General features: G+C 39.6%; 1 long non-coding RNA gene across 1 annotated transcript; it reads right to left on the bottom strand.

Moving 5' to 3' along the window:
- Positions 1–34,392: 34,392 nt before the first annotated feature.
- LOC146624056 (uncharacterized) lies at positions 34,393–53,740 on the bottom strand. The gene is made up of 3 exons (XR_014906545.1): positions 53,446–53,740; positions 50,198–50,359; positions 34,393–36,516 (listed from the first exon to the last, which is right to left on the bottom strand). It is a non-coding gene; the product is annotated as an uncharacterized LOC146624056 (long non-coding RNA).
- Positions 53,741–54,216: the final 476 nt, after the last annotated feature.

Raw genomic sequence — 54,216 nt, 5'->3', positions numbered from 1 at the left:
CTGTGTGCAAGACGAGACAAAAAGGAGGGAGAAAGAACAAGAGAAAACCGTCTATAGGAGGAGGAGGTAAGTTTCAGTATATATTTACCATTGCTGGGTGTCTATAGTTTAATAATGTAACCACACTGCGTGCTGCAAATCAATGTGCAAGGAATATTTTCTGGTAAACAAGTCCTCTTTTGAACTTGTTTCTTTTCTCCAAGTTTAAAAAGATTAATTTCCGTAACATCTACAAATGAAGGACAAAATTGAAGATATCGATATAATGACCTCGCTTATATTTATGTTTTATTTATTTTTGACCAATCATTAAATCCACAACATTCACAACAACCTCTCAGACTCTTAAGCTTTTCTTTATTTTTTATTTTTGAGCAAAACTTTATATATATATATATATAAAAAACTAGAATTAGTTGCTATGCAAACTGTAACCAGGTGAATCATAAGCAACACCTCTTACTCATATACCGTTTCTATTTTTATTTAGGCACTTGTGTTTATGTAATGTTTTTTGATGTCTGTTTTTTTCAAACCTGGAACATGTATTGCTTTTATATACAAGCTGTAATATGTGAGTGGGCTTCCTTAAATTTAATTACATGGTATATGCCGGCGATGGTTTCTGGCATCATCGCTTCATACAGTACCAACTGTAGGCCACTGACTTCCTATGCATAACTCAAACATCTGGCCTTCATCACTCAGTGCCTGAAATCTTTCTGCATTCCATGTGCAAACTGCACCATGTCATGCAATCTATGTCTACTCTGCTGCTGTGAAGATAATTCACTGCAGTCTACCAGGAAAGACTAGTCTCTTCTCTTATTCATGACTGCAATATGTAAGTAATGCAGCAAATCACTAGCTTTGCAGTTGTTTAATCGCAAGCCAAAATACTGGAACACAGGACACTTTTTAAAAAAATGCAGACAGGTACACTGAAGGATATGAATATCGGCACAAACTTTAATGGAAATCCATCCAGTATTTGGTGACTTATGAATTTTAAAACCACATACACCTGTACATCATTGTGCTGGTAGCACTAGAGGAGAAAGTTAGGGATTGCCTGCAGATGCATCTTCTGGGAGAACAATGAATGTCAAAACCTTTTGGTTTTTGGTTGGTTCCTCACTGAAAATGAGGAAACATTGTATTCTGGGAGAAACAAAGTCTCAAGTATGGGTCCTCTGGGTAAGGAAATGGCACTTGTTAGCAGATTATCCTGTTTTCCAAAGATTTTGCATTTATTTCTGAAGGAGCAATTAAATGTGAACACCTGACAAAGGACGTTTGTGATTTCTACTTTATTTACTTTTGACAGCTGTGCATTATATATATGTAACAAGAAGGTGGGCCCAGATACACCTGTAACTCTTTTTAAGAAGTCATGCTTTGACAGAAAAAGAAGAAGAATGAATAGTTCATGTCACGTGCACAAACCTTGGGATTCTACACCCATTCCCAGCTGGGATTTACATACTTTTTGGACTGCAATTCTGGGAAATGGTGTAACGGATTCCAGGACAGTTGATTTTTTTCCCCATTTGTAGTATAAATATACTACAAATGGGGAAAAAAAGAACAAATGAGGCGCTCATTGTTGACCCTGAATGATCAACGTCCTCCGCTCTTGTCCAAAAAGAAATTCTTCCAATCGTTAACTGCTTACGTCATTACTCAAGCCGGAGAGTTGAGGGCTTTATTTCTGTTAACTGGATCATAAAAACATAGCAGGACAACTCCCAGGCTGATGAAGGCTCACTTTGGATTATAATGAATTATTTCATTGGACAGGCTCTCTGAACTTGTATTGTGATGTTCCAGTATGGAGCTTACCTTCCAGTAAGAAATTCATATTTGCTCTTATGTGCTTTCTGCATAAATTGGACTTTTTGACAGTGAATAATTCCTCTAAATGGGATTTAATCATGCAGCCATTCTTAGCTGATGGACTGCAAGTGTTCTGTATTAGCCACGTGATAGACTGGTAATGAGTCCACAGTATATCCTGCATTTTGCCTAAAGATGACTTGGACGGACGGATTTAAAATGCAGCAATATTGCTTCGGTATTGTTTCAGCGATCTGCTCTGAAGTCTCTGAAACTCCAACTGAATTTGAAATTTTAAACTAGATTAATAACATTCATGAAAACTATCAGTTGACTATTGTTTGCTTTTAATCATCAATTCAAAGTTAACTCTGCGTGAGACCTGGTAGCTCGATAAACTACGAATTCTTTGCTCTCTACGTAATACGCTGTTACTTGGTGTTTCTAATGATTCCGTCCTTACACAATGAGGACAACAAGCAATGTCAGCATTGATTATAGTCAACTATGATGCAGACGATTTAACTTTCTCGGCCAATCTCAGTCTGACTGAGTATGAATTTCACTCCCTGATAACAAGACGCGTAAACAAACAACTGCAGAAACGCAGAAGCATTAATATCCGAAGGTTTCAGAAATCAGACTGCCCGCAAATGATTCCTGACAAAGTATTAAAAGTACAAATTTTAGACGATCGGCATTTATAGGCCACACGTGTTCAGACAGCTCATCTGCCATCGAGAGCAACTAGGGGTTCAGTGTCCTGCCCAAACCTGCTCCACCACCTGCTCCACCACCTGAGCTCTCTGAATAGGCCAGAACTGCTGGTTCTGTAACTGTAACCGCCCCCAACTTATAACGAGCGTTCGTTCGACTGCATTTAAGCACCTAAAGATGGCGGACTGTGTATAAAAGTGGCCAAAATTATTCAACGTCATATTTCTGTCCAATATTTAAAGTATGAACGTTAATTGCATCTTGATCATTTCTATCTCATTCTAATTGTACCCTGTATTTCATAGGAATATCAGCAGTGATTTAAACTCTTCTTCTTTTTTACATTTTCTTCCTTGTTATACATAATAAATATTACTGTGATTTGCATACCTCTTGTAACCCGCTGTCCCACTCAGCTGGTGGGGCAAAGGGTGATCTTCACTGACCTGATGAAGGTAATCATAAGATAAAGGCTGAGAGCATTTTAACCCTGAAGCAAAGCAGCCTTTGACCTTATAAATACAGTATCACTGCAAAGCTACAGTACATGCATACCCAGAAGCAAGTAAAGTAAAACTGGCAACCTCCGATGCATGGATGTATTCTCCAGGGACAGCTTGTTTTCTTCACCGTCTTTATGATTTCATTAGCATGGTGTCTTCTTGGCATATAGTCTTAGAGGATTGAAGACCTTCTGAACTCACTGCTGTATCACTGTGGCCTCCACCTACACACTTCCACTTGTTTTGCACCAAAGCACAGTTAAATGCAGGAATAAGATTTCCATAAGCTGGAATATACTTGCTGTGTTTGTATCCCGCTCTCCTTCTAATGCCCATGTTTTAACCTCATACTGTGAGTACAACAAAAATAATTCAAGGTAGAGTGCACACTTTTTAAATTATTTATGACTTCACTGTAACTTATTTATATTTGCTGGAAAATTATCTATTAGTTAATCTAATTGCGTTGAGACATGTGAAAGTCGTGTCCTCTGAGTCATTCTGAGCATGTGCAAAGCCTGCTCTCTGCACATATGGTTAAACAGCACAGTTTCTGCCAAACAGAATTAGGAAGACTTTCTTACCGACGCTTGATTCCTCTCTTTCTCTCTCACTCCCCTCCTTTCTCTTTCCCACCCTCTCTTTACAGCACACAAGCTCACAAAGATAGCATATACAGTATATGTGCTCAGGCATATGGGCTCTGGAGAGAAATATATACACAGAATAAGGGACAGATTGTGGTTATTGATTTTCTTCGACGGGAGCAATTTTCTTAAATCCTGCGAAGAAGACATGCCACTTTGAATCATTTGTAAATTTGTAAAATAACATTTCACTTATTTTTACTTGTTTTAATGGTGTACGGCATGTCAAGTCCTTAGCTAAATCTACATCGGGCATAGTGTGTGTTACAATGGTACAGATCTTACTGATGGTTTGAGAGATGCTGACAACACCGTCTGCAGCATCCAATCTGTGGCAGCTATTAAAGAAACACCCAGATAAAAGTTCCAGGTGCTTCTGTGCAGCAACGACATGCGTCCGGTAGCTGGTGCGCAGCACTGCGTTGTGACAAAGCTGCGCACAAACAGGAGTGGCATGGAAACAACCGCAGGCTGAGTTTGATGATTTGGTTTGAGTGCAGCAAAGGCAGGCAGACCAGTAGCACAGGCAGTAACAAGATGGCGGCGGTGTGCAGCAGCGAGTGTAGCAAGCTCTGTCCAGGGAGAGAAGAGACAGAAAGACATAAGCGTAACCTACTCAGGGCACGTAAGTGAAAAGTATAACAGTGATTTGGAGCCAGCCTGTTCCACAGGGTGGGGTGGGGCGGGCAGAGCGGCACCAGCACCTACAGGAGCACTCATAGGTAGAGGGGGGTGCGAGAACAATGGAATGGCTGCCTCCCAGACAGAGCTGCCGTACTGCAGTGATGAAGGAACAGGAAGAGGGGGGGGGGGGGAGGAATGGCACAGGAGGTAGACACACCTGCTCCTGCTGCTGTTGGAGCAGCTAGTGTAACAACCAGCAGACAAAGAGTAAGCTGAATTCAAGTCCTGCCTCTCATCTAGCGATCAGAGGGCATCTCAGGACTCAGAGTGCAGCAGTGAGGTCACAGCGTAAGGGGTGAGAGCAGGAAATGGCTGGTGAAGAAAGATATAGAGCTGATACATCTGCAGTTCCCAACATATACTAATAACTCACATTAGACACGTTTATTCACATATTTAGAGATTTAAAAAAAAGTTTTTAAAAAAACTCTAAATTGATGAGATTTAAAGAGTTTTACAGTACAGTAAGTGCACAGTGTATGGTTTTGTAACTTACAGTATCAGCTCTTTATTCAGCACCTTTAAATCCACATAAACCTCAGGGAACTGTTACCTGCTGCTTCACTAAATCACTATCGATCCAAATATCAATAGTATTGATACCAGTATCGATGCTATTGCGCTGGTATTGGTATTGATCTGATACCAATACCAGCGCAATAGCATCGATACTCGTCTCTATCCTCTACGTTCTCTACGTAGCCCGCTAAATTGTGTTAAAGAAATAATTTCTTTAGAAATATATACCTCAAACATGCACTATGAAAAATGTGGGAACCTTTTTTGTTGACTGTCATATCTATTTTATTTAGAGCCTAAAGCACATTTAAACAACAGAGGTTGACGCTTCAGGGTCGTCAAAAATTTCAGAATGCATGAAAAGCTGAAAAGGTGTGTTTTACTGCGTTGGATAATTATCGTGGAAAGTAAAAATCAGAGTTATTTAGTGGTCATTAAAATGCATTCAGAATTATCACATTCTTCTCATAAATGATGACACACTGCTCTCCCCTCCACAATCTGCCTTCATAGATTAAAAGTATTGGTACTGTTACCGGCAGTATGCGGCCTGTATTTATTTGGCGTTGGATCAGTACCAACATTTTCAGTATCGCACAGCACTACTGCTTTGATTAAATTATAATCATGCATAGAGGACTGGTTAAAAAACATGGTGTGCCTACAACTGTGGGTGAATGACACCAATCAGATACAGTGCATACAGTATATAAATAAATAAATAAATAAATAAATAAATAAATAAATAAATATATATGGCAGAAAACAATCAAACACTCTACAACTAGTCATCTTTCTTCCTTCCTTCTCGCCGCCTGTCTAAACTAATCTTCCTTTCCATGTTTGTGCTGAACAAGGTGAACACTGACACCATAACCTACTGCTGCAAATGCACTGCTCCATGCAGGAACCCCCACTAAACTGAGAAAAAAAAATCACATTACCACATTTACATTTAAAAAACAAAACCTGAAGAATAAACAGACTCCCAGGAAAAACACTTAAAAAGTTCATGTTTGCAGGGTTCTAAGAAACATCGAGATGTGATTGAAAAGTCAAAGGTGAAAGGTAACCAACGTCCATCCCTTTGAAAATTTGATCCTATTTCAGACTAGGAATTGATCTCCAAAGACTGGGACTGATAGACAAATAAACCCAACCGCATCAAAAGACTTGAGCTCACCAGCAGAGTTGAGCAGAAACAAGTGTCAATATGTAGCACGCACACCTGAAATCTACTGAATGTGCTAAAATAGTTTGCTGATTGCAGAGCTACAGTCAAGGATGTAGCACCCAGCATTATTATATAACATATTTTCACCAAAGCACCGTTAAATGTGGATTCACAGTGGAAAAAAAGGGAGCCATTTAGTAACTGGTTTAAAGGTGAACCACATTTAGCTTCTACATGTTATGCAGGCATATACATAACATTTCCAGGTTGCTATAGCCCAAAATAGCGGTCACAGCACACCTAGGACATGTATGTATGTGTATCTTATTGCAACTATACAATCTAGTCATCTACAGCACTTTCACTATTCAACTAGATTTTAAATGATGAAATCCTAAATAGCTGTGTACTATTTAAATGTCTTTTAGACTTGTAAAGAACAGAAAATTACTCAGTAGTTTTATATGCATAGAAATATCTTTTCAATGCCCTGAAAAGACATCTTTTCATCATTCTCTTTTCAACTATGTTGAAAAGAGGCCTGCCATGTTAGGCAGGCCTCTTCTGTCTCTGAATTTAAAAGTCTTCTTAAAACATATTTATTCGCTGAAGCCTTTGGCATTGATTAGAGGGGTTGACTCAATTTGTTTTAACATGTTTTAATTTATTGTATCTATTTATTTTATCGTATCTCATTTTAATTTTCTTTACGTATGCTATTAACATGTACAGCACTTTGTGAAACCCTGGTTTTATGTTAAAGTGCTTTAGAAATAAAGTTGGTATGGTATGGTATGGTAACTAAGTTTGAATGTGAAGGAACGCTTTTCTAAGTGTCTTTTCTTTCCCTCTGACCTAAAGAAGCTACTCTTACCTTTCATGTTTTAAAGTTGTTGAGACGTCTGTCAAAGTTGTTTTTTCTGCCCCTTTTCAATCAGTTCGTGCTGGGTGAGGTGTGATCATATTTGTACAGTTATATTTAGTCCAATGGACGCCCATCTAGGAATTAATTTGGATCAAATAGATGGACTAGATGCTCAAGCCTGATTTTCATTGATTGTTTTGGGGCTAAATGAAGGCCATGAGTGGCTGACCAGATGAGCTCAGAAAACAACGTCCATGTGCATCCAGTGTGTGGCGGGCATATTCTGTAGACACATGGGAAATCACAGTGTTGGGATAATACTGAGAATAAAAAGTGTTTTCTTATTCTAAACAAACTATTACAGCGAAAACGTCCTCAATATATGGAGCTGTCTGCAGCAGTGGATTCAAGTTAACAAAAGATAAAACATCTTCAAGAAATCAGCAAGTCAGATTTTACTCTACAGGGTAGTTAATTATTTATCAGCATGCTCTGCTTCTTTACCCTCATACAAACTTGGCTAACTTGCATCACATGCTGCTTGCATCCTTACTTCCAGCTTCATCCTCACACAGTAAACTGAAACCAGGCAGAGGACAAAAGCGCTCAATAAGATATGAAGTGCGTGACAATGCAAACGAGTTGCACATTTACAGAAGTCATTGCTCATTAAGAGTGTTTGACCGCATAGTAAAAATGCCCGATTTAATGAATCTCAAAATTCCTCAAGGATGCTGTATGGACCAAAAAAAAAGAAAAAAAAAGGCTGCTGCTAGAGTTAGAAATGGTGAAACACAGCTTCAAATTAAGGTTCAGAAAAAGAATCGGAGCTCAAAGCTACCTGTCCTTCAAGCACATAATCACATCCCATCCACGCTAATGAAAGAATGAGGACAAAACATCAAACAGTATCCCGGTTCAAATGCTGCTGAAGCTCCCTGGAAAACTTGCAGCAACTTCACAGCGGGTGAGGAGGAGGAAGGCGATATGCAAAAGGGGGACATCCAAGTATGAATAAAAGGAGAGGAAGAACGAAGCCGTTACTGCGTTCGCCGATCGACTACGCAAACAGACGCACGTTTGTGCATATTTTGACACAAAGGATGTTAGTTATAGAAAACATATAACATAAGAGGACTGTACGTTAGTCCTCAGCAGTTTGACACCTGAAGTTGTCACGCATGCGTCAAAGCAGGAAGCAGTTCTGCCACACTCATCCTACTCTCCAATGATGCCCATTGAAACACAGAACAAACTATATAAAAGCCTTTTAATGCACCTGAGAGCCGCTACAATTGTGCTTTCATCCATAGCTGATGAGGGGGTCACCTTATGACATGCACGCCAAGGTGTCTTACAATTCCCACTCGACTGTGTAATTCTGTTTTGCACCATTATCTTCACACTCGCTTGTAACAAGAAGAGAAAAAAAAACAGCGGGCCGAATGCAGGTAAGGGTAGGTATCGATGATATAATAGAAAAAGGAAGACGATTATTTTCATGAGGTCAAACACAAGTGTACTGAGCTTTCAGAGTCACGCTCTCACTAGTACTTTGTGCTGCTCTCAAGATAAGGCATGAAGAGCCTGCGGATTGAGTAGTGGAAATAAAATACCCTAAAGCACTGACTTTCATTTTGCACTTTGCTGTGTGTTCAAGTTATGCTGTTTATATTATAACTTTCCTCCCCGCTGCGTATAAATTACATTTATTTTGTCAACATCATGTTTCTTTAAATGTATGACTATACGGTTTATGACGCAGGGTTAAACAGCGAGGTGCGGTTCTTGTGTGGTTTGTCTATGCTAGCATGTGCAACATTAGTCACTGAGGGTGTAACCTAACTCACAAATTCCTCATTCATTCATTGTACCAAGGATTTTGTAAATGTGGGTGTTTTCACCATGTCACCCCACCTCATCTGGACGTCCCTCCATCTCAGTCACATGCCCCTTATACCCACATTTCTCTATCTATCCCACTCCCCCGCCCTCTCCCCCACCCAGTGCCCTGCACACTGTGCCTGCCTCTGGCTCTCAGACTCTCAATATCCTGAAAGAAACCCAATGTTCGTACTTTTCATTCCCTTCGCGCTTTATTTTTGCACTATTCGTGGATTAAATGAACCTTATGTCACCGTGTCTAGTTTTTATTAAAAATAAATAAATGAAAAGGCGAAACTGTTCCTTCTTCATCGTGCTTTGTGTCTTTCCGCCATGTTAAGCCTTTTCCTTTTTTTGTTCTGAGTTAGAGATGTGTGAGTGCCCCTCGCAGCTCCCAAGAACCCAACCCGTGCACATCACAGCAAAACGTCACAAGTTAGGGTCTCAGGGAATGAGAGAGGTACAGCTTGCTCTTTTTTTTTGGTCTGGCCTTTTCTGTGCAACGTACAGCAGATCATCTGCTGCACGAGCACTGTGGCTGAGACTGAAACAGCTCCCTCTATCCCTCGATTTGTGCGGTGCTCTACCTTAAGTCTCAGTTTTGCCCCTTAAGTCGAGTCTGGTCTCGGTAAAATGCACAACCCCACCATGCGTTAGCATTTAGCTCATCCATGATCACATTTACAAACAAAATCGTTATATATGAGTCAAAAGATCGATATGCATCAGTAAGCACACGCTGAAAATGTAATATAAAACCTAACCATATATAATCTTATGATAACTGAACAGACTCATGCTGTGCACACTGTACTCTAGCCATACACACCCAATCAGAAGCACTTTACCATCACTAATCATAAGGATAGCTCTGCCTCCCTGTCACAACCTGACCAAACCTAGAATAATAATCTGTGTAAAACATCTTTGATATTTTTCCAAACCCCGCACTGAGAACGCATACAGCAGCAGCAGCAGCAGCCAGATGACTACAGCAGCAGAGACTACAAATTGACGCCAGTGTCTCACGCTGATAAAAATACACCCTTAACACTAAAAAAGTCCAAGCTCCTTACCACTTACTCCCTCTATGCCAGTGAGATCTCGTGACATGCCAGGCTTGTCAGTCCTCTGAGACCGCACCTGTCAATCATGCCGCCTTGACTTTATGGAGGGAAAGCTCATTTGTCAGGTCGCAGAATAAAATCTGACTACCCACAAGATGAAGAGGAGGAGGAGGAGGAGGAATAAGAGGCTGGGAGGAGCGGTAAGATGAGATGCAAGGAAGGAGAAAAGAAAAAAGAAGATAAAACTCACCCAGCTGACCGAGGTGGCGGAGGCTGCCGCAGTCTTCTCTGTACGCCTGTGCCGGTCAGCCTAGCAAAGGGAGAGAGGATGTAGCAGGGCACAAATCGGAGAGAGAGAGGGGAGAAAAAAATGAATGCTGGAGAGAAGAATAGAGGAAGATTTTAGTGCTGCTAGCTCAGGCTTTGTTGAATGGATAATTCGGGCTAGCACATGAGCCTGCTCTAGCAGATTGCTGCCGTCTAGCCGTCTGCTGCTCAGACATGCAAGACTGTACCATGTGCAGCCAGAGAGAGAGAAAGAGAAGGAGACAGAGACATGAAGGGAGAGATGGCAGGGAGGGCAGATGTTGGGTTAACGATTTAATGTAGGTGAACATGGGGGGAAAAAGAGAATAGAATAGAAAAGCAGTGAGGGTGACTGAGACAACAATACATTTAGTATTACAGGGGAAGGAAAAATGCACAATAATAAATCAAAAACAATCCATGAAAAAGAAACCAGCATAAGAATTGAAAAAATATTCTGTTTAGCTTGGGTCCAACAGTAAAAATCACAAAAATAAACAGCAAAACCACAGCCCAGTAATGTTACACGTATGCTGACTAATACAAGAGAATAAGAGCAAATGACAGGAAGCCATCCAGAAAGAGAAAAACAGGATTTTAGAGAGTGATAAAGTAATATTTTAACCCCCCAGACGTCTGATTTTTAACTAAAAAGAGCTCTACTGCACTAAAGCGCATATTCATCGCCCCGCACATTCAATAATGTACAATCTCAGCTTTCCCCAAAGCTTCCCCCATATGAGTCACAGCTTTACATGAGAAATCAAAAACAAGAAGGATTTTCAGGTTACCGTCAGAATTTGGCAGATCTGGTTAGTAGCTGTGAAAAAAAAAAAGACTGAGACACAGTGTGCCAAAACAGCGACAGGAGTGAATAATAGGAAAAAATGTGTAACGCCTGTTGCTGTAGTCCCTCTGCCTACTGCTGCTCAGCCCTTTCTCCATGTGACACTACTACCCATCTTTTTCTTCCTCTGTCTGTCTGTCTGTTCGTCTCTTGGCTTCATCTGTCTCATATTTTCTTTCTGCACTTGATTGGTGCTTTAGTCTCGCTGTATCACACCTCTCGGCCTGTGTCTGTGCCTCTGTATTTTCTTTCCCTCCTCTGCCTTCCATGCTTCATAGATTGCAGGCTCAAGTCCCCAAGGCTGAAAAACCGAAGAGCCTCTGCTTGCCCCTTTTTTTTCTGTTTGTTACATATAGAATCAAAACGGCAGTAGCAGTGTGGGAAAGGAACTAAATATCACCCATTCATTTCCCTCCCCACAGCTGAAATTACACAGACAAAAGGCCTAGTATATGGAGAAAGAGAGATAAGGGAAGGTAGAGAAATGAGGGAGAGAGACGTGAAGAGAACAAAAGCATACAGTAGCACAACGAGAAGGCAAAGACAGTCAAATAGGAAGTCACAGTTTTATCTTACAATGTCTCTTTCAAGCTCCTTTTTCATTTAAGGCAAACAAAAAGAAAAATCCTGCTCCAGTAGCATGTCCAGTATTCTGTTCCTGTGTCTCTCGCCCTCTGTGTCTGTGAGTGACTGGGTATTACAGCGTGCGTTTCATGGAGAAAAGGAGGGTGGGAACAAGAGAAAAGGAGGGAGCAAGAGAGAGTGAACGCACCAGTTCAGGGAGCTTCAAAGGAAATGTAACTGGAAGCATTGTGGTGTGTGTGGTGGTCTTATATTTTATCAGTATTAGTCACTGTAAAGCAGTGGAAAAGGCTTGTAAAAAAAAGAGGGGGGGAAGACACGAGACAAGATGGTAGGAAAGCGAGACAAATGGGGAGCAGAGGGAATTACCAGGGTTCTTCTGACGGACAGCGCACAATAGGCTGAGATCAGTGACAGCAGAAAAATGGCCTGTGTGGTCTCAACACTATCGCCCCCCAACCCTTTCCCCCTGCTGGTTTAAATAGGTCATTCTTTTATTTTGAAGTCAATTTAAAAATAATAAATCAGGCAGACAGTTCTCACTTCTTCAGCTCTCATTTACATTTTGCTGTATTTCTCTCTGTATCATTAGAGCCTCATTCTTTTCTTTCTTCTTCTTCGTTTTTTTGAATCGAAAATTCACTTTTAAGGCATCTCTCCTTGCTCGCGGACATCACATGTCACGATGTCTGAAAGGCATCACGTGCGCTTCAGTGCGGCAAAGGGTCCCTTCATTTATGCTCAGTTTTACTTCCACCTTGTCTTCGCACACTAACACGACAAGAGTCAACCGGGACTATTTATAGAAATTTCCAAAGAAGACAAAAAACCTGCACAGATTCCACAGCGAGGGTGGGCCGTGTGTGCTGGGTGGGGGGTCAGTCAGGGAGAGCTCCTTTATGCCTCCTGCTGTATAATGTAATGCACTACCACATGGCAACAACAAACCACCGAGCACAGAAAGAAGTGTGAATACGCTTTTCTAGAAGAAGGGCAAGGGGGAGAAAAAAGTAAGCAAGGATAATTAGGCACAGTGAAAAACCCAACAGTCGATTCACGTTGTATCTACTGTAACTGAATGCTTGCGCTCTTGCAAAAGCTGCCCCGTACCAAGGGCCCCTTCTTCATTCTGGCCCAAAGAGCTCCTTACCCCACCTCTTTCGAACCCGGTGGCCTTAGGACAGAGAGCATAGAGTTTAAGTGGAAACAGTCTTTCATCATCATGACACTCCCCGCACTACACATCTGTACACAGCAGCATACCGCACTACAGGAGTAGGATACCATCTCTAACCTAGCGGCGCTACATCCAGTGTCTAATGTATATTTACAGTTCAGGCTTAACAGATTACGTGCACGTTAAATACTTTCATGGCAGGACAACTAAAAACTGCTTTTTACTCATAAAGATCCATATTTCCCCAAACAGTTAAAACAAATTAAATAACAACACTTTCATTAATTTCTTGTGTATGCATAGCTGGCAGCGTCTATGCCAACACCTTAAAGTGGGAGTTTAAAAAAATGTAGTATCCAACAGAGATCAAAAGTATGCAATGAAAATATGCCCGAAGAGCAGATATAGGTCACACGGTCTGAGACGAAGCCCGAGAAACTGAACACAGCCAAAATTAAGAAGTAATTCAGCGCATTTCTAAATTGCAGTCAGGAACCTAGATAATTTCAGGGGCCTGTGGTTTTCTTGGTTTGAAGCAGTGAAAGTTGTTACTGGCTGTTTTGATCACAGCAGTGTCTTTACCACATAGCTGCGCAGAGGAAGTATATCGTTTTGGTTAAGTGAAAGTGAACTTTGTGCATAATTGGCCGCCAAGACCTTGTTCTTCCCCTGCGGCTGTATGGTGTGTTTCCCTTCAGTGACATCTCCTTCATTAGAGCGTCCCGCAAACATCACTGCAGCAGCATGCTAGTGCTTTTCCTCATATTTTGAAATGATTTCTCTTTGCTCCCCCTCCCTAATCTGTGCTGTCATTGTTTCAACTTTGTTTTCCAAGTGTCAAACGAGATGCAGTGTTTGCCATGTTCATGCAAGTCTTTAGCAAAATATCTTTATCTCTTCCCATATCTGCTTAAAGGAGAAAACGAAAAACCCCAAAACAACACTTTGAATTAAACAGAAGAAATTTCAGTGTATTAAGAAACAGACACAAAACCACCTGACAGAGAAGCTGTGTTTACAACCAGGCGATAAAACTCTCATACACAAATATTGCACAGATGTTGGCATTTATGAAATAATCCATCAGTGTACAGATTGTGTGGTGTTTCCTCAGGGAAAGCTAGGAGGCTGTACAGTTATCTCCTGTGGTGTCACTCTGAACTATACAACCTACTACCTCAACCTGCGGAACACTGGAGGAAGCTGCAGCATGGCTGCCCTGTAGGGCCGGGCGAGCAGTTCAAAACTACCACAAACAATGTAATTTTATTTTACCAGAAACTGAAGAAAAATTTCACCAATAAGTCGTCCTCCTTACTTAACTGCAACACTGACGTAGAGGCCAAAGATAGTCTGTCATGTACAATGTTGTGACACATCGTCATTTAGCCCAACCCACAAATTTGGGTGGGGTCACTGCATCGAGGCGGCACACGTGGGATAAGTTTGGTAGAGAATATCCTGCATCCTAGGATACAGGGTCACGCAGGGTCAGTGCTGTTTAATTGTGGGAATCAAGGATTAAGAAATGCCACTCTTTATGGTTATCCAGTCAAAACCTGCTTCCAAAATAATTCCAGTGATCTAGTCGCCTTTCTTAAAAGCACTGGGCAGATGCTGTTTTTACCAGGAAGACACATACCTATAGATACGAGCTTGTGCAGCCAGTCACCACAAGTTCGGATCTACGGGTTCGTGGCAGCTGGCATTAACACTTTGAGAGCGGATAAGAAGCAGAGAAATCAACAAACATTTAAGCAGACAACTCATTCTACTGTCTGAAGCTTTCAGCTCCACTGATTCATCATGGCACTCCTCTTACTGGGTGTTCAAACCACAATGGACAACACTGTAACTCTGATAAGGCTCAACATGGCACAGCTTTCATTGCATGTAGGTCTTTCTGCAACTAAAATATGCATCAACATTAAAAAGTTTAGTCTATTTCACCGATATTTAAAGAATAAATCCACGCGTTGAGTATCAATCCTTTCATGTATTTTTCACTTCTTGTACTTCTTAAGATTGCTTCAGTGTGGGGATATACAATGTGTCCTTTTTAAGCATCTAATAGAGATGAGCGTGTAAATTAGGCCATGGTACACAGGACAGGCCGGGGCACATGACTGTAATAGATGCGGTGTTTGTGTGTTTACCCCACTGATCACATTCTTTTGAGGTATAATTTTGAAATGTCAGGATAGTATACTGTAAATAGTTTTACATCTGAACACAAGAACGCACATCGCTAGGAAATATTTTACTAAAGAAAATGAATTTGCACTGAATAAAAAGGCATATTTGCGCTGCACGAATTTTATGAAATATCACACTATGATTAAAATAAAAACAAGTACCACGTCTCCAACAGAGCAGCAAAAGCAAATGCTACAACACATCCAGCACATGCAGTTATATATTCTTAAATAAGACAAAATAAAGACAAAATACAAAGCACATTTAATCGCTCCGCTGCCAAATACAAAGTATTTTTTTTATTATAAAAATAAAAGTGATTCTTATTTGCAATGACCTAATAAATTAAATTCAATAATGCAATTCTCTGGACCTTAGAAAATTTTCTGGAGAGAAAACATAAAGCGAACACCATCGAAAAATAAGCAAAGTTTAAAAAAATCAAATAAAAATCACGCACGCGTCACATTGTGTGGGTTAGACCCTATTTTGAACCGCTTCCACAAAAAGAAAACTGTAAGTTTCGTAAATCGCCAACATACCAGTAAGGCATAAGCTGGACCTGGTGGTCAAACGTCCTCTACACTCAGATGAAGTCAGGCTCGAAGAGAAGTGTAGGCCAACGCTTTAGGAGAAATCAAGAAACCTAAAATAAAAATGTAAAAAAACCCCAAAACAAAACAACAACAAAAAAAGCAGAATGTAAATCATCAGAAACTGATTGGGAACAGAGCAGCAAGTCTAACATTCACAGGGAGTATACACCCGTTCACACACATTCCCAAAACCACACAAACACGTGGTGATCCAAGCACACCCTTAAAAACACAAACGACTAAAAACTATAAGAAGCACAACAATAATAACACTAATAGCAGAAAAAAAAACGCTAAATCACAACCGAAAGTAAGAAGAAAACATCCCCTTGTTCTCTCCTAGTTACGCACTCATAACCCGTTGTCCAGTCCCCATTTTCCGGGGTACAAAAACCTCAAATCGGCTTTAAAAAAAAAGGTACGGCAAGAGAGAAATGGCAAAAGGTTGAATGCGGTAAGATGTGGATGAGGAGGAGTGGCAGCGCAGGGCTGGCTACAGAGAAAGTGGAATTTCTGACCAAGCAAAGGAAAGGGTGGTGTTTTCTTTTTTTTTTTTTTGGTGCTTCATTCTGCTTGGCTTTTTTGGATCCCAGCAGGATCCTTGGCTGCTGCTCTGTCTCTTCTTAGCGCTGCCAAAATATGGACATATCCCTTTGTCTTGAACTCTGTTACATAAAAAAAAAACTCAAATTGAGAGATGAGAAAACATGACTTTAAAAAAGAAAAGAGGGATTGGACCGGCCACCAAAACTACAGCGCAAGTTATTAAAGAAAAGGAAACAGCATGAGTGAAAAGTGCACAGCAAGGAGGAGAGAGGCTTAGCAGCTGAATTCAAGGGAAACGAAAAAAAAAAGGAAAAATTCATTAAAAAATAAAAAGTCGAGATGGAAGGGTTTTGTTTTCGCGTCAGAATTTTTTCTCTGCAAACATAATATCTCCCAAAGTGCAAGCTGCAAAGTGTGTCTTCTCTGCTGCTACAAACACAGCAGCCGAAACCTTTCTAAAGCTATGCCACGTAGTGAGAGAGGGAGAGAGAAAGCAGCCACTTTTTGCTCTCTCCAAAATGGCTGAGGGCCGGGAGAAAGCGGCTATGAGCAGAGAGGAAGAGAGGTGCTCCCCGTCCTGCACAGGGGTGGGCTGGGCGATTCAGCGAGCATCTCTCCCTCGTTTCCCTCTCCTCACTCGTGCCCTTTGTCCCGTTAGCCGTCTTTCACACCGGACGAATGGCGTACAGCTGTGTTGTCGGTCCATTGGAAACTCTTTTCGGGCCACCGTGGGGAGGGGAAAGCTACAACTGTAAATGAGTGAGGTTCATGTGGTTTACTGTTCGTCGTGCACATGCTCGAATCCTGATGCTCTGCAAGTTGTTGCTGTTTTTAAGAAAATGCTCTCAGATGCCTCACAGGACAGGTGACTTTTGCTCAACCACTATATAATTTCTATTTTAAAAATATGTGCATATCAATAATGGATATTTTATTATATTACATAAATTCAGTGTTTTTAAAAACAAAATGTAATCTTGTGCTATATTCTCACTTTTATCGTCTTGAATCCCAAATTTCAAATAAAAACATCACTGATTATGTTGAACAGTCTCCTCTCGTGACTATTTGAACTCAGCACCACTCTTGACGTCACAACAGTACAGTAGTTAAACAGCATGGCTGCTGCAGTCGGTAGTACTACATTTACATTTGGGTATTTCTAGTGGAGTATCTGAAGACTGTTTACTGGCTGCTTGCAGTCACGATGCATAAAAAGCACTACCTATCTGATATAAAGCCAAAATTCTACTAGAAACATTCAAAAGGGCAAGGGATTTTATTTTCCAAACATCATATTTAATAACCAAATTAGTAAAGATGCTGCAGTTATTTTAGCGAAGCCATCTGAAATTTTTCCGGGTTAAATCTATACAATTGTTTTTATCACTCACAGCAATAAGGTTTTTCTCTCATGCGTCTCAGCAGATGCGCGTCTACATTTGTTTTACACAAATCACTAATCATACACATAATATACCCAACATAAATCTGAGGGACTGACCTCCCAGTGAGGTCATCTTCACCAGCACTGGAAGAACCATTTCAGATTTTAAAATGGCTGCCTCACATTCTTGCTGACTGGAAGCGTGTTCAGTGAAGCTCACACCAATAAGCAACCACCCAACCAAAGTTTCCTAAAGCAAGAGATTAGAAAAACAGCAGGATGCTGCTGTATCTGACCCTGACCTCTGCAGAATAAGCTAATTTAAAAGCAAAATTTAATCTGGTAAAAACTGCACAGAAAGCCTGAGTATGCGGCATTCTTAAAAAAAACAACAACTAACACACACACACACACGGATCCCCTCCATGCATATCAGCTTGTTAGTGTTATGAAAAAGGACAAATGTTGGGTTCAGGATATTAACTGCCCTGGATACTAGTTTTGCCACAGCATGCCAATGGGCTGCTGTCTGCTCCATGGTCACCACTTGAATCTAAATGAACAGATTTGACTTTCAGGATATTGCCAAGAACCCTGTCACGGTGCCGACACAGAGAAGGGCCTCTCCAAAAACAGAAGGTTGGAGAAAACAGAGCGACCGACATGGGCATAACCCCAAACCTCTAACAAGGTAACCCCTTAAAGCCACTCTCAGAGCCTGGGAAAGTGGGGAAGAGAAAGAGGGCTGCCAACAATAGGCAAAAAATCATTACCAACATTTTTCATATGGTAACATTATGTCAGTGAATGCAGTGACAAGTGCGCTGCATAATCCAGGTCTTAGACACATAGATTAAAACTGGATTTCATTGTTTTAATTAGATTTTGTGACCTTTTAACTGACTCCTTACAATACGTGCCCTTATTATTGTCCTCCACCCCAGGAGTGAGGCTTTTATTAATACATAATGACCTTTTTTAACACTTTACTATAATGACATGCTAGCTATAGCTCTTGATATCCACTGGGCTTAAAACACCATTCAGCATTATAATTGGGGTGTTACTACTGAACCTGTAGGATTGTTGAATCAAAACTTCACACTGGTTTTCTTTTCTGTACTTTTACTGCATTGTGCATTTTTTAAGACAGGCCCTTAACAGGCTGCTGGAGTTTAATCTCATTATGAGCTTAAAGTATGTAAAATACCTTAAAATGCATGAATATTTACACATCACAGGGGGTATTTATTAGTCAGATCACTCAGGATCATGATGCACTGTTTAAACTGTTATTTCATCCATGTTGTAAAGCCACAGCATTTTTAAGATAAGCTGTAATATTTTTATTTGGAAAGAATGTGCTGATAAGAACACTGAGACATGAACAATACCACTGCTTCCTTTGAATTCATTACATCAGTAGACTGAAATGTAAACATGAAACTATTCTGGGCTTAATACATTATTTATAATATGTTTAGCCCATTCAAATGTTTAGAGGGACAGAATTATATACTGTGTATTTTGCAAATATTGATATGTGGAAGATTACAGGAAAGGCAACATCAATAGTTCACGCTCACTTGTTTTATTACTTCATTGGTAAATGTCTAATCATGTTAAGGCTATGATTCACAGTTGAGTCATAGCTGCGTCTGTGATAAAGAAGTTTCTACAAGAACCTATATATCACCCTAAGTTACTCCTGTTACAGGCACTAAGTGACTTCTTGGCAGCTAGTGCTTCCCACAGTAAAAGGATGGTCCAGTGATGTCAGCCATGATTCTTGTCTTGTCTAATAGCATTATACATAATAATGATCCTTTCATGAGTACCTAAAAATAAAAAAGTATAATGGGTGATTTTAATTTTTTGGGTATAGCAGTCAAAATATAAAATAACCGCCCACTCCAAATGTATTTTCTCATGAACTTCCACAAACGTGCAGTAACACCTGTGAAATCCACCAGAGTTTAGGGTTCAGGCTGAGATTTTAGGTCAAATCTATATATAAAAGTGAAATAAAAACAATGTTGTGTAGGATTTATAATTTGGTTTGGTATAATTGTTAAATAATGTTACAGAACATACTAAGCTTACTCAAGTACATACATTCATGCAAATATCATGTTTTAAACTCCCCAAATGTTGTCTTTTTTGGAAAATTATTGCTGGTTGAGTCAAATAAAAGCAGATAAGGGCATTAGATACACAAGAGGAAGTTAATAAAAGTTAATAAAATAGCTTAATGATTAAAGATGTGCAGTCGATTAAAGAATTTGTCATAATTTTCATAATTAAAGTGTTTTATATGACAGTTTTTTCGACATTTGCTTTACTTAGTACCCACAAAAATTAACTGTTCGTTCTCTGCTTTTGTGCCTGTATTTTCAGGTGTCCGTGAGGACGGCCTTCATGGCGAATTCATCCCCATAATCAACCCAGTGCAGCAGGATGAATGTGGAAAAGACGCACTCATGCAGGAGAGAGCAGGATAAAGAACCAGTGGGATACATGAGACAGCAGCAACATATATTTTTTTTCCTATATTTTTTCATTCACACTCCTACATCTTTGCTTCTGAATGTTGCAGTCCAATTTTTATATCTTTTCCCCCTTTCATCTCACCCATTTCTTTCAATTGCTTGTCCCTCACTGTTCCCTCCTCTCGCTTCTCCCATCAAATATTCTGCTCACGCACAACTGCGGCACCCTTTCTCCAGTCCTCCCCATTAATCCACACCACAGACATCTTGGCCCACTGTCTCGTCTCTCTGTCAATGTGCACTCAAAAGTCTCAAAGTCTGGGCCATTTCAGCAGAGAGTGCCTGGCCGTTTTTCGCAGGCTATGAGGCCTACTGTTGAGCATGCTTTTCTACTGTACAGGGTGTACCGTGCAGACAGGACATCAAGCACTCCCCCTCTCTAAATATGCTAGAAAATGAAGACGACATCCCAGTGAAAGCGCAGGTCATATCAGGACAGGTGGCAACATAAATATAGCATCTATTTACTTTCATCACCACATAAAAACTAGTGGCTTGTTGCAGAAATGTTGGTGATATGTGGCTTGCTCTGCCCTGTTTCAGCCAGTTTCTAACACACTGAAGACATAAGCTTTAGTGCAGAAAACTCAATTGCTGTCACTGGAAATAAGTTTATACAGAGTTTCGGATTTGTGATGGACTGTGCAAAAAAATGTTCCTTCATTTGTTTGACTTTACTGCCTTCATAGTGCGAATCATTCAAAAACAAAAACAAAAAATTGTTTAATTTGCACTTTGGTTTTCACTTAACACATTTAAATCAATGCAGATTATAAACTAAGAGCCTTTGAAATGTGACATTTTCACATTCAGTGTTATTATTATTTTAATAAAGGTTTTGACAGATCTTCAGTTGGTGTAATCATGGTTGTACACCAGTGTTTCACCATTGTATACGTCAGCCAAAGCAGAACTGAAAAACTACCCAATGTGGCTTCTTGAAGATGATGTGCAGGAAGAGATACAAAAAAAGAGCAAGCACAATGACATAGCAGGGGTAAAGGCTGTAGGAAGAAGAAAAAGATGTAATTACTCTATTAATTACTTAATTTCTATTCATCTGAAGGATCCACTGACTTGAACTAATCACTTTAAGAAAGCAGCCAAATGCTCAATATTAACACATCTTCTGTGACAGGAAGAAGAGTGTGGGGCCTGTGAGGGGGGTTGAAGAAATGCAAAGATTTGCAGGGAAATTAAAGAAAGAAATTGAGACCCGCAAAAGGAAGGAAGCAGCTCAACGTGGACAACATCAAGGATAAAAACTCATGGAGTCTGATTTCTTTTTTTGCTACGTAAAGTGCACTTGTTCCTCCCTTTAAAGTCTACTTTTAACTGGCAGCGCACTGAAGCAAAATGAAGACGGATAGAAACAGCATTTTGAGATATTCCAGAGTATAAAAAACCCTGGCTGGATATTGAGTTTACCCCCTCCATTCTCCTCTTTTTCAGAAATAAGGGCTCAAGTTAGATTTTACAGCGGAGCTTAGAAATAGTACACAGCCCCTCATCAGCCACCCTCCTCTTTTGCCGTTTCTTTCTTTCTCTCACCCTCCACTCCTGCCGTTTCAGACCCTCATTTCCCTGCCCTCCTTCCCCTTCTTCCCCCCCCTCCTCTCTCTCTCTCATTCATTCAGTTTAATTTTGAACTCTGCACTGGGAGACAGGCAAAGAGGGTAGCTCCATGGTTACCTGGCACCAGGCCATCTCATTACACTGCCAATTGATTCTGGCCTGCCGCCATGTCCGCTGCCTACCTCCCCCACGCCCCGCACCATTTCTGCACCCCAGACTGTCTGCAGCAAAAGGAGATTTCTGAACACACAGGACAGAACGAGACAAACAGCTTCACTTACGCACATCAAACTTAACTCGCATGCATGCACCACCACATGTATGTACGCACAAATGCATACCTGCTCACAAACACACACAGCAAACTAAAAATGGGAAAATACATGTGCGTATATTTAAATATTCATATACCGTTGGCCTCCACACAGTGTACAATCAGAGTGGCTATGAGAAAAAAAATAAAGTCATAATCTCATTACTATCATTTTTAAATCCATGTGACTAAAAACTAAACATGAATCTTTATTTAATCATAGACAGAATCCTCTTTCTAAATTCTGGTGTTCGCAGATAGAAAGACTTGAACTGTGAGGAGTAAAATCTAAATTCACAATACATTTAACTGTCAGGAGTGATACTGCAATTTATAACAATAAATAATCGCAACTTTGGAAAAACAAATTAGTGCAGCACAGATGTTAAAAACCAAAGAACTAATTTAGGAAAATAAAGTCTTCAAACCTGGTTGACTGGACAAAGTGTTGTCTGACACACTGGGGTGGTTGAATTCACCCTGACTTGCAATGACTTGGAAGTATTTAGTGACATTTCTGTGTTCAGTGCAGTCAATGGAAAGCCAGAGTAAACCTCTTCTTAAAAAGCAAGGATTTTTATTTAGGTTTATACCGTAACTATAGCAAAATCCAATGAGTAACATTAACATTTTATACAGCTAAAGAAGTGTATCTGTTTAAATCTTGTCAGTCAGACATTTGATTTGTTTGTCTCTGCTATTTCAAATTTTATAGATGATCGTTAGTGTTGCTACATCTCATGTCTCACTGGATATTCATTTGTATCTTTGAATTTGAAGAATTTTTTCAGGAACGATGTTTCCTGCTTAATGTGATACTAGTTTCCCCAATCCCGACCAATCCAACAAGTTAGACACATATATTTTAAAAACATGAGCATGGGAATCCAATAAAAAGTCCTGTATGGGTGTGTAAAAGCCTTCGTTTGGGTTTAGTAATCGCCACAAATCTTTTGTATTTGTACGACTTTAAACCGCACCTTTTAAATGCTTGTTGCTAAATTTGAGTGTGATGCTTGTTTGCTTGGTTACTTCCATCTGAGACATATGCAGTATCAACTTAAACACTGCTGCTAAAAAGAAAGTCTTCCACAAAGATTGCATCTGAAATCAGCTGCACCTCTGCAACACATACCAGCAGGAGCACAGAGTGACTGACCAGGCGTTCTCTCAGGCATCTCTAAGTACTTTGTTCATCTGAAGGACAGAATTTCAACACGAGTTTAAGGTTTAACACAACTATTGCTGTCTTTTAAATAGTATCCCTTTTTAGGACACACTCAAAAAATACTGTAAAATATCACTGATGAACGTCTCAGACGACCACATTTTACAGCAGTTTTAGACCAAACAGAAACCTTATAGGGTGATCCAAATATGTAAAGCAGCTGCTTCGCATAATTTAGTGTAGTTTGGAGCCAAAGAAGTCAGGATCGATGTTTAACGATTCATCTTGCCCTGTGAGAGTTTCAGTAGCAGAGAGCTTGCTGGCAGTTTCACTGCTGAGACTTTGTCATACGCAGCATCTGTCTAGGTGTGACTCAGTCATAGCTTCCTGCTTCTTCTGCTACTGCTGGCAGATGCCAGGGTCATGGCTTCTAGCTCATCAGGGATTTGAGGGGATCAGGAGTCACTGGGATCGTAGAGCCATATGACAGTGTGTCTACTGTGCCTTCAGTATACTCATATTTAATAGCCATCCATTCATGCCCTAGTTTATAATGTAAAAGAGTGATTGTGCCTGTTTTGTATTGTAGAACAGTTGCCCAACATTGTTGGATAGGTGATTTGTAACTGTGGTTTCTGGCTTTCCTGGTTTTACAGTTAAACCCAATATAAATAGCTACATCTCTAAACACGGGGTGTAGCTATAGCAGTTTAAGACAGCTCAGGCAGACAGCATCCTGCACCACTTACTGCATCACCCCCTTTCTCAAATGCTCCACCCCCGCTTTAGCTGCCCAACTTAGGATTTTACAAGGCATACCTACACCCAACATCCACCTGTAGGTTCGGTATACACAGAAACTGAAGTCACATCATGTATGCTTCATCTACAGATTTTAGAAGTTATCAAAGCACCATCCATAACAGGAAGATAAAATATCATTAAATGAATTGAGTTAATTATACCTTCCAATATAACTAGGTATATTTTTAGTCGTCTTTATGCATCTTTATAGCTACTGTGAGTTGTACTGCCATATCCTGATTAATTTATCACCTATTATTACTATTACTAAAGTGTAATCAAATCAGTCGACCCTAAAACATCTGCACAAATCGAACGGTGCTCCATTCATTATAATAGGTTTATGCATTTAGTTGTCAACAGAATCATTCAAAAAACAGCTTACTGTTAATGCCAGCACATTCATTTAACCAGCTTGTAATCAAACTTTTAAGATGTGCATATTGCAAATCTTATTTTTGTGCCAGTGCTGTGACCTTGGTGGTTTTTTTTTGGATTTTTTTTATTCCAGTTTTCAGCAGTTTGGTGAATTCATGGCTTAGAGACAATTCTTGTCTCAGTAAGGAATTCTAATGGCGAGGAATTCTAACAAACCAGATGCTCTGTCCAACACACGGGAAAATATTTTAACAAGGTCTAATGGGAAGTATCCTTGTTACTTTATGCTTTCACAGCTGTAACTGGAAAAATCTTATCTTCCACGTTACTACAACGTCCCCACAAATTCTTAACTGATGACAAACTGAGCAATATACTTTTGTAAACAATACATTTCAGGAAAGCCTCAAAAAATACACATTTTTAATTCATAATCAACAGCTTTTGTTGGATATCAGTGGACTCATGATTAATTTAACTTCAAATATCGAATATCATCTGTCTTCTGGCCATTTCTTGGCTGCTGTGCACTTAGAATTTGTGTGACTATGCACCTTCAGGACAGGGCCATCAATTTCATGGTAGCAGGTGCCACCCACCCATCCATTTTAACACTGATAAGGGCTCCACGTTTGCAAGCAGGAGGAGAGCTACAGCTCAATATGAGATAAATGTATTTAAGAAATACGTAATGTATCTCAAAGAAAATTGCACCTGATTTCTTTAAAAATGCAAATTCGATTCAAAAGTCATGATGCACGAGAGCCCTTCGATTGAGATTTTCATGGGGAACGTAAAAGTTGTTATAAAGCATCACAAACGCCTTGTGAATACTGCACTGTAGGGGTCTTTCTTAAACTGTCCAAAAGGGAAAACAAAAAAATATTTGTATGTTCCAGATATTAACATGAAAAGATGCTGTGGAAGAAAAACATCTCTCTTCAGGATGTATATTTTTGTATCTTTTCTAAATGATTCCTATCAGTTGCAGAGTACATGCTAAGCAGTCGTCGTACTGTATTATATTGTTTTACCACATCTGTTCTACCAGATAACACTGTTATTGATGACTGTGGTAATTAGACTGTGTGATGACTGTAGCCAGAAATAAATAAAGAGAAGCCAGTATAAAGACTTTCCAGTGCGAGTCTGTCTCTTCGAAAAGTAAGGATTAGAGATGGGCCTCCCTACTTCGGGGCCCCTTTCCTGTACATGCACACGGGTTGTTTAAGGACACAGTGAACCAGGCTACCCGATCTAGGGAAGGGGCCAGGGCAGGGGGAGCAGTGACGGGACGGCCAAGTGGAATAAACTTTCATGGAATCCAAAGAGCTCAAGCTGCTGGCTTAATGCTAGTGGGAGTAGAGGGGACTGGGAGAGGGAGAGGATTGGCTGATGTAAAAAGAAAGGGAGGAGCCACTTCCTCAGAAGGGAGAGAGAGATTTATGGAGTCCGACGGCAGCAGGGAGAGAAAAAAAAGGACAAAGGTGCCGATGAATATGGGGTTAGCAAGTGGTTTCCAGTGTAACAGTTATTTAAAGTAAAGGTACAGTAAAGATGAGAGGCACTACAAAGCATCTCGGGTTTAACCCTTAGGAAATCTGAAACACAATATTCAAAAAAGACAGGCATCCATTTAGATTTTTCCCAAACAAAACTCCAGGCTGTAGCTCAGAGCAGAAAATATTTGGGTTGGTCCACTTATAGATGGTAACCGATCACACCTGCATTCCTGGGAGAAGGGAGCTGCCAACAGACATTCTCCTGTTGCCCCCCTCGCACCCCTTCTCCAATTTTCTCTCCCCTTGTTACCTTGTCTCCCTCTTCTGCGTTCCTCTCCTTCTGTTGCTCCCCTTTCTATATGAGTGTGTCTGGGTCCGGCTGGAGAGGCTTTGTCTGTGAACATTGGAGCCCTGACTGGCCCACGGGGGCCCGATCCATGAATACCCACACTGTGAGAGCCACTCTTTCACTTCACACCACTTTCTCTACTGGAATGCCTGAGCAGTGAGGTAAGAAACACACACACACACACACACACACACACACACACACACACGGAAACAGTACAAGCACACATACACATTTTCTCACTTTCTCTCTCCCCCCACCCCCTACATGCGCACACATACGCACATGCACTATACTTTACACACAAACTGAGTGAGTCATGCAGTGATGAAAAGCCACTGTTTTGTGTGCGAACCCTCTCACCCTGGACTAACATCCTGAGAGCCTTTCTCCTTCATCGGTCCCTGCCAAGCTCTCCCTCTAATTAAACACTATTGGGTCCAATAGCATTGGCCCAGTTTCCCCAGGACCATGCCCCTTCCACAGCTCATAGATGTCCTCAGCCGTGTAGAGTCTATATGGAATCTGAATGACTGTGGCGATTAACAACTTCTCAGGATTTATAATTCCCCACTTAATGATGGGATGGCCACAAGTCTCTTGCCAGCTTTACAGAAGGACCGGCCTAATAGATCTCCATCTGACATGTAATATTGTGCGAAAGGATTTCAGGAGACGATTAAGTTGTTTGGTGCATTTTCTTTTAAATTAACAGCATTACTGCTTAGAATGATCCCATTTTATCCACGGAAAACAGAGCAAACATTTTAAAATCTGCTAAAGTAGTCTGATTTTACATTTTCACCTTATAACATTGAAAGACACGACTATGCAATTTATATTTTGGTATGGTCCCACAGTGAATATTAAAACAAACAATCGAATGTCAGCTTTAATTTAAGGGATTTAACAAAGATATCACCTGTGTTTAAGAAGTAAGCCATATTTATACACCGTCCCCTATTTTCAGATAAAGTAACTGGAAAGTTGACAAGCTGTTGCATGGCCAGGTGAGGCCTGGTCCCTTGTTATCCCAAGACAGATTAAGGATATAAAAGATATGGAGCTGATTCCAAGTGTTGATCTTGCATTTGGTAGTAGTCACTGGAACTCTCAATATGAGATCCAAAGATATACAGGTGTGACAGAAGGAGGCCGGATTAGGCTAAAAAACCAACATAAACTTATCAGAGAGGTAGCGGAAAGTTCAGGAGTGGCCTTATCGTCAATCTCATATATGCAGTGGCCAGCTCAGCAAAATGCAAAAGCATGAAAGACCACAGAAAATAACTTTAGTGCTTGATATAGAATTATATCAGGAAAAACAACTTCACGACTGAGTCGAGAACACTCTCAAGGAGGTAAGTGTATCACTGCCAAGAAGAAACAGCCATTGGGTACAATCAAGAAAAAGAAGGTCAGATTAGACTTTGTCAGAAAACATTTGAAAAGACACTGCACAGCTCAGGAAAATATAATTTGGAGAGTTGAAACCGATATTAATTTGTACCACAATGATGGAAAGAGAAAAATTTGGAGAAGGAGAGCAGCTCGTGATCCGAAACACACCGCATCATCTGTCAAACATGTCAAACATGCTATGGCATGGGCATGCATGGCTGTGACTGGAACCACACCAATAGTGTTTATTGATGATGTGACTGCAGATAGAAGAAGCATCAGGGTAAATTATAAAGTGTACAGAGCAATGCTCTCTGCTCAGATTTCGCCAAATGCTGCAAAACCGATCAAACAGAGCTTCACAGTGCAAACAGATAATGATCTAAAGTTTAGAGCAAAAGAAACCCAAGAGTTTCTTAAAGTAAAGAAAGATAATATTCTCCAACATTCAAGTCAGTCACCTGACTGAGGTCAGTGAGACGCACAGACAAACAGAAACCCTTTACTACAGAGGTGGCTGTAGTCAAGGTCTGGAGCATCTCAAAGGAGAAAACTATATTTGGTTTCTAGGGTTCAGGCAATCAGTCAAGGCAGTAAAGGATTTGTAAATTTGCTCTATGACCTAAAAGCATTACATATTAAAATTGTGTATTTTATTATCTTTACAGAATTGGCTGAAATCTTTGGCTTTTCTAAACTGTAAAACTGTAAATGTTAACATATATTTATGCAGTGTGTGATTTTGCGAAACTTTATGGTGTCATTGTGATGTCACAGGGCATTACATCGAAAAAATAAAAAGTGTATCGTACCGCTCTCTTCATGCCCTCTCATATGATATATTACTTGATTTGGTTTCTTGACTTTTTTTCCAAGGTCCATGGGCGCTAACAATGTTAGATCAAGGTTAAATGCTTAGTCGTCCGAAGTATTCACGTCCTGCAGGTTCTAGTATAGTGTTGTGAAGTTTGAAGAGGATCCATAAATGATTGACCCGATTTTTGCCAAAATGAAATCAGCCTAAGATAGGGCTGTGCGATATGACCAAAATCTCATATCCTGATATAAGAATTCTATCGTCCCGATAACGATATAAATCACAAAAATGTAACACTTTCTGTAAATTATGTGAATCTCGGGCAGCTCGTCTTGCGGGAAGTGTTCCCAGCTGCGCGTCATGTAGCTGGAGTCGAGTGTTTTAACCGATGCATGAAACTATACATTTTTAGACATAAGTTGTAAAGGCCGCCGTTTTCTTTGTGAGTATTTATTACACGGCGTGCTGCGAGTTGCCTGTTCTAACGTTTGAGTCTAAGGTTTATTTTTTAGCACCTGACGGCTCTTTTTTACTTCTCATCCATAAATAATCTGCTCTTTCACATGATTCAGTTTATTTTGAAAAGTCTCAACAGGATCTTGAGCTTTATTGTGAAAGGCCCAAGGAGCTTGCAAAGAAAAGCGTCTGGACTTCTTTAAGTTGCTTGAAGACGTTTCACCTCTCATCCGAGAAGCTTCTTCAGTTCTAAGGTCAAATGGTGGAGAGTCCCAGATATAAACCTAGTGGGAGTGACCCCCCACAGAGGGACAAAAGGACCCCCTGATGATCCTCTAATCGCCTGAGCCAAGGTGGGAAACTGGGCGTGGGTCCCAATCAGCCAGAGTTTCGGGTGTGTTCATTGTGAAACCTGGCCCCACCTTATCATGCGAATTCCTGAGGTCAGATGGCCCAGGATGTGAAAGGTTTACGTGGAACATAAACAAGCGGACATGCGATGGTGTTACCGTCGTTGTTGCTAACGACAACGCATAAAACATGCGCTTGTCCATCTGTAGTGTGGTTATATTAAATATAAGAGAAAGAGAGAAAGAAGAAATTAATATAGCCACTACAGTGACCATCAGAACGACGAAAAAATATTGCTGTAAACAGTTTATTTTGCGACACCGCAAAACAAACGATAGCGTAAAATGAAATGATAGACGTCTTTATATCGTCATCCGATATATATCGTTATATCAAACAGCCCTAGCCTAAGATGTTGTTATCTACCATCACACAACATTTGAACACTATATAATGAAAACTGTGGATGCCATACAAACAGACAGACAAACAAATGGAACTGACTGCACACCCTCCCTTTTAGGGGGAGAAAACGATTCTTGTATTTAAATTTAGGTTCGTTTGTCCAATTAATTTCGACCTTCTGAAAATGTGGAAGTGTAAACCTTTCATTTAAAACTTTGGTAAAACCTCTTGAATTAAACGTGAATTGACCTGCACTTGAATCTCATCTTGATTATTTGACTTAAAATCCACTGTGGTTGCAAACAGAGGCAAAATTACAGAAAAAGTGTCACTATCCAGAAACCTTGAGGACCCAGCTACTTTATAGATATGAATAAGCACTAGAACTACTCATTAAATTATTCTTGGTAATTTAAAACACTGTGCACTTTACACCAAGTTTCACCAAGTAATTATTACCACAGGACCTCAGCAACCAATGAGCCAAGCACATGACGGAGAGATCAATCTATCTGTGTGTAAAGTATGCTTCAGCTGTGACTGGATCTAAATTGCTCTGTTCAAGTATTATTTTGGGAGTCATATTTGTGCCACAACTTAATTTGCACCAAATGTCTCAGTGAATCATCAAGAGAGTTTGTGCAACTGTGCACACAATTATGCTATTTGGGCAGCTGCTAAAGATCATATCAAAGTGGAAAAAGTCAAAGATCACAAACATTGAGCACAATAACAGTGCGTTCCTATTAAAATTCTACCCACTGTTACACGACAGAAACAAATCACACCATTAGTGTGAAAAGGATAAAATGATCACATGACACTAAATGAGGATTAAAGGTGAAGGGCTTGAAGTACTGAAGTCAGACACGCATCAAGGTGAGGATTTTCAGGGAAAACGTGAGCGACTAACCAGACAGTCCTGCACACTCAGTCTAAATCATCCAAGAACAACAACAGAACTTCACATCTACTACTTCGTATTAGCAGAGACATTACAAAGAAGACATTTTGCCATAATTTCTTCTTTGGTAATTGCCTCGCTAGTGCTCATTAGAATAGCATTTGTTCAGATATTGGGAAACATGATAGTGTCAACACATTAGACTGAGCCATTCATAAAGCCATAACCTATAAATTTGCACATGCATAGCACAATTGTAACTTGCTTTGTAAACTTTACTTTGGGTAAATTTTCCAGCCTTCAATTTAAAAATAAAAACAAACAAAAAGAAACCCTGTTAATTCTAAACATGCAGTCTTTTAATCTCAGTGACCAAATTCTATTTAATTTATGGAATTTAAAATATCTGCCCATAAAAGGCTGCTGTTAGGTGTTACCATACTGGTTGCCTATTAGCAAAGATTTCATTTTGTGACTTTTATTACAGAAAACAATACATCTTACTATAAAGATTGTAGCACATCTCCTCCATAATGGGTGTGCCAATCGGACATACAGCACTTATTAACATCTATGGGGGTGTAAAAAAAACATTTATTTGAAGTCCCAGTTGTTTTGATTTTCCTGTGTATTATGTTCACTTCATCATCCCACCTATTTGCGTTTGTTTCGCGTGTCACGTTCAACATGCGTCACCTGCACGTAACTTAACAGTCACCAAAATTCGAATCTAAATATTTAAGAATCTGAAAAAGCACAGCAGGTCTGGCAAATTCTTAAAACAGAGAGGTTTACCCTCTTAACAAAATGAATTTTGCTTAATTTTGATAAATGTTTCTGTAAGATTCAGGACAGGTGACAGACTCTCAAAGACCAATAGGCTCCTAAATCTAGAGCATCTTTCTAGTGTCTTTGTTGACAGGCAGGCGTCTCAGCCTCTCACAGTCAGTCATTATTGCATATCCTTCCATGCACCTCCTCTTTGCCTAAATTTGGGCTGGCTAACCCAGATCCTGGCATGAAAACCTCCCTTCACAAACCTGTGGGTGATGTCATAGACACTGCATCTTTGTAGCGTCTACAGCGTGTGGTCACGCCTTTCACCTCAAACAAGTTGCTCTTTTTTATTTTGGACATCACTCTCTGGAAGCTGAGTCATTTTAATAAACACCAAGCGGATCACCCTAGTTTGGAAAATGCCAAATATTACACAGACATTACCAGACTGTTACACATGTCTGCTGTGGAGGAGGGAAAGGAGAGCCAATAATCTGAACCTCTGAGATGACAGCAATTGGTCAGGAAGAATGAAAGCCAGATTAAGACAGCAAACAAGAAAAAATTAACATTTGCATGCAGGATTCCCCAGACAGCGGTACACTGACCGCAAGCTACATTCAAGGAGAATCATGATAATTATCAGTAGCAGACTCTAAGTCATCCCTCGCTATTTTTATCCAACAAATAGGAACAGCCCTTTAATTCTAATTTTAAATCATTCACATATCGCTTTAAGACATATAGGTATAGTTGATGCCACTATGCCTTAAAAGATATAATATAGAGTAAAAATGGTCTGTAAACTGTCAGGAAAATCTCATTTCTTTTTATATGTTGTATTGTTTTGAATAGGAAGTTCTTGAGATTAATTTATTTCCTACAGGGAACTAATCTTTGAAAGCTATTCTTCTGCATGAGACATGTTCAGAGTAACATGTAAAGTTACATCTGTGTAGCTGACATATTCTCCCTCTCCCCTGTAGGACTTTTGCATTTAGTCTAATCATTTTGAAACGCCGCATTTTGGAAATGACAGCAGTAGTTCTCGGCAACCTCACAAATTTTCCTCTCTGTTTCACCTGACTTTTAATAGACTGTCTAATTCCTAAAATATAAATCACTATTCACCATGTGAGCCAGTACAGTACCATTTTTTTCTTCTTCTACTTCATTTCTCTTCGATACATATTCATCCACAGTTAACACTAAAAAAGCACAATTGCTGTCTTTTTCAAATGTCGGTGAGTAATTCGCCTGAAAGATTCAACACCGCACATCTCTCTGTAAAACAAATCCTTTTGTTTCCAAAGCAATAAATCAGACCACTTGTTGGGTGTGTCTTTCCAAACACGTGAGACATGACTCTGAACAGTGGAAAGCCATAATGAGCAAGCAAAATTCTTCAAATTTAGCAATCAAGTAACCCAACTGTGTGCTTACGGCACTAGGGTGTGTAGGCACCACTGTGGTTTCCTGTTCTATTGTGTCTCTATTTGATGACTCAGTCGCACTTTCACTTCTTGAGGCCACATGAAAAACACTGGTCATTCAACCACATTAACACCGCCCAAAGAACATTGAATCATATCCTCGATCACTAAAGTACATAGATTTTCTAATCTGGAATAATCCGGTATGTCTGTTTTTTGTACTCCTGTGCAGCGTTGAGAGTCCATGCAGGACTGTGTCCTCTATAGCCTTTTCCAGTATACTCAGACGCTCAGGCACACAAATAAAACAGAAAACACACACACAGAGTACCTTGTGAGTCATGAACTGTAGCTGTAAGGCTTGGAAGGATGGAGGCAGGAAAAAGATACACACAGTGAGTAGAGCTACTACAGTCTGCAGGCTCTCACAATGCAATTTTAAAAGAGCTGATCATCAACGTGAATACTGATGCGGTCACGGGATAAAATCAAAAACCATGTTAATTTTTGATCGGTACCTGAATACTGAAGTCGCACAGATATGCAGAAATCATTAAATATCAACACGTTCTGAATGAGAGAGTGCACTGTATATACAGACTGTCCTGTGATTGTTTTACCTGTAAAATATAACAATGTTGCTATGAAGCAATTCAAGAAATGTATTTTCTAGATGAAAAAAAGAACTCAAATTGTAATTTTGTAGCCCTTCATTTTGAACGGATTATTTACAGTCTGTAAATGAGTCATGTAAACATGCAGAACAGTGCAGAGTAATGAATTCATGCTGGTCTGCAGAAACAGTAGCTTATGACAAGCTCCCTTAATGACAATTTAAGTAAGAGACTAGGAGGTGTTTTTGATCTTTTAATCTAACATTTTAACTTTTTAAATACAAATATTTTTCAAACTCTGTTTTCAATACACCCAGCACTAGATCCAGTTGTGAATAAGCCTGTAAGTGCTTTGCCATTAAAACCGTAGCAGAAAGAAACTGGTTTGGCTGAAGCAAACTGAACATGGATCTAATAAGCAACTTTTTTAGAAGCTTTTTTCTTTCTTTTTTTAAATCAGTGCTTTACCTTTCATATAGACAGAGAAAACAACACGCAGACAAATAAACTTATCCTGTGGCCCAGGTATCACATGACCTTTTTTCGACGTAAGTGTTCAAACACAAAAGGAATATAAACATGGTTGTTCGGAAGATGATGATATGTCACTTAAAAGTAGATTTTATAGGTTCTGAACCAAAGGATTATTGGACCGGCTGTTGTGACTTTCGTCCCGAGAACTGAAACTTTGTTTTTTTTTATAGACTAAAAAAAAACGGACATATCGTGACTTTAAAGTAAACCCTACAAGGCTCATGGAAGGAACATTTTTCCAAAAAGTCAGGATAACAAAACAAAGAATTCCGAAACACTGATAATCTTTGTCAAAATAACCCAATCACACTCATGCTCAGGAAGCAAAAGCAAAATGCTTCTTTTTAAAAATTTTGTCATATCTCAGTGTTTAAAAATTCATTAAAAATAATCCTTGACCTGCATCCTGATCCAGACTCACAACACAAACTAATTACTTGTTTGTTTTTTTTAACCACACAGCTGAACTTTCCAAAAAAGTTTGTTGAAATTTCATTTAACATGTTACATTAATAATCAGCTAAAAACTAATAACAAAAAATATCCTTTTCAAAGGTGATAAAGGCAGCGACCACACGGGATCACCTCTCAATAAAGCGCGCATGCTCACGCTGTTAATATATTACATATTTCTGAGTAATAAAAAGCAGCGTTGATTATTTATTACTTTTTAAAAATATTGTACTTAAATGTAAACCGACAGATGCCAACTAGACCACACCCTACTTACATAACACACATCACGTTGGTGAAAAATAAACGTGTATCCATCTGGTTAAAATGCAAAAATCATTCGAACACAATCGCCAACCAGCACTGCAAGATAAAAACTCAAGACAACCACCTCTCATCTAAGCTCCCAGGGAATATTGACCGATAAGAGGACTGTAACATGTGCAGTTAGGGGCACACTAATAGAGAGGTCCTCTGCCGGCTGGACACTGATATGTGGCATGTGTCTGCAGCCGTTAAGACGGCACTGCCACGCTGTGTCAGACAAGGTAATAGACCTTTTACTGCGGTAACTGACTTTACAGACTCTAAAGATAACAACCTGTATCCTGGGTTGATTCTTTAGGACGGCATTCCATATTTCTGAGGTGGTGAATATACCTAAAGGCCCCACAGATGAAAGCTTTTCTTTCCTTTATATGCATCATCATTGCTGGAAGACGGTCTCTTTTTAGATCCAGATAAGCCGAGAGTGAATCCAAGCTATGAGTGAGTGAATGATAACCAACAAAAATCAAAACCAACCTTTTCAAATGTCTCAAAAGTGAAAAGCAAACCATGGTGCTTTAGCCACTGCAGTCAAGAGTAACAGTGTGACAGGGATGTGTTGCTCATAAAAGCCTATTAATAGCTGCAGTGATTACTTTTAAACAATGTAGCATAAAACCGACATTTTGCTATCAACTACAGGCCTTATATTCAAAGACAGTATTGATTATGAATAATCCCATCTAGTAGTGCCGTGTTGAGGTTTTACGTGCTAGTTAATAACCGCACAACTTGGTTTGATTTCAGTTTTGCAATTTAGCTGTGACTTGCAAAACCTGTGAAAGCACAGGACACCGAAGACACCCCCCTTTTTTTAACGGCTCCTTCTTCCTTTGCTGCAGTGTTCTCTGATTGGCTGAATACATGTGTCAAGTCACTTCAGTGCTGTCAGAATGAGGACTGTTATTGGCTGGTAGTCCAATCCCCACTCCATCCATCTCCTCGAGCCAAGGCGTAGATCAGTAGGCAAACAGTTAAGTGCGTCAGGTGGGGCTGCAGCCGCTGCACTCCTGAAGAGGAGAAGGAGGCACTCGGGGCCACGCCAGGTAACAGAACAACAGCATGGAGGCAGATGAACGGCCCAATGATTTTCAATAAACTTCATTCACAAGTGGACCGAGTGTAAAGGTGCAGTGGAGGACTGAGGCACCTCTACTAAGATTTTTCGAGGGCTGTAAATTCATCCACAAAGAATTATTGAAATGGTAAAACTAGGTCATGTGAGGATAATATATATCTTTAGGGAAAAGTTGGATCTGTACTAAGGGGTTACCTCCCCTACGATGATCCCTGACTAGCAGTCTAACAAGAGACACATTTATTTTAATCTATAAAGCGCTTTTTCACACAAGTCAAAGTCACGGCCTCTCTCGAGTCTCATTCAGCCATCTCTCTGACTCTACAGTTTCACTGACATGTTCCACATTCACTTCAGGGCAGCACATCAAAGCCCAACAGTGTGAGCAAAGCTGGCTGGCTTCACACAAAGACAACACAATGACACTGCAGTAAAGAAAAAAAAGATTTAGGTCATGTCAGTGCTGTGAGTCACTTCTTGTGGTCTTCTGCCATACGCTGCTGACATAAATAGCATCAGCACCACACAGACACACAGACTATCACTCTGCTGTACTACTGATATGAAGTGGCCACAAACAATGATTATCACATCACACAGACTTGGTAGATAGGAAAAGTAAATGGGAGTGGAGTCTTTTTCCAACAGGGATGTTGTTTGTGGCGTACATAGCCGTGGGTGTGACTTCCACCTGCAGGCCAGCCCAGGAAGTGAGACTCGATAAGGGCTAAACTTACCGGGTGGGGGGTAACGCAGTTGGTGCTCTCCATCCATTCCAGAAGTTCTTAGAGCCACCTACAGAAGGGGAAAAAACAATAACAATGGTCATTAGCTCATATGCAGAGTAGGTAGTACCAAACCAGCAAACTTTGGCTATTAACAGTCCTGTGACGTCTTGACTATTTTTTTGTTGCTGTGCTCCACATACGTCAGTGCTCATAAGGAATCTAACATTCTGATCAGTGCAAGAGTGACTGTTTTGCAGATTGAGGTCAGGATTTGGCTCGGAGTGTTATGTAACCTGGTATATGGGCCAGAATAATAGTATTACATATGAGCGCAGTTCAAACGGGAGCCACGGCGGTGAAAGGGAGGCTGATGCAGACTGCGGCAGTGTCTGTGTTTTTAGGCAATGGCTCAGTGCTCACAACAGACAGACGTGCCCCAGAGAGTAGTCTGAGCATTTTTTGTCTTGCCTTGTTTCATTTCTCTCCTTCCACATCAGTGTGCGCTCACCTTTCTCACCCACGCGTGGCTATTCTGTTCCTTACATTTTGTTTCCTAAAATTTCTTGATGTTGCCGTAGCTGCGGTTTAACGTTTTCTACTTTTCCCATTCGGTCTGTGATAAACCGAATGGGACCACAAGACAGACAGTAGCTAGATGAGACAAACAGACAGATAAATAGATAGATAATCTCTGTAGCAGGGATCTCATTAGGGCCTTGTCAATCTCTCATTGCCACTTTTGTTTTTTTGTTGGTTTTTTTTTTCTGTCTTGCTCTAGAAGGGTGGGATATCCGCATTGGTTGCTATGGCACCAGACAGCTCCTCATTTCCTCAGACAACGGCTAACTGTGATTGTGTGCGTGTGAGTGTGTGTGTGTCTGCATGTGTGTGTGCCTCTGTGTATGTGTGCATCCACATGTCTAACTGTGTGCACAAGTAACGCATACATGTGTTAGGCCTCTCGTGTTTAATGTGACGAGTTCCAGCAAAGCGATAATCATCACTCTGCTTCTGCAATCAATTACAAAATCCACTTAAGATTCATAAACCATGACATATAAGCAGCTGCAGCTCAGCTTCATGCTACGTTTTAACTAGGTCTTCCCTCTGACTGACTTGATTTATTCAAGGGATCTTAGCGGGGTTACAACTCGTGTGTGACTGAGAAACAGAGTGAATTTCTGTTAGATGTGGCTCTCAGTGTCTGTCTTGCTTTTCCTCTGCTGCTCAGCACTTTGTCAGATGTAAGTCTGTTTGACTTTACAAACCAGCATCTTAGAGCCTTCATCCTTGCTGACCTGCTCTTTCACCTCAATTTGCACTCCAGCAGATGGCAGTGTCTGCTTGACACTGTAGTATACGCCTCCCAAACCACATTTCACTGAATGTTTATTTAAAGCGGGGAAAGAGTTTAATCAGAAAAACAAGCTTTTTACAAAAGTAATTTTTTTAAAAATTCATTCGGTTCTATTTTCTAACAAAAATTGAGGTCAGTGTTATCAGTTAGCGAATTTGAAATACTGACTGGTAAGAGGAAAGAATGCCTTAGAGCTCCTCAGTGTCAGGGACAGGCTAATTTTACAATTAAATTCTCCGGTTCCCAAAAAAGAAACAACTAAGCCTGAAAATATAGGACTGAACAGTATACCCATGATTTTTTTTTTTAACTCTACAGGAACGAAGGAATAAAAGGAGGACCAAGTACGTTTAACCAAAGAACAAGGCAGCCTGAAACCGGAGCTTGATGTCCTGATGGCTGGGATGGCAAAGAAAAGGGCCACTTGTCTTTCTGTGTGTGTCTGTTCATGTACGTGTATATGTGAACAGGCTGCGGTGTTGGGTGAAAGAGGTGTGTTTTTTCCACCCTGAGGGGCCTCAGACTAGGGCGGGCGAGGCGGAGCTCTGGGGAGGCGCAGCGTGGGGAGGGTTGTTTTAACTGAACTCAGTCCACTGTAACAGCAGTCAGGGCGGGAGGTCACAGAGTCCAGCATTCCTCTAGAGCGTTGTCTGTTTACATGACCGCCACTGCCTGGGGGAGGTGGCAGCTCTGCATAACTATAACATCATATAACTCTCATCGCTTGCCTATATGTCCATCATCTAGCAGAGAGATAAGAATGCTTTATTCAGTGTTCCTAATGTTGAAATCTGTTCAAGCTTGAGACTTCAGTCAGCCACTTCATTCTGAGTGTACAAAAAGGTCTCCAGTCACAATGGCTTCAAAGCACACTCAAACCTTTGTTTGTGCAGTAATGGAGGCACAGTAATATGCTTTCTTCTCTCTATTTTGCATTACAGGCAGAGATACTTCAACAAGCGACATTGCTGCATGTAGTTAGAATGACCTGTGAGTTAGACACGACATGCAGTACCTGCACTGCACGCCAGCGACTTATAGAGCTGAACAATTGTTAATGCTGCAATGCCTCGTGGATACTTGAGAATCCAGAGCATGAAACACATTTGAGCTTAGCCATCTGCATTTTATTAAAATTTGACTGACTTGTGTTTCTTCAGGCAATTTCTCAATCCCTGCAGTCTTTGCTAACCGGGAGTGATTTTAATTGTAGTTCATTGCTTAAAAAAGACTATAATTCACATTTTTGCCATGCTGAGAAAGCAAATTCTGTATATTGTCTGTATAGGATTATTACACTGTGGTTAGTGTGTATGTAAAAAAAATGTGTGTGAAAATGTGAAAAACATTGCAGAGCAGGATTAAGGGGCAAAAGATGATATTATGTCAGGTGGGTCAAAGGACCAGCTCAGGCTACTCTCAAGTGGCTGAACTTATCAGGTTATTTACGTGGAACAACTTCAACTTGGTTGGCTTGAGTTGCTGCTGGCCTCTCTGAAGAGCTAATGCGGGCTAAACTTTGACTGTAGCTCCTCTGTGCTGCTGCTTTTCACATCCCAGAGCCTAGAAGCCAGCTGGTCAGCTCCAGGGGAGCACAACAGAGATGGGGAGTGACATCCAAGCCCTAGAGAGACAGTGCTCTGACTGTACTGTGGACTAGGGAGGGGGAGCACGGCTGTCAAAGGCACCATTGTTTGACAGGCCTGCATGGTTTCACGTGCAGCACATGATTCTCACTGAGGGTCTGAACTATAGCCCAGTTCGATCTAAACTGTCCGGGAGGATGTAGTTGTGGCCTCCCGGGCAGGTTAAAGTGTAACTGTGTCCGTGTTTTCTCAGGAAAGTGTGTTTACCTAGAGGACCAACATGGAGGCCCTTTTGTTTAACTAAGTAGCGAGGCTCGCCCTAAAAGTAAAGCTCTGTGAAATACACAGGAACCAGGAGGCCCTTCGGTGCTCCACTAACTGGTTGGTAGGAAGTATTTTCTTGACTGTGTGTACTCAAATGTTTGTTTGCACGTATGGGGGGAAAAATGAAGTCACATGCACAGACAATTACATGTCAAACAAATCTATCAAGTATACAAAGGAGTACAAGCTGAGATTTTTTCATCCAGATAAATCCAAACAGCCCACAGTGAAAGGGTACACAATTCAGAGGTACCAGTCTCATTTAGAGACCAGAACAGCTGCAGCCAATTAAATGCAAATAATCAGGCAGGTTTAGAAAGAGGAAATTCGGGCATTTTAAACATTTGGCCTCATTCTTAATAACTTGTCGCCACTCAAATATTGGGTCCAAACAACTTTGCACTTGATACCAAACTAATCAAACCACTTGGGTAGGCTGTGGGATAATGCTGACTTAGCAGGAGATGGAGAAAAAAACATAGTTAGATGAGACATGAAAGTGAAAAAAATGTGATAAATACCTCTAAATGACCAGTCTTTTAATCTGAGAGCTTCAAACAAGAAATTCAAGCAAAAAAAATAAATTAAATTAAAAAAACCAACCCCAACATCATCAATTGAGTAAACTCCTCGCAAGACATAGTATACAGCTGACACAGATGAAGTTGTACTGCATGGGTTCAATCAGTAGCAACTCAACAGTTTTGCGTACATAAAATATTTTATCAAATGAGACCATTTATCGCACTTAGATCATAATTTCAGGGAAATAACTGGTGAAAATACTACTTATACTTATGCAAGCCAAAACAGCACACCCTCCAACGGACCAGGTAAGCTGTGCAGTATGCGTTGCCATGTCTTTAAGCTCCACGTAGCTCACTGACTCATTAACCTCACTTCACAGTACACCCCTCTGATTTAATGTTTACCATGTTCACACTGCAGCTGAAAGTAACGGGGAGATCATCGGTTAGCAGACGTTTTGAGTAACATGTATTAAAACTGATCCACGTAGCAAAATTTATGACAAACCAAGTATTTCATGAGATATTTAGCTGCATATTCAGGGGATCACCAAGCCATTAGTGATGACCTCTGGGCCAATACATGTACAAATTTTCATATTAATCCATCCAACAGATGTCAAGAGGGTGGACCAACTCTGTAACCTCATTTACAAATGTTTATTTTGTAACCTTTAAGTGGTCCGACTGTTTTTTAGTCATCGATCCAGCTGTTAACAATAAAACTGCTAACACAGCACATCAATGTCTCGACAGGTATGTCCGAGCACAAGTATGTTTACTTTGTTTCTCTCTGCCCCTACCAGAGATCAGCATGCCGACTGCTGTCAAACACAAACAACAAGCCACTCCAATGATGGAGGAGGGAAAAAAAAATCTCATATATCCTTGAAATACTTTTCTTCCTTTCAACAAAATAATAAAGTGCGAAAAGTGGATAAGTGGTGGTGTGAAAACATGCTTTTTGGTGAGTGGGACGTAAAAAAAAATTGGTTTTAACTTATTCAGTATAAATTATTATCCTGTCCCTGAAACTGTAGAAAACATTTGCCGTGAAGTTATTAAAGATTCTTTTTGGCCACCAGAATAAAAAGGACAAAGAGCTTTAATTTTAGAAGAAGTAGGCATGATTTATTTTGAATTAAAAAATAAATAAATTGATAACACTTAGAGGAAATACAAAAGGTAATAATACCTGTTTTGCCTTTGTAGTTTTCAATTTTAGTTTCTGAAATAATGTTAAGTTACTTCAAAGTACTATTATTATCTCTTTAATGAAACTAAAGGCAGTGTCTCCGGCTCCGTTTAAAATAATATTCCACCAATCAGTCGATGCATCTTAATCTAACTAAAAGCTTTTTAATGGTGCACAAACCACCCTTTGGTTGTCAAGCAAAAATGTGGTCTTCACTTTGCTAGGCCATCGTAACACTGAGACTGGTGCTGACTGCACAACTAAAACCTTTGTGGCTTTTTTAAAACCTTATGCACCAATATAAAAAACAAAAAAGGAATCTCAAAGCAAATTCTTCAGACTGGCTTTGTAATTTCGTCACTTTCGAACCAAGTGTGCAAACTGAAAATGTGTGTGCCATAGGTCTCATAAGGTCAACAAACCTGACCATGATTTGTTACATTGCAGCCATTATTTCATATACAGGGACATTAAATTGCTTTCATATAATGTTCTGATCACAGAGTGGATAAATCACTGTCTGTCTCTGTGCTATCAACTATCCAATAAAAGCAAAACTGACTAAAAAATAAATATAAAGATCATGCTCCTAGTATATTTTGTCTTTTTTAAGTAAACTCCGGGAGAGTATTGCGTTCAAAAATGTTCAGTTTGACTGAAAACAATATCAACTCTAAATTCCCACATCTGCTACTCCACATGTAGATATTAGTGCTGCTTTTAATCTTTTAAATCATGGTCTAATTAAACAATCTGCATATGGATTGAAATCATCAGCTGGTACATGAATGAAAGTTAGTAATCCAAGAGATTTACAATCAAACATTAAAATTATGACAATGTAAAGTTGATCAGGGCGGCTATTTAGGACATCTGCTATAACTTACGCATTGCCATTTATGCAGATGACAGTACCATTTTTGTATCTGTTGATAATTAGAAAGAATTTCAGAAAAATGATTTGCTCCAGACCAAGAGCCTGCAGCAAACTGCTATTTATAACACACTTTATATGCATGTGTAATGTTGAGACTGACCTCACGGATACTGGGTGAACAATCTTCAATATGTATGTTTATGTTTATCTAGCCACATATTTTCTTCCACTTATTTAATTTTCACATTTTGTTTTGTGCTTGATTTTAGCAAAAATGAAATTGCACAGATACAGTTTTCAAAGTATATATAGTATCCACAGGTTCTTCAGAGTAAGGATAATCTTTGGAAATGTACACTTTTGTGTTTTTTCTCCAGATAGCTTGCACACTCAGCAAGGGCATCCTGCAGGCAGATATAATGCCTCTTCTCTGGCCCAAGGGTCTATATTTCCACTCAAGATGCTGATTCAGCCAACAACACAGAGGCTTACTTTGAGAAATAGACAGTAAAGGAAAAAGAAGAAAGTTTAATTTCATAACCTAGAGCAGTAAAATAAGAAGATTGTGGCAAATTGATTAACTCCTCTACTGAACTTATTATTACTGAGAATACACAGATGATTAATAGCTGCTTTATCTAACGCTAAGCTTGTAAAATTAGCAGTAAACACCCTGGTAGCTCACATATTTAAAAAACAGACTATTGTGTTAGTTCATTAGGTCATGTGACTGCATTTCCTTTGGATTAAGATTGGGACTCTGATTTTTCCTATGGTTTCCTTTCAACCATCTTGCTTATTATCCTGCACTGCTTCCTCAGCATCCTGTAAATTTTATTGATATAATTTAAAATGAACTGCTTCCTAACTGATGCAAGATGTCCAGGCTCTGAGATATCAAGGCAGTTGAAAAACTGTGCTGCTCCCAGCAACATGGCTTAGATGTGCGAGCAGGATTTTATGTGGTGCCTTTTGCATTCATATCATAGCTTTGTGGATTTTTGACAAAAAAAAGCTCTTCTTCAACTTATCATCCGTCCACAGAAAATTTGTGGAACATTCTGTCTGTCTTTTACAAACTCGAGATATGCCAAAATACCTTTTGGTTTAAGGTACCAGTGTTTTCTTTCTCTTAAGGTAGAATTTCATCCTTACAGTTTTTCTTGTAGTGGTTAAATGAGCAAATGATTAATGAAGTTGTAAAGAATTCTGCAGGTGTTTTGATGTTTTTTTTAATAAGACCTGCACATTGTGTCTTTGTGTTGATGTTGTCCTTGTAGCCATTTTGACCCCAGGCTTTGACAGCTTTTTCAGCTTTTTTCCAGCTCCTTAATACTTTCTCTAAAGAACTGTAAAAGTTTTCGTAATCAAATTCCATCTTAGGAACAGAATTTGTTTGTAACTACTTGTTGTCACAAAGACATAAAAAAACAATTAGTTGTGAAGCAATCTAATCATATAGTGCTGTGTCTTGGGGATCAATGATGGTCCAGATAATCACCAATCGCTTGTCAATCATGGCAACTTTTAAGCTTGTTATTCCATTATTGTATTAACCCTTCCATGCATGAATTATGACAACCTCAATCAGGATTTTTAGTTTTTAATCAAGTATTTTTATTCATCTTTAGACATGAAAAGATGATTAAAAATACTTAAGAAAAAAATCCTGACAGGGTTAAATAACAATGATTGCAATGACACACCTCATACATCTATAGTAACATTAAACGACCAGTGGGTGGCAGGGTATGGAGTGACACATCAGTGTCCAATGTAGTGGTTTATGTGCAAGTATACCATCAACACTGACACAAATACAAGAAAAAAGCCTTTGATGACTGTCCACTGTAGTGACCGCTATGTGTGAAAGGGTTAATTTAACAGATTCATATTAAATGTGGCACATGTATATCAAATGAGAAGAAAATAAGAGAAAACATAAGGTATGTGTTGTTTTTAGTTTGGTGTGGTGTAGCCACACCTCTTCTCAACTTTTTGTTTCACTGCATATTTACCAGTAGAAGACAGAGAGCAGGAGAGCCGATTTAATTATAATAGACAGTTACTCCTAGTGCCCTATACCACTTTAGGTAATATGAAAATAAAAAACTTTAAACTAGTAAAGTTAAGTCACTAAAAGTTATGTACAAGTCACAAAACAGAACCAAAGAAAGACTTAAATTAAGTTGACTTAATTATTAAATGTTGTTTCAATATACAAAGTAGTTTACAATTAATATGCATAGAGATTTTATGCAAAGATGAACAATAGCCTCTTTAAAACGAAGGGGTTTATGCACTGCATTCCTACCATAAAATCCTTCTCTACATAAGTGTCAGTGAAATTACTTTTTTGCTGACTAGACTAATAATTTCCTTGAATCAGTCACCTGAGAAAAACATGCTCTTCTGTGTTTCTTCCATGTGGCACTAATGCATGAGCATCATTGTCATCACTTTAGTCAACATTCCTGTTTAAACACTAGACAGCTGAGCAGTTAATGAAGCTCCTGCTGCCCACGCTCCAATTATTAAACCCTATCTCAGAGTTACCTAGTACTTTTCCTATTGCCATCCTATACAAAAATCAATCATGCTGAGATTGACCTCTGTATAATTGAAAGTAGCATAGTTCCTGTTATGAACAATAAAAAAACAATATTTTTTGAAAGACTGTAAGACTGTGAAAAAAAAAGCACCAGTAGAAGTAGAAGCCACTCCAACAACATAGAAAACCCCGATCACTGAAAAAATATATATGTGTAAATACAAATTAGTCCAACTACCTGATCATAATTATGATTTGTGAGCACCAGAACTCAATTCTAGACCCTCCTGCATCATAGCTCCATATGTGGAAAAAAAATGCTAGACAAACTGAAAAGTGCTTCAGACGTTGCAGAGGAGTTACTAATGTTCCTGTAACCGCTCAGGCAGTCTGAGGACGTTGAATAATGTCAACCTATACACTGCAGACACAAACAAAAACCTTGCAGGTTTGGGCTTTGCTACAGAATATGAAGAGACATCTGATAGACATTAGGAGAACATTCTATGGTCAGATGCAGATGAAACCAAGATAAATTTGTTCAGTTCAAATGGGATTCAGCATGTTTGAGGTGGGAAAAAAACAACCACAGTGAGCGCTCAGGGAGAGCACTATCCCACAACTCAAACACAGAGGTGGTAGTGTGACTTTATGTGGCTTCACGAATGCAACCAGAATGTCTGTGGATACACCAAAATGCTAGCTTACAAGATTGTTTCCTTCCACCGGAAGCATATGTCCTGAATCACACAAGAGACTGTAAAGAATGGAGAACATTTTTCTTTTAAGTAAAAGCTGTCATCCTGATGAGAATGTTGCCCAACTTGAAAAACAACTGGAATCTCTGTAACACCAGTAGTTTCCATAGCAAGGAGGCTGATGTATTAAGAGCAATGTGCAATAACCTTTACATGGCTTCACTCTGTTATACATTTATCCCTGGTTCAAATTTGCTCTCTGTGTAAATGATTTCTCTAAGTTATAATAAATGGGCTGGTTCTCATATAGTGCTTTTCTAGTCTGAGCACTCAGATCTCTTTACACACATTGCTTCATTCACCCATTCACACCCATTTATACAAGCACTTTTTCTTTGTTTTTTCTCACACATTCATACTTCAATGTGTCAAATGCATACAACTTGGGGTTAGTATCTTGCCCAAGGATATTTAGCAATCAGACTGGGAGCAGCCAGGGATCAAACCACCAACCTTCCGATTAATGGATGACCTTCTCTACCTCCTGAAGTACAGAAGTCTAACGCCTTATAAATGCTTAATTAAGAGGAACTCTCAGATATATGTTTCTTCAATGAAACATATTTTTGAACATGTAATTTTCATATATTGGCTACTAAGTTATACAATGACAAATCTGTCTCTCGTTTTCTTTCATGTGGAAGGCTGGAGGATATCCCATATGTAGCTCTGAAAGAGTGTTTTAGAATTATGAAGAAGACTCACTAATTCTTCACTTATACCTAATCTTCGCCAATCAAAACACAGGTGCACTCAGTTCATTTCAAGGTGAAGTGCAATCAATAAAATACTGATACAATTAGCAGGAAAGTCTGTGTTGCAAACATTAGTAAATTATCTGTTGGTTGAAACATTGCTCTCCATATATTTTGTGCATTGAGAAAAAAAAGTCTCAGAAAAAAATGTGCTGGTCGGAAAATCAGTTCAGAAAATTCTCCGAGTTCCCACCTCTTACACAGAATCTCGTCACATCACTCTCTCTGTAAAATCAACAGTACTTTTCTTTTTATGTTCGTTTTTCTTTTCTTTTTTACACCAAAACAAATTTTTGCTTTTTGCTGTATTAAGAAGCTAACCTTAGAGTAACTTCAAAGATTAATATACTGAAAAATCATGACCTCTCTCTTTTTTCTCTCTAACCGGCTCAACATCTGATCAGCAGGACACACAGAGCCAACTCCATACTGCATGATAGTCACATCAGCTGGAGTCTAGGACAGCAAAAATCTTAAGTGTTCACACCTGAGGGGTGCTCTGCATGAACTGCTCTAGCTCCTCTACACACCACCCCACTGCCACTTGTGCTACCTGAGGAGGATCAGGAAGACAACATCTGGATATGTTCTGGGGGCTGTAATTTTAGAAGCTCTTAAACAACCTTAATCCCCTCACAGTGTGCTATTTATTTTGGTCATGTTCTTTCGTCAATAGCCAGATTTTCTAAGAAGCAGGCAGCATTTCAAAGGGAATGACATACTGAGCCTAATATATGCAACAGATTGGAAACAATAAAAGCAGTCATTTTTTCCAGCTAAAGATTACTAATCTATAGGTACATTTTGTCTGCTTCATCCAACATTGCAAACAGATTTATCTTTTCCAAGAAACTCAGCTGAGTTCAGTATATCACAGCGTACTCGTTTTTCCAGTAATCACCAAGAAATTCAATTAAAAAGGAAAAACTTCAATATTACAGAGAAATGTAATTAAATCCCACTCTACAAACTTTTCCTAGCTTAAATACGCATTAACCCAAAACAAAAAGTTCTTTCTCAGAAGCAGAGCACAAGTCAGAAAGATCCATAAAAATGATTTCATTGCAATTCATCCCGCAAGCTGCCATAATGACTAAATTTACCACTTAATTATGCTTTAATTGGGGGATTTTCAGCTTCATTACATAAAGGGGGGCTATAACTTGAAAGGAGCAGGAAGTAAAAAGTCTCATCTGTGTGTTACCAGGTTTTTAGAATAAATTCAAAAGTGCACTAAAGCATTGGGCCACACTTCTTAATCTTTGAATGCAGGTGTTTTGAGTCTTGTCGCCACAGGTATTGTTAAATCAAGCACCTAGCCTTGCAGTCAGCCTTCACAAACATTTGTGGATGAATGGGTCGTCTAAAGATCTCACTGAGTTTGAGCGTGGTACCGTAACAGGGTTTAACGGTTACAACAAGTCAGTTTGTGAAATGTCTTCCCTCCTAGATATTTTGAGATCAGCTGTAAGTGGTGTTACTGCAAATTAGAAGAGTTTCAGAACCACAGTAACTCAGCCCCAAAGTGGTAGACCACATAAAGTTACAGAGTGAGGTCACCGAGTGCTGAGGCACACAGTGCGCAAAAGTTGCCAACACTGCTGACTAAATAGCTGCAGAGCTCCAAACCTCCTCTGGCATTAACATCAGCACAAAAACTTTGCACATTCATCACTGCATGGGTTTCCATGGCTGAGCAGCTCCCGTAGGTGTAATGAGTAGGCAGCCTGGTACTTTTGTCCATATGGCGTATATTATTAGAGACATTGCAGCAAGGATACAGTGATGTATTACTTACTCCATATCAAGTCATCATTTAATTTTGCCATTGTTTTAAGAATTCAACTAAAATTTTCATTAAACTCTTTGTTTAAATAAATACACAGCTTTCCCATTTGGCATTAAAAAGGGTGAAGTAGAACAGAGGTTAGTTTACAGCAACGACCACGTGGTGAAATGGGACAAAAGGCGAGACAAAACAGCCAGACAACATATTTGTGAAGAAACCAGATAGAAGTCAAACAGGAAGAGAGAGAAAAGGAAGAGAAAACAGAACATAAAGAGACAGAGAAAAAGACGAGCTCGTCAAACGAGCGAGGTGAAGAGTGAAAAAGGAATGTAAAACGGTCATATTTTACCACTGATAGCAGGCGTGCGGTGTGGCAGGCACATAAGGAGTTCGTTTATTAGCGTTATTCCTTTTAAGAGGGGTTGTCCTAAAGAAAAAAGAGCCGGTTCAGACCACTGATCTCAGCCCACTGTCTTTAAAAGCATGATACTTTTATTTGACTCAATCCATAGATCTGCATGTAAAAAAAAAATCACTGCATAAATAACACCTAAAGAACAAGCAATCAGCAGGAGTGTGTCTGTGTTCATATAGTCAAATTAAACCTATAAAGCCGGAATGGGATTTTAGCATTTCTTGTGTCGATTACTCAAGCTTTAACATCCAAACAACAAGCTGTTCAATTTTATAAAATTCATGGCTAACAGCTTTACATGAGCAAGACCTAATCTTACTCTTTGTAAGTGACTGCACACACTTCTATGCTAGGCTGTGATATGAACATAACAATTAAAACTTGACAAGTCTGACAGCAGCACAATTTGGATTAAATTAGTTTTGTTCATCTTAATGAGATGAAATGACAGTCATTGCAATCGCTTTGTTTAATGTAAAGAGAAGCCAAAAAAAAAGGATATGACATGTTGCATCACTGCACTAATTTACGAAACATTACCTCAGCAGACACAAGGAGCAGGGAAAGTAAGAAAAGTAGATGAAAGGTTATGGAGGATTACAGCTTGCAAAATGCCGACAAATAATAATTCATACAAAGTGTTACCCTTCAAATTTGTCCTCTCTAGTGTCATTCTGATGTGGAGGAAACTCTGATGATGCTACAGATGTTTTGTGTTTAGTTTCCCGAATACATACATCAAATCAACCACATTAAAAAAATATACAGGAAATCTTTTAGGGAAGATTTAGGTAGAACATCGAAGCTATTTGTCCAAAAACCCCAGGATTATACTTAAAGAGATATATGTCCCACATTTGCAACCAGCCAAGCAGAGGTTTTCACAGACACTAATGCGTTGGTTGGCCTTTGGTTTGTTTAGGGATTACTCTAAACCGTTTAGTGAAATGGTGTGTGATCACTGCCTGATACTGTCTTTTCAGACCTAAGCCTCTTGCTGATTACCGCAGGAAAAAAAGGGTGCTCTGTCACATTCTTTCACCTTCACCTAAACTTTAGTCTGTGACGGTGCTTTCAGTTTTTACATTTTCTAGGGGAAAAAAATATGTCCAGATATCCTTGGAGCCCTAAAATAATATGACCTCAGGCAAACACTTGTGATGGGTACTTCATACATTCTATGAAATTGCTTAACTACTGTAGATCTATAAGAAATAGTCCTGTCTCATCGACCACACAGTGTACTGAGCAGACACCTTTAGTACTTGACAGTTTCACAACAACAAAATCATTCCAAATAACTTAAGTAATCTCTAACTGTAATATCCCGCTATAATTAGATAATTAGAGAAGACAAGTGCACTTTATAACTTTATAAACATCCAATTTGTAGCCAGTAACGAGGCTGACTCCACCACTGGCTGTGGTGGTGTGACCTTCAAGTACGGCTGTTATTATTTTCCACAGAGATCAGCAGCTAAGAATGTGAAGCATGCAGAGCCTGAAAGATCCCTTTCTCTTCCCAACAACCCCCAACACTGTTTTCTACATTTTCTTTTCTACTAGTACAGTACCTTCATTTCTGTTTGAAACCAAGCACATTTTGAAGCATACCTTGAGGTAACTCCACCATCCTATATGTCCTCTGCTTTTTCTTCCTGTCCTACACTGTCAGCTGCCTCAGGTTTGTAGCACACCCTATTGTGAGCACTAAATAGGATGTCATGGTGACGCTGGTCAGTATTTTGAAGAACAGTAGCAAATCATTGGAGAGACCTGAGAAAAAAATAGGAGAGCTATTTTAATCTGTTTCCCTGCAGGATATCCTTGGACAGCATGTCAAACAGAATCACACACAACAGACATTAACTTGAGTCGAGCCATTCTGAGTGCATTCAAGCTCGTGGCATTCACAATCTTAAATTATGCATCTCAGCACTGCATGTACACAGAACCTAGAATTCATTGCTTTTAATCATCCTTAACATGACTACTTCTTCTTGTTTTTGTTCTGTAAAGCACTCTAATGTAGAGGTTACTGGTAAGTGTACAAATATAATGTAGAAAATCTCAATGAATCCCCACAAAATTTCAATGAAGATAAACTGAGTGGATGCTTCACACACTGATCCCGCCCAGAAGCTGATTTCAGCACCACCAAGTTCTGGTTCTTCCCTCATAAACACAGACATTGTGTAGAGAGTACCAGAAGAATATTTTAACATTATATGGACGGTACCTTGCTCATTAGCTTAGCTACAAACATTCAGTCCTCTCTTTGGTCGCTCTGAACAATCCAAAAGACTCACCAGTTTTTAAATGTCACTATGTTGTTGATGGGTTTTTTATTTTATTTCCCATACCAAAGAAGCATCAATTTACATGGCATTTAAATTTAAGATTAAGATTATTATGTGTGGGGTGTGCTTGAGGAAAAGATGTGCATGTAAGTAAGAAAGTAAGGTAAGCAAGAAATGGGTTTGGCTGTTTAGCATCATAATAAAAAAAATAAATAAAACTACCAACTGTCTTTCTCTGAATCTGAAAGTTATATGGAAGAACAATGTGAAGACTTTTGGGAGAAAGGGCAAATTGAGTAGCATTGAATAGTCCTCTATTACAATGCTGAGTCAGACTAGGCTCATACAGCAAAACTTCCCTGACTTTTAAGCAAATGTTCATCACCACATATTCTCTGAAATGCATGGTTGTGTAAAATATCTGCATTGAAAATGAAAATAAAAATGATTAAATCTATTACAGTGATACCTTAATATGTCTCAACTTTTTCCCACGTAAACACAACATTTGACAACCTCCCCAGTACCCATAATGATGAGTTTTGACACCTCAGTCTATATCATTATGACCATTAAAATAGTTTCTGGGTTTTTCTAAGGGTAGTTAGGCAGAGACTACCCTCACTATAACTTCTGATTTAAACCCAGTCATTTTGTTCAATAAGAAGCCCTCAAATATGACAGAAATCACTGGGTTCAGAAAAGAGCTTCAAGGATGACTTCAAGTAGCCTTTCAAGGGATAAAAAAAATAAACATTTAAGGTCAACACACCAGGAAAATGTCTATAGAAAGAAAATGTGCCAAACCACGATAATTCATTGTGTAGTCATAATTAACAAACAGTTACTGTAGGAGCGTTGGAAAAAATACCCCACCTTGTAATGGAACGATCTTCAGAGAAGATAGCAAGTGAGAGCTAAATTAGCTGTTAGCCACCTTTAGCATCCACAGTTCCTTTGCAAATTGGGGTACATTTCTGGACACATTCCTCACAATGGTTTGCTTCATGGTGGGCAAGAGGAAACGGTGCATCTGCTAGCAGGTGTCACACCAGGAAGGGGGGGGAGACAGTTCTGGAGAAGAGACTTAATATTCTTGAGGTACCAAAAGCGTATCTACAATCGAATGGCTAGCTAGCTATCTCATTCTAAAAGCGCCAAATGAGTCAACATAGTCTTCACTCCATGTCCTGGGTACTGGTCTTTCAAGTCATGCCCTATAACTTTACAATAGAAACCTAATTTAGCATTTTCCAGGTACTTCAGAAATTCACAGTCTTGCCTTTTCTAAAGTTTCCCAGTATATTTATTTGCCATTTCCCAATTCCATGACCAAAAGCTTTCTATGACCATATGAACCCAGCCTAGGGGTGAAAAAATATCAGTGAGGCAATATCAACTTCCTTTGCTTCGCCATTAGCTTCCTCCTGCAAAAAGTTATCAGTATACTGTCAACAAACAGCATCAATATTTTAAACACTCAGGCGGTCTAACCCATTACCCCAACAGTTTTACTTAGTCACTACTTCATGACTCCTCGTGATGGAGCTTATCAAATTAATGAATTCACAGGGGAAAATGATGGGGACAGTGTGGACACCGAGGAGAGATCAAACTCACACGTTATCAAAACAAAATGCACAAACACACCGAACTGTAAAGAACGAATCCTTAATTCCTAATTTTTCCCTCTTTTGGTACACAGATATGCAAATCCATCATATATGATTGTTTTGGTAAGTATCAAGTATTACATAATTAAGGGCAACATATTAAATAACTGTGCATAGTTAATTCAAAAACATGATGCTGACCCATGAGTTAACTGTCATTTGGTGCCACCTTCTTTAGTCATTGCCAGGTTGATCAATTCTGCCCTTGTCTGCTGGCATCCATTTAAGCTACCAATAAGTAAAATGTTTTACACTACAGTCCTTAAAGCAGCAACATCATTGGAAAAGTTAGCAGAACAGTTCTCTCTGATCCACTCCTGCTGCGATATCTTGTCATTTGTGCTCGGACTGGCCCTATGTTGAAATCTCCAAATGCAGATAATCTAGCAACAACACTTTTTTTTCCACTTTAAACATGTGAGCATCATTTCAGTAAGGGCTAATGGATTAAGGGTTTTCTAGTGAACTGCCTTAATTTAAGCCAGCAGGGGTAAATGCTGTCTGCTCTCGAGTGAAGCCGTCACATTGTCCTGTGTGCAGTTCTTTTTATTTATTTTTTATTTTTTTTAACCTCTGGACATGTGAGATGTCGCAACAAATGAAAAGCAAAAGAAGACACATCCTGAAAGAAGCAGAGCAGCTAAGATTAACCACAAACTAGACAACAGAAAATTCAACACACACCCACAAACGTGTTGGCACACACATATACACAAAGAGCACAAACAGAAGCTCAAGTCCAAGAAAAGTGTACCACTGCCACAGTCCTGTACAGTTTACTGAGGTTTGTGACAGAATTTGGAACAAAATAAACAAGGTGAAAACTTTCACAGTGATCCTGGCTCAAACCAAACAACCTGAAGTAACTTTAGCTGTTTGTGAAACTTACCCTTTTCCCCACAAGTCTGCTTGTTGTCAGTCTTTCATTCCAGCTAGGCAAGTTTGTTCCTCAGATTTCTTTCGTCTCAAGATGGAGGCAGAAACTCTCCAAACACCGTTCCTTTGCTCTGAGTTTTTGTTATTAGCAGGTCCGGTTCTGCTTCTCTCCTACTGACTGCTGCATGAGCTGCTAACATGACAACACTGATAAACAACCAATTGGAATGACAGACACCAGTGCTCAAACACACAGGTGCACGCAGACCCCCAGTGAACACAAACAGAGAAGGCATAGACAGCTTAGAGAAGCACAGTATAAAACAGCTCCTTTGCCAGCAGTTCGCCCCTTGTGTGGAACTCCAACCTTACTCCACCTACCTCCTCCTCCTCCTCCCCCTCCACGCACCTCCCCTCCCTCTCTCCTAAACAGCTCCAAGACACAAAGAGAAAGGGGCTCAGAAGTTTCTTTTTCTTCAACTTTTTCCTGTTAACGGTTCAACGCACAATGCAGAACTGTCGTCTTTTCCTGGTTACAAAAAAACCAAAAAAACACCGAACTGCTTCTGTACGACAAAGCAGAGCAAAACAGTGTGAAATGTTTGTTTTTATCCACACTTGTTTAAAAGTACGATCCTCTTTATTGACATAAAAATCAGAAACAGTCAAACTGAATTTTCACGAGCGTTTTAAATCCTTAAAAAAAAAGCTCAAACCTTTTGCTTGCTTCTGTCTTTTCAGTGGTGCGGAGAAAAAAAGATACACACTTTATATGCACAGTAAT

Source organism: Diplotaxodon limnothrissa, linkage group LG10, assembly GCF_057381915.1.
Source record: "Diplotaxodon limnothrissa isolate DT_005_m linkage group LG10, D_limnothrissa_male_GT1.1, whole genome shotgun sequence".
Taxonomy (NCBI): Eukaryota; Metazoa; Chordata; class Actinopteri; order Cichliformes; family Cichlidae; genus Diplotaxodon; species Diplotaxodon limnothrissa.
This window is presented reverse-complemented; position numbering and strand designations above follow the sequence as displayed.